General features: G+C 37.6%; 1 non-coding gene and 1 pseudogene across 1 annotated transcript; both read right to left on the reverse strand.

The window, feature by feature from the left end:
- Positions 1-30,193: 30,193 nt before the first annotated feature.
- LOC140522868 (glutamine synthetase-like) lies at positions 30,194-31,317 on the reverse strand (annotated as a pseudogene).
- A 40,171-nt stretch (positions 31,318-71,488) lies between these two features.
- LOC140530537 (U6 spliceosomal RNA) lies at positions 71,489-71,590 on the reverse strand. Its single transcript, XR_011975974.1, has one exon. It is a non-coding gene; the product is annotated as a U6 spliceosomal RNA (small nuclear RNA).
- Positions 71,591-72,089: the final 499 nt, after the last annotated feature.

Consider the following 72,089-nt stretch of genomic DNA (forward strand, 5'->3'; position numbering starts at 1 on the left):
CTCAGCTAGACACAGTTTGAGCTGGATTGAATCTGAGCAGTTCTAGCTCTTTTGCTTTCTGGAATATCATGTTCCATGACCTCCATTACTTTAATGTCTCAGCCTCTGAGTCCCATGTAATCCTGATTGTTGCCCTGAGGTCCACAGAAGACCCTCATGTTAAGTGCTGAGCTGAGGGGTTGGGGATGGCTGGTGCTGCTGGAGGCTGTCCTGGTGCTGGGCTGCGGTCCTGGTGTGGGGCTGGGGTCCTAGTGCTGGTGTCTGGCATGTGTTGAGACTGGTAGGGTGTTTCTGCATTTCCCAGGGCTACATTGTAGCAAGAGGTAGTTTGGCCACCAATAGATGCCTGTTTGCTCAGGTCAGTTCGAAGCACATTGTAGGGAGGCAGGGTTCTGGTGTTGATGTTTGCCTGCTCCATCATACTGAGACTCAGGATCTCCCACTGATTTTTTGGGGTGGGTCTAATTGCTGGTTTGCTGGTATGCTTACTGTCCTGGACTGTGCTCTCCTTTTACCTGAGTGAGATAGACGTTTCTTACCGATCTTCCAAGTTTCTTGGGCTAAAAGATGATTCCACCCTGACTTTTTACTGGTTCTGCTGTTCCAGGATTTATTTGGGGGTGCTACTTTATGCTTGTTTGGAGCTGAATGTTATGGAGATTTACTGCTTACTGTGCCATCTTTCAAAGATAAGACTTCTAAATAAGAACATCTTTGCCATAAAATAATAGCTACTCTGGCTTTGGGACTTTTCTAAGAAGTAAGATCCAAGTATCATAGAGGGTAATAGAGCTATGTATTTGTAAAAAAATTAAATTGAATGTGGCAGAGCAATATGCTAATATTTGTTCATCAGAAATATAATTGAAGTAATTGTTTGTAATGAACTCTTATTTTCTTGCTTGTTGGCATTTTATAATTATGTAGTAATGTGGTATTTAGTCTGCTCAAACACTATGGTTGGCAAAAAAATGAAGAGTCAGCCTAAGAAAGTTACACATTTAAAAATCGAAAAAAAAAAGACTACTTAAACAATTTGGATTTATGCCTAGCAATATACAGGGGAATTCTATATGCTGGAATGACTTTTATTGCATATCACTTTGAAAAGACCCAATAGGTAATTCTAACAATAATAACAGCTCGTATTTATATAGAGCTTTAAGGTGCACAAAGTGTTTTACATGTTGATCTCCACAACAACCCTCTAAAGAAGGTGTTATTATAATCAGCATTTTAAAAACAAGAAAAAGTTTATGTGATTTGCCCTAGGTCACACAATTAGGAAGTACAGCTAGGTGTCACTGTGGATACAGTACTGGGTCTGGAGTCAGAAGACTGATCTTTGTGAATTCAAATTTATTAGCTGTGTGATCCTGGGCAAGTCACTTAACCTTATTTGCCTCAGCTTCCTCATATGTGAAATGAACTGGAGAAGAATGACTAACTATCCCAATATCTTTGCCAAGAAAATCCCAAATTCGGTCACTAAGAGTCAGTCAGGACTGAAAATGACTGAACAAACAGCAGGATTAGGAAGCGTTTGATGTGATATATAAACCCCGGGTTTTTTTTAACTACAAATCAAACCAGTATGCCAAGATGCCTCTCTGTACTACACTAGGTGAACCTCTTGACTATGATATAAACACAGCACCATCACCTCACTCAAAGGCCTATCAAAATTCTTGAAGGAAAGGGGAGTAGGAAAAACTATGTGGGGAGGTCTTCTGATTGTTTTGTCAAATCATAAAGTCCTTTGACCTTCTCCCATGTTCATTTTCTCTTCAGGGGAGTCAATATTCATTTACATTTCCCTCAAGAGAATTATTGTTAATTCTTTCGAATCCTCAAGTTCATGAGTTAGGGCACTGGTTTTATTTGACTCTTTTGCCTTTCATCAAGTATAGATTAAAATTATTTTTTTTTGTATTTTAATGAAGTTCAATATTATAATGTACATGCTTTCTTGACTAACATCAGAGGTTCCCAAAGTGGGCCATACAACTCCGGGGCAGGGTGCTGGAATGATATGGGGGAGCAGTAGTAGCCTCAGGTGCAATTGAGGGGTTTAAATAAAAATAAGGGGGTGGTGGAAGCATAAGGAAAGAAAAGATAAGAAGAATTTGAAAAACCGTTCCTACATGTTTCATCTGTTCTATAACAGAGTTGAAGTCATAGTGATTACATTATTTTCCAAATAAACAACCAAAATGCAATTTATAACCAAGGTCGAGTTCTTCAAAGGCCTTAACAAGTGAGTGTTGGTGGTCGAGCATTGTTGGGAAGTCCAACATGCATCAGCAGGAATATGTGTGTATAATGACTTGTGTATAATACGATACTATATGGTTACATGATGCAATATTGTGTCATCAAAATTTCAATGCAGGAAAAAATTCACAAATTTGCAATAAATTATTAAATTTAAGATGTGATATTAAAAATATTTTATGTATTTTTGAAATGAAGCAAATTTCAAAATCCATTAAGGGGCTAAAAAAATTAGACTTCCAGGGAGCAACTGAGTAAATTTTTTTTTTTGAAAAGGGGGTGGTAGGCCAAATTTGTGAACCTCTGGACTACATGTATTGTTACACCATTTTGATTGTAGGATTGGCCATTATCTCTGAGTCTGTTTACCATTAACTTGGTAGCCAGGAGTGAGTTTTTTGGACTTTACTCATACCTCTGTTATCTGATTCCTCTTTTATCTGTTTTAAAAAATATTTTATTGAGGACTTTTGTCCTTGCACCACATTTATTTCTGAGAAAAATGAAACCAAACCTCTTATTCTACTTCCAATTGAACCCCCTGTTGTGACAAAGAAAAGCACATTTAGCAAAAACATCTGTAACAAAAAGACTGGCGAGCACATGCAGCAGATTTGGCTGTTGTAATCCCCTGTAGAATAGGCTGGAAGAGGCTCCAATTTGGAGCATACACAGATATTCTGTAATTGGTTCTGGTCTGTTAACTGTGTGGTAAGGAGATGGATCTTGGAAATGGGATGCATTCAAAACACACCAACCAGCCAAATTGAGTCTCTTGCTCTGGCATTCGAGCAAAGAGGATGAATTGTCTCCAGGTGTCAGAGGGGCTTTGGGTCTGCTCTTACCTGTGCCTCTCATGCAGATGAGAGGGCATGGCTCTGCTACAGCTTCTGTTTCTGTTGTCTACTCTCCCTTGCTTTTTAGGTAAAGAAGTATTGGAAATGGCTATAACCTTGTGAGCTTTAAAAGGTTAGAACTGCAAAGCCCCAGATGTCTGGGAGCCATGTTAGGTTTTAGCAAACAGTCCAGATGGTGCAGAATGAAGTCCCCATTCATCAGTTTGATTTAGCATAGATGAGAGGCAGCTAAGAAGGAGCTTCAGACATTCATCCTGTGGCTATGATGAATTCAGAAATGAATGTGGTGGAGGCAAATGCCCACTGTCTTAAGGTAGTCTGGGACAGAGTTTGACCCCCCAGAGTTGGGAAGGGGAAATGTTTTTCTATTTTTGCTATAGCTTTGTAGTAAATATCTCTTTTACAAAACTAATTGATATTAACTGGTTTAATGGAATTGGAGTGCTAATCATTAGCAGTTAATAGTGAGGGAGGAATATAGTGGGATGGAAAGTTGAACTGTAGTTTTGGAGAAAAACATCTACCCTCAACCCCTCAAACGTATTCCTGGAACATGAAGGGTGATATAACTAGAGCAGTTCTGAGAACCCAATCTGCTAGTGTGTTTGTGGGTTGGGAGAGTAAGTCTAGAGCCTTGATGTATATACAATAAATGACTGCCTCTGAGAATGTAAGTAACACGCTGCCCTAGTAGTTCCTCACTTCTACTATGGGGAGGGAAGTATGTTTCAATAACTTTTTCCCTAGACTTTCAATTATCTCTTAACTGAATCTTTTAGGGTCACTAACTTGAGCCTGAGAGAAGAAGCTTTTAAGTGAGAATAAAAGAATGAAGAAATGTAAATTATATTGTTATGGAATTATACAACAGTCTGCCTTGCTAGATGAAGGGTTTAACTTATGTTTTCCTAAAACAATTTTTTTTGGTTATGTGTGTGCAATCATGTTAAATATATTTTCACACGGTGTATGTGTGTGTTTTTCCTTTGTTGCTGAAGAAGACCATGCCGTCAGAGAAATAATGACATGACTTGCACTTGACTTTGTTTTGAGTGAGGGAGAGCTGTGTAGGTCACCAGCCTCACTTCTCCTCCAGAGTCATCTGAATCCAGTGACCAGATATTCATCAGGATGACTGGAGATGACCCAGGATGAGGCAGTTGGGGTTAAGTGACTTGCTCAGGGTCACACAGCTAGTGAGTGTAAAGTGTCTGAGGTGAGATTTGAACTCAGGTCCTCCTGACTCCTGCACTGGTGCTCTATATATTGTGAAAGAAGAAGCAGAATAAAAAGAAATAACTATAAAAAACCTCAAAGAAAGTGGAAATAGTATGTTTGATCTTCATTCAGACTGCATCAATCCTTACTCTGGATGTGGATAGCATTTTCCATCATGAGACTTTTTGAGTTGTATTGGATTATTATATTGCTGAGGAGCACTAAGTCTATCATACTTTATCATCACACAATATTGCTGTTATTATGTACAATATTCTCCTGGTTTTGCTCACTTCATTCAGCATCAGTTCATGTAAGTCTTTCCAGGTTTTTCTGAAATCTGCCTGCTCATCATTTCTTATGGAATAATAGTATTCCATTGTATTCATATGCTTCAAGTTGTGCAGCCATTCCCCAATTGATGAACATCCCCTCAGTTTCCAATTCTTGGACACCACAAAAAGAGCTGCTAAAAGTATTTTTGTATATGTAGGTCCTTTTCCCCCTTTTAATGATCTCTTTGGAATACAGACCTAGTAGTGGCATTGCTGGATCAAAGGCACAGTCTGATTATCCTTTGGACACAGCTCCAAATTGCTCTCCAGAATGGTTGCATCAGTTCACAACTCCACCAACAATACATTAATGTCTACATTTTCCACATCTTCTCCAATATTTATCATTTTCCTTTTCTGTCATATTAAACAATCTGATAGGTGTGAGGTGGTACCTCAGATTGTTTTAATTTACATTTTTCTAATTAATAGTGATCCTAAATCAAAATAAAAAAATTCCTAGACAATCAAGATATAATAAAGAGAGGGGATCCTAATGCCCTATGAAAGCTTAATTAAAAACAGAAAATCTGATACATACTTGACTTGCCTGCTCATAATTGTATCTCTCAGAATGTAGAAGTGATGAGGGGAACAGCTACTTGACTTAATTCTGACCAAAAAAAAGGAATTGATTGGTGAAATGCAAATAATAGAAACCTTAGGAGAAAGTCCTCAAATTATTTAAGAATAATTACTGTAGCATAGGGATGGTATTTCCTTAAGGAGTTATATTACTATAGGAGATGTAGAGTTAGCTATGTAAAATTCATTTGGGGTTGGAAGGTAGAGCCATCTCTGTGTGTCTAGGCATGAACTTAACTATAAAAACTGAGTTTTTTAAAAATCATGACTTTTTAAAATTATATAAAGTCTGTGCAGAATTCACATCTTCTTTCTTATTGCGGAGTGACCTCTTCTGCACGATTAGCTGTCCACACACTGTTGCATACCTCTGGATGTCCTTTGATTCTGATGTTGGCCCCTGTTTCTAAAGCAGACACTATCATCTGTCTCTGGTCCTTCAGTTCAGCACTCCCCAAACAGGTAACTTACTTTGGCACTGTCCAACCAATGTAATCTTTCTGGTCTTTCCCTGAATGGGAGTTTTTTGGCCTAATACTTTCTTTGATCCTTGGTTCAGTAGGCTACAACAATACCAATGAGAAGTCTCCAAACACAACAGATCTTAGCCAATATGCTACATGTTGATGGTTTTGGAAGAGCAATAAAAGCATAGATATACTATAAGATAAGACTTTAGGAAATAAATTCCAGGAGTTTAGAAAGTCACATAGGTAGAGACTTGAAAAAGGAAGACATCACAAAGGAAGAATGAAATTCTCAATGAAATGTCTCAAACAAGATATTCTGATAATATGATTGTGAATGCTTCTGTAAAGAGGAAGGAATGTGATTCCAGAGTGGGTATCAAAATTCCAGTGATGAAGAAGAGGAAGAGTCATAGAAAGAGACCAATGTAGTATTACAGAGAGGTCTCTGGTTAGTTTGCATTTAAAGAGGGACACGTACAGAAGATGGAAAGAATACCTGGCAAAGAATGAATATAAAAGTTCTGTAAGAACAATATCTCCAAGGTTAAGCTCCAAATAAGCCAAGGTCTACCCCAAATCCTAGAAGCAAGAAAAAAATTGTTTTTGAGGTATGTTTGGAAGGGGGAGAATGGAAGAGAAGGGAGCAAGCATTTATTAAGCATCTACTATGTGCAAGACACTGTGACAAATGCTTTATATATATTCTTTCTCATTTGATTCCCACAACTCTGTGAGATAGGTGTTACTATTATCCCCATTATATAGTTGAGGATAGAAGTTAAGTGATTTGCCCAGGGTCAGGCAGCTAGTAAGTTTTAAGGGTATATCTTATCTGGAGTCTTCCCCACTCCATGCCCAGCACCTTATGCATTGTGTCACCTCACTGGGACTGGCTATTTGGGACAATGACAACAATAACACAAAAACTAAGGATAGATTCATTGAATGAGATAGGTGTTATAATTTAATAGAGGACAGATGAAAAGTTCCACTGCTTGATTCTTACTTGATTTCCTATTTTCTATCAAGGAGAATTATCTTCAGGAAGGAAAAGGGTAGACAGACATTGTCAAGAGGGATTTGATACCAAAAGAAGTTAGGAACTACATAGCTGCTTTAAATGAGTTCAGATTTCTGGCTTCTGATACATTACACCCCTTGGGTACTGAGAGAATTTGCAGATGAGTTGCTGAATGACTGTCATTAATCTTTAAATAATCATAGAGAACAGGAGAGGTTCTGTAATACCGGAGATAGGTAAATATTTCAAATTTTAAAAGGGATACCAAAGTGGATTTTCCCAGACATTAGAACAATGAACTTGACATAAATACTTAGTAAAATTTTTTTGAGAGATAATTGAACAAGATAGTTTGTGAGTACTTAGTGAAGTGGTAGTTACTAGGAGCTAGGCATTAATTTAGAAGAAATTATGCTGAATTGGATTGGAAGTTGCTTCAATGACCAAAGAGTATTGATTTGTAGATCAATGCCAATCTGTTGGACTCTGCCCCTGGCCCTGACCTATTTGACATTTTTATTGGTGACTTGGATGAGGACATAAAAGGCATAAAAGGTATTATCACCAAATTTACAGGTGGCCCAATGCTAATTGATAGATAATGGATTACATAGCAGAATTAATGAAAAAAAGATCCCAAAAAGACAGGAATGATGAGTCAAATATATACAAAGAAACTTAAGAGGGATACATATAAACTAGTATACATTTGCCTTAAAAAATTAGTCACACAAATGTAAGATAATACACTTACAAAGACGAGGGCATATAGGTTTTAAACCTACTTCTGCTACTTAGTAGCTTTGTGACAGTGGACTAGTCACCTTGGTTTTCTCATTTGAGAAATGAGGGAGTTAGGTTAGATGACCTATAAGGTCTCTTCTAGCTTTAAACTTATGATCAAGAGAAGGAAAATGTGTTTTTTTAAGAGACTGATGTGGATACACGGGAAATTTGTTATTTGCCTGCTTAGATTTTATTTTATTTAATTTAAATTTTGATTTGTTTTTAGTTTAGAACATTCAATTCCACAAGCTTTTGAACTTTAAATTTTCTCCCCTCCCTTTCTTTCCCCCCCCAAAGATGGAGTGCAATCTAATAAAGGCTCTACATATACATTCTATTAAACATATTATCGTATTAGTCATATTGTAAAGAAGAATAATAAGCAATGGAATGAGTCATGAGAAAGAAGAAACAAATCAAAATAAAACGAAACAAAAAAGAGAGCAAATCTTTGATCTGAATTTAGACTTCACAGTTCTTTTTCTGGATATGGATAGCATTTTCCATCACGAACCTTTTGAAGTTGTGTTAGAACCTTGCATTGCTGAGAAGAATCAAGCCTATCAAAGTTAGTCATCACACAATGTGGCTGTAACTGTGCACAATGTTCTCCTGGTCCCCTTCACTCATCATCAGTTCATATAAGTACTGGTTTTTCTGAAGTCTTCCTGTTCATCATTTCTTATAGCACAATAGTATTCCATTACATTCATATACCACAACTTGTTCAATCATTCCCCAGTTGATGGGCATCCTCTCAATTTCTAGTTCTTGGGCACTACAAAAGGAGCTGCTATAAATATTTTTGTACATGTGGGTCCTTTCCCCATTTTTATGATCTCTTTGAGATATAGCCCTAGAAGTGGTATTGCTGGGTCAAAGGGTATGGAGTTTTATAGCCCTTTGGGCATAATTCCAAATTGGCTGTTCAAATTTTAAAAAGACTTGATCACAAGTTAGAAATAAGGGCATGTGATGAAGGATGGATACAAAACCATGATCCTGTAAGAACAGCAGGAACTATGTTAAAGACTAGAATGAGTTAAGGTTTGTGAAGAGAGTTAAGAACAACAATTTATTTTTGAAAAGCTATTTGTGGAAAAGAGTAAACTGAAGAAGAGATAAATGGCTGCTCCACAGGATGAGGAAAAGGAATCTAAGAACTCACAGTTGGCTTAGTTATATTTTGCTTTTATTTTCTCAGAAAAGAGGATATACTGCAAAGGCAGAACAAAAATAGAAAATAGAGAGCCTCTCCTGTGATAAACAGGGAAATAATAAGAGAGCTCTGAGCTGCCTTTGATAACTTCAGGACAATAGGCTGTTTTGAAAAAATGGGCAGATGTGATTGGTGAATCACTGTAAAAGATCTTTGAACTATTAAGATGAATGGGAGGAAAGTTACAACTGGAGAAGGGCAAATGTCTTGATTTAAAAAAAAAGAAAGAGTGTGGATTTTCCAAATTCCAGTGAATTTTACTTTAACTCCTTTCCTTTCCTTTCCTTTCCTTTCCTTTCCTTTCCTTTCCTTTCCTTTCCTTTCCTTTCCTTTCCTTTCCTTTCCTTTCCTTTCCTTTCCTTTCCTTTCCTTTCCTTTCCTTTCCTTTCCTTTCCTTTCCTTTCCTTTCCTTTCCTTTCCTTTCCTTTCCTTTCCTTTCCTTTCCTTTCCTTTCCTTTCCCAAAATCTTCAACCTTACTGCACTCTGAAGCCCATAGATTGGACTTCCCTGCCCAAGCCCCACTTAAGGGCTGTTTTCTGAACCTTCCTGGCTTAAAAGTGATTATTAATAGGAACTGTTGCTGTTTCCCTCCCAGCCTGATGTAGTTATTTTTCTTTGCTTCATTAAAGGGGCCATCCCCCGATTACTTAAACTGGCCTATTCATTGAATGGCCATTACCGCACCCTAAGTGAGTTACCTGAATAGACCTTGGCCTAAAGGGGCCAAGGTCTCCCATTACATCCTGGGTCATCTCCACTCATCCTGATGAACATCTGGTCACTTGACCCAATTGCCTTTGGAGGAGAAGTGAAGCTGGTGACCCGCACAGCCTTCCCTCACTCAAAACAAAGTCAACCGCAAGTCATGTCATCATTTCTCTGATGGCATGGTCTTCTTCAGCAATGAAGGATGAACACAACAACAACAACAACTTTAACTCCTGCCAAAATTCTAGACAACATTACAAAAAGGGTATTATTGGTGTATCTCAAGAAAAGGAATCAGTGATCACCAAGAGTCATCATGACATCATCAAGAACAGTCCATGCCAACAATACATTTCTTTTTAATACGATTACTAGATCAAGGTAATTCTTTAGTGCAGTTGATGGATTTCAGCAAACAATCTGACAGATTCTTTCATGCTCTTCTTGTGGATAGGATGGAGGGATGTGGACTAGATGGTAGTATAATTTTGTGGACTTGGAAGTGGTTGAATGGCCAGATAAGTTATATGGATGGATGTCAGCTTGGTAGGAGCTCTCTAGTGTAATATCCAAAGTATTTACGCTTGGCCCTGGTTAACATTTTTATCAATGACATAAAAAGGCATAGATGGATTCTCATCAAAATCAAAGGCAATTGATTATATCAATAACAAGAGTAATAAAAATCATATGATTACATCAATAGATGCAGAAAAAGCTTTGGATAAAACACAACACATTCCTATTAAAAAGACCCTAAAAGAGAAGTATAAATGGACTTTTCTTTAAAATGATAAGAAGTATCTACCTAAAGCCATTAGCAAGCCTTATTTATAATGATGATAAGTTAGAAGCCTTCCCAATACGATCAAGAGTGAAACAAGAATACCCATTATCAGTAATATTATTCAATATTGCATTAGAAATCACAGCAATAGAAGTAAGAGAAGAAAAAGAAATAGAAGAAATCAGAATGGGCGAAGAAGTAATAAAACTTTCTGTCTTTGCAGACAATATGATGATACACTAGGAAAATTCTAGCAGTTCAACTAAAAAGTTAGTTGAAACAATGAATAATTTTAGCAAAGTTGCAGGAAATAAAGTAAACCCATGTAAATCATCAGCATTTCTTTTTTGTGAGACAGCTTTGAGATCTTTTGATCTCATACCTATTGGACTGGCTAAAATGATAGAAGGGGAAATTGACAAATGTTGGAGGGGATGTGAAAAAATTGGGACATGAATATACTGTTGGTGGAATTGTGAAGTGATTCAACCCATTTTGTAGAACAATCTAGAATTATGACCAAAAGAGCTATAAAACTACATCCCCTTTGATACAGCAATACCACTATTAGGTCTGTTTTCCAATGTGATCAGGGAAAAAGGAAAAGAACTTCTGTATTCTGAAGTATTTGTGGCAGCTCTTTTTGTGGTGGCAAAGAACTGGAAATTGAGGAGACAGTTGGGAAATTGGCTAAACAAGTTGTGTTATATGATTGTGATGAATACTACTACGCTATAAGAAATGGTGAACTGGTTGATTTTAGAAAAATGTGGAAAGACTGGCGCGAAGTAATGAAAAATGAAGTGAGCAGGATGAAGAGAATGCTGTATGTGGTAACAGCAAAATTGTTGAAGAATAATTGTGAACAAACAAGTAATTCTGAGTACTATGAATACTCAAATTAACTGTAAAAGACCTATGAAGGAAGATGCTATCCAATTCCAGAGAAAACTGCTAAATAGAAATATGCATAGCATGGTTTTGCATATATTTATAAATCTGCATCAGATGGTGACCTTCTCTTAGTGTGGGGTGGTGAGGAAGACAGGGAGATAGTTTGGAACTTAAAATGTAAGAAAAAAATAAAATTAAATAAAAAAAAATCAAAGATGATACAAAGCTGAGAGTGATAGCTAGTAACAGTAATAATAGCTAACACTTATATACCTCTTACTATGTGCCAAACACTTTACAGTGATTATGTTATTTGATCCTCACAACTCTGAGAAGTTATCCCCACCTGACAGATGAAGAAACTGAGATAAATGAGAGTTAAGTGACTTGCCCAGGGTACACAGTTAGTAAGTGTCTAAGACTGGATTTGAACTGAGGTCTTCCTGGACTGCAGGCCTAGCATTTCTATCCACTGAGCTACCTGGCTGTCCCTAAAGAACCAGTATCTAAAAAGATCTTTATAGGCTAAAATTTGGGGCAAATTCTAATAAGAAAGAAAGTGAGATTAAAAAAATAGGAAACAAAAATGATAATATCCCTCTACTTTAGGAGATTTACCTTTTAAAAGCTGGGGCTGATTTCAGTCATTAGTAGAAGTGATATCCTCCTTTGAACTGTGTGATATATTAAGAACACTGTGGTTATTTAAAACATATTTTGTTGGATGTAAATTTAAAAGAGGGCAGGTAGGTGGTACAGTGGATAGAATACAAGACCTGAAGTCAGGAAGATTCATTTTCATGAGTTTAAATCTGGCCTCACATACTTACTAGCTGTGAGATACTGGGCAAGTCACTTAACCTTGTTTACCTCAGTTCCTCATCCATAAAAATGAGCTGGAGAAGGAAATAGCAGACCACTCCAGTATCTTTGCCAAGAAAACCCCAAATGGGGTTGCAAAGGTTGAAAAGCAATTAAACACAAATTTAAAAAATGGAGTCAGTAAGTTCAAATCAGATCATTGCTAATATGTTACAAGTACATTCAACCATCACAAAATAAATGCAGAGTAAAGACCTAATGGATTTGAGCTGTTAAAGCTTAAAACTGAACTAAGACTTTTGGGACACTTTATGTATAGTGCATGCATGTGTATGTGTGTGTGTGTGTGTGTGTGTGTGTGTGTGTGTGCACTCACTCTCTGAAATAGTCGTAGAGTATCTTTTCATCACATTAAGTTATTTACATACTATAGATTATTTTCATAAAGATTTTACCCAGAGGAGAAATCAGACATATGAGTTGATAGTTACCGATGTCTTCTTGGTTCCCTTATATTGGTTAGAAATATCATCCTTTCAGAATCTTCCCTTTTTGTGAGATATCTTGAAAAATGCAAGCTGATCCCTGAGCACTTATAATACTTTGATTGCACTGGGAGAAACCTGCAAAATCAGTCATTTTTGCTTTCAGGTGCTGGAGAGGTAGCTGTAATGTAGTAGATAGAGAGTCGGCCTCAGAGCCAAGAATATGTGGGTCCCACCTCTGTTCTGTGCTAGACGTGTGATCTGGGCAAGCCATTGAAAATGCCAGTGTGCTAAGTCACTTTATAATTCTCGAAGGTTAAGGCAGCATTGGCAGGAGGAGTTCCTTTCCAGGAGTTACCTACATGAAATCACAGATCCTGACCTTATTGGAGTACAATGTATAGGTTCTGTTTTGAGTCTACATTCACTTAGAGGCAAATCTGATCCTCAAAGAAGAAAAGAAGGAAGGCAAATGAAACTTTTAAGATGTAAACAGACCAGGTCAGAAGGATTGTTCTGGGAGTAATTGGTTGAATATATATATATGTATGTGTATGTATACACATACATATATATATATTTCAAAGTTGTATGGAAAATATTGTTTCATACATAAGCTTCTTTTTATGTTCTCTTTTGTATATGGAAATATTCACATTTTGGGGACGTTTGCTAAGTTCAGGACAATGTATGTATACATTTACATATTTCAAGCAAGCTGTATTCACTGTTTCATATACAATCCTCTTTTTATGTTCTACTTTGCATATGAAAATGTTCATATGTTAGGTTCAGAATTTAAAAGTTAATTTTAAAAAGGAGAAATACATCAAATCTGACCTTCAGAAATCTTATTGATTCACTGAAAAATATTCATCTTATTCAACTTAAAATTAAACTCTGCCAGAGCACCCAGTGATAGCTATAGTGAGCTCATCCATATATCATATTCTCAAATCATTTGAAAACCAGGATGTAGGGCTTTGTTACTACATGGGTTATAAATAAATTCTTCCAAAATAATTACCAACATTTCTCACTAAGGAGTTTCTCTTGTATGTGTATGTTTTACCTTCCCAACAAGACTGTAGTCATTTAGAAGAAACTCCTAGATTATGAAGGACAGGATATAGGATATCATATGTGTTCAGTAAATATTTATTAATTTAGGATTAAACCTAGAATTAAGCCTAATTTAAGATTAAAACCTAGGCTTTATCAACAGAGTAGGTAGGGGAAAATGGTCTTTTTTGGCAAGGAAAGAATTCAATTTCTCACTCTTCTCAGCCTCTCCACTCTCTGTTATTGTAGTCCTGAAAAAATAGGATTCAGAAGTTCATGAGATCCTGGAGAAGACCTAGCCCAATATTTTATTTTATAGATGGGACTCAGAGAAATGAAATCACTTGCTCATGGTTATGAAGATATACCAAGTGGTTAGGTAGAGTTCTGGATTTGGAGTCAGGAATACCTGAGGTCAAATCTTACCTCAAACATTTACTAGCTATGTGACCTTGGGCAAGTCACTTAACCTCTATTTTCCTCAGTTTTCTTAACTGAAAAATGGGGATAATAGTAGTACCCACCACCCAGGGTTGCTGTGAAGATCAAATTAGATAGTATTTGTAAAGGGCTTAGTACATGGTGGGCACTAAATAAATGCTAGTGATTATTATTGGGTTTTAAGCCAGCTGTCTGACACTTGTCCCTTTCCACCATGATGCCATCTTGACCATTTAGTCTCCAGAGACTAGTGAGGTTGATGAGTCAGTGCAGACTTAGTAGTAGGTTTTGTGCAACTTCTGAAGCTGAGATTCAGCAAAGTATGGATCAATTCTCTGGTGCTTGTGCTAATTTTGGCCTAATAATTAACACCAAGAAAACACAGGTACTCCATCAGCCACCACCACCATGCATCCATGGAACCATCAGTTATAACAAGTGGAGAAGTTTTGAATGCTGTGGATAAGTTCACTTACCTTGGCAAAGTATTTTCCAGGGATGTACACATTGACAATGAGGTTGATGTATGCATTGCTAGAGCTAGTCAGTGTTTGGGAGGCTCTGAAGAAAGATTTGGGAGAGAAGAGGGAGTAGACTGACTACCACACTAAAGGTCTACAGAACCATTGTGATGCCTGTGAAACATGGACAGTCTACCAGAGCCATGCCAGGAAACTGAATTGCTTCTGTTTGAACTGTCTTAGGAAGATCTGAGGATGACCTGGCAGGATAAGGTACCAGACAATGAAGTCCTTGGTTGACCTGAACTGCCAAGCATTCAAACTATGCTTCAGAGAGTACAGCTCTGATGGGCTGACCATGTTGTTCAAATGCAAAATGTTGTTGTTCACTTGCAAAAAGACTAATTTTTTTTGATATATAAATTATTTATTTTTCAGTTGTTAGCATTCACAAGAATTTGAATTCAAAATTTTCTCCCCATCTCTCCCCACTCCCCACACCAGGATAGCATGCACCCCATCTACCCCTTCCTCCAGTCTGTCCTCCTTTCTATTACCCACCCTTCTTTCATCCACCTTCCCCTCTATTTTCCTGTAGGACAAAATAGATTTCTATACTCTATTGCCTGTATAGCTTAATTTTCAGTTGCATGCTAAAACAATTTTTAACTTTCATTCTTAAACCTTTGAGTTCCATATTCTCTCCCTCCCTCCCCACCCACCCTCATTGAGAAAACAAGCAATTCAATATAGATCATACGTGTGTAACAATGCAAAGCACTTCCATGATATTTATGTTGTAAAAGACTAACTACATTTTCTTCTGTCCTGTTGTGCCGTTCATTTATTCCTTTCTCTTCCTTGACCTGTCCTCCTACAATAATGTTGGCTTCTGACTTTCCCTTTCCCCAATTTGCTGTCCCTTACATTAACTTCCCTCTCCTATTCCCTTCTCCCTCACCTTCCTCAAGGGTAAAATAGATTTCCATATCCAATTTAGCCTGTGTTATTCCCTCCTTAAGCCAAAAACCATGAGAGTAGGGCTCAATTATTTCCTTTATCTCCCCCTTTATGCCTCCATTGCAAACATTCTTTCTTCCCTGTTTTATGTGAGATGATTTGCTACATTGTACTTCTCCCTTTCTCTTACTCCAGTACATTCCATTCAACAGTAAATTTCATATTTTTTTAGGTAGTCTCCCTTTATATTCAGCTCACCCTGTGCATTCTGTCTCTGTATATACACATACACACACATATGTATAAATATATATGTATGCACACACATACACCATGTACATATACATACCTACACATATATAATATGCACATGCATACATACCCATACACACACACACACACACACATATATATAACATATATATATATATATATTCCCTCTAACTATCCTAATACTGAAAAAGGTCTCATGAGTTACAAATAATATCTTGCAACATTTTCTCCTTGCCCTAGCAACTCTGGAATTTGGCTACAATGTTCCTAGCAATTTCTCTTTTTGGATCTCTTTCAGGAGGCGATCGGTGGATTCTTTCAATATTTATTTTGCTCTCTGGTTCTAGAATATCAGGGCAGTTTTCCTTGTTAATTTCATGAAAGATGAAAAGGTTCTTTTTTTGATCATGGCTTTTAGGTAGTCCCATAATTTAAAAACTGTCTCTCCTGGACCTATTTTCCAGGTCAGTTGTTTTTCCAATGAGATATTTCACATTATCTTCCATTTTTTCATTCTTTTGGTTTTGTTCTGTAATTTCTTGGTTTCTCATAAAGTCATTAGCTTCCATCTGCTTCATTCTCATTTTTAAAGAACTATTTTCTTTTTTTTTTAAATTTATTTATTTATTTAACTTTTAACATTCATTTTCACAAAATTTTGGGTTCCAAATTTTCTCCCCTTTTGTCCCTTCCCCCCACCCCAAAACACCAAGCGTTCTAATTGCCCCTGTCTGCCAATCTGCCCTCCCTCCCTCCCCACCTCTTCCCTTTGGAAGGCAAGCAATTCAATGTAGGCCAAATCTGTGTAGTTTTGCAAATGACTTCCATAATAGTAGCGTTGTGTAAGAACTAATTATATTTCCCTCCATCCTATCCTGTCCCCCATTACTTCTGTTCTCTCTTTTGATCCTGTCACTCCCCATGAGTGTTGACCTCAAATTGCTCCCTCCTCCCCATGCTCTCCCTTCCATCATCCCCCCCACCCTGCTTATCCCCTTATCCCCCACTTTCCTGTATTGTAAGATAGGTTTTCATACCAAAATGAATGTGTGTTTTATTCCTTCCTTTAGTGGAAGGTGATGAGAGTAAACTTCATGTTTTTCTCTCATCTCCCCTCTTTATCCCTCCACTAATAAGTCTTTTGCTTGCCTCTTTTATGAGAGATAATTTGCTGCATTCCATTTCTCCCTTTCTCCTCCCAATATATTTCTCTCTCACTGCTTGATTTCATTTTTTAAAGATATGATCCCATCCTCTTCAATTCACTCTGTGCACTCTGTCTCTATGTGTGTGTGCATGTGCGTGTGCATGTGTGTGTGTGTGTAATCCCACCCAGTACCCAGATACTGAATAGTTTCAAGAGTTACAAATATTGTCTTTCCATGTAGGAATGTAAACAGTTCAACTTTAGTAAAGTCCCTTATGACTTCTCTTTGCTATTTACTTTTTCATGCTTCTCTTCATTCTTGTGTTTGAAAGTCAAATTTTCTTTTCAGCTCTGGTCTTTTCATCAAGAATGCTTGAAAGTCCTCTATTTCATTGAAAGACCAATTTTTCCCCTGAAGTATTATACTCAGTTTTTCTGGGTAGGTGATTCTTGGTTTTAGTCCTAGTTCCTTTGACTTCTGGAATATCCTATTCCACGCCCTTAATGTGGAAGCTGCTAGATCTTGTGTTATCCTGATTGTATTTCCACAATACTTGAATTGTTTCTTTCTAGCTGCTTGCAATATTTTCTCCTTGACCTGGGAACTCTGGAATTTGGCCACAATGTTCCTAGGAGTTTCTCTTTTTGGATGTCTTTCAGGTGGTGATATGTGGATTCCTTGAATACTTATTTTGCCCTCTGGTTCTAGAATCTCAGGGCAGTTTTCCTTGATAATTTCATGAAAGATGATGTCTAGGCTCTTTTTTTGATCACGGCTTTCAGGTAGTCCCAAAATTTCTAAATTGTCTCTCCTGGATCTATTTTCCAGGTCAGTTGTTTTTCCAATGAGATATTTCACATTATCTTCCATTTTTTCATTCTTTTGGTTTTGTTTTGTGATTTCTTGGTTTCTCATCAAGTCATTAGCCTCCATCTGTGCCATTCTAATTTTGAAAGAACTATTTTCTTCAGTGAGCTTTTGAATCTCCTTTTCCATTTGACTAATTCTGCTTTTTAAAGCATTCTTCTCCTCATTGGCTTTTTGAACCTCTTTTGCCAGTTGAGTTAGCCTATTTTTTAAGGTGTTATTTTCTTCAGCATTTTTTTGGGTCTCCTTTAGCAGGGTGTTTACTTGTTTTTCATGCTTTGCTTGCATGTCACTCAATTCTCTTCCCAGTTTTTCCTTCACCTCTCTAACCTGATTTTCAAAATCCTTTTTGAGCTCTTCCATGGCCTGAGCCCATTGGGTGGGCTGGGATACAGAAGCCTTGACTTCTGCATTTTTTCCTGATTGTAAGCATTGTTCTTCCTCATCAGAAAGGAAGGGAGGAAATGTCTGTTCACCAAGAAAGTAACCTTCTATAGTCTTATTTTTTTCCCTTTTCTGGGCATTTTCCCAACCAGTGACTTGACTTCTGAGTGTCCTCTCCACCCCCACCTCACCTCCAGATCCTCCCAGCCAGCACTTGGGGTCTGGGATTCAAATGCTGCTTCCCAGCCTCAGGGCTTTGGGAGGGGGCAGGGCTGCTGTTCAGTGTGAGATTAAGTTCAGTTGCTCAGGTCAGGGCAGGGCCACCTCATGGGCTCAGTTCCCTCATGGGGTTTATGCAGAGACCTTCAACAATGGATCCGGGGTCCTGCCTGCTTGGGGAGCCCTGGTCTGCTCCCGCCTCTGCTGCTGCCTCCCGAGGGGGCCTGAGTTATGGGGGCACCCCACTCCCCTCTCGACCCACCAAAGAGACCCTCTCACCGACCCTTGTCACCTGTGGGTGGAAGGACCCGCGCGGCTGCTGGAGATTCCATCCCTGAAGCCTGCTCGGATCTGCTCCTTTCAGCTCTGCGCCACCGAGGCAGGGTTGGGCTCTGCTCTGGGTCCAGGGCATGAGGGACTTCTTGCAAGAGGTTTTCAGGCTCTCTGGAGCAGAAATCTCGTCCACTCCGTTCTGTGACTTCTGCTGCTCCAGAATTCCCTGGTGGTTCTTTTTTTTTTTTACAGGTATTTTATGGGCAGTGGGTTCAGAGGTAGCGTATGTGCATCTTTCTACTTTGCCATCTTGGCTCCGCTCCCCAGAACTATTTTCTTTAGTGAGCTTTTGAACCTCCTTTTCCATTTGGCTAATTCCGCTTTTTAAGGCATCCTTCTCCTCATTGGCTTTTTGGACCTCTTTTGACATTTGAGTTAGTCTAGTTTTAAAGGTGTTATTTTCTTCAACATTTCTTTAGGTTTCCTTTAGCAAGGTGTTGACCTGCTTTTCATGATTCTCTTGCATCTCTCTCATTTCTCTTCCCAGTTTTTCTTCTACCTCTCTCACTTGATTTTCAAAATCCTTTTTGAGCTCTTCCATGGCCTGAGCCCATTGCATATTCATTTTGGAGGTTTTGCATTCAGAAGCCTTGACTTTGATGTCTTCCTCAGAGGGTATGCTTTGTTCTTCCTCATCTGAAAGGATGGAAGAAATACCTGTTCACCAAGAAAGTAACCTTCTATAGTCTTATTTTTTCCCTTTTTTGGTCTTTTCCCCAGCCAGTTACTTGACTTTTGAGTCCTTTGTCAATTGGAGCGTATACTCTAGGGACCTGTAAGTTCTCAGTTCCTCCAAGGTGGCACAATCAAGGGAGAGGAGTTTACTCCTTTCTTGGCCTGCGCTCTGGTCTGTGAGCAGCCACATGCATTCTTTTCTTCCCAGGATATGTGAGTAGGGTTCCATCTCCACTGCCACCACCAGTTCCATCATGTCAGCGCTCCTCCTCACCCCAGGACTGTCACTCAGAACTGAGACCCAGATCAGCCCCAGATTCCCCCATGGTCTTTAGGCAGAGGGCTCCAAAAGTGGATGCTGCTGCCACCTGGGGCTGAGGATGGGGCCGGCCCATGCTCCCATCTCACTCAGGTAAAAGAGCTTTCTTACTGACCTTTGAAGCTGTCTTGGGTGTTTGTGGGTTGAGAAATCTGGCAACGACAGCTGATACCTGTGATTCCACTCCCTAAAGCCTTCTTCAGTACTGTCCATGTTGTGCATAGCCTAGGCTGGGCTGTGCTCTGCTCTGAGCCTGGTGTGATAGACCTTTCCTGTCAGCCTTCCAGGCTATCTTGGTCTGGAAATCTCTTTTACTCTGTCATTTTGTGGTTTCTGCTGCTCTAGAATTTGTTTAGAGTCATTTTTTACAGGTATTTTATAGGCTATGGAGGAGAACTAGAGCAGTTCTGTCTTTTTACTCTGCCATCTTCCAAAAAGATGATTTTATGGAGAACTCACATGGGGTAGGTGGTCACATGGTGGTCAAAAGAAGCAAGGACACTCTCAAGGTCTCTCTCAAGAGCTTTGGATTTGACTGTGTGACATGGGAGACACTGAAACAGGGCTGCTCATCATAGCTTGCCTGCCTCAGAAAAGGTGATGTGCTCTATGAGCAAAGCAGAATTGAGACAGCACAAAGGAAACATAGGATGCACAAATTTGGAGTAACCCTCCCAGATATTCACATGGACTATCTATGCCCAATCTGTGGAAGAGCTAGTATTGTTCTGATCAGCCACTGTCTGACACACTGAAGCTTCACTTTATCATGGTGATGTCATTTTGGTCCTTTTTGAGAAGGAAGGACAACAACCAGTAGCAGGTTTTATGCCATTGAAACTATTTTGCACTGAATTCTCTTGATTTGTGTAACTTTAGACTCTGTTTTTTTCCAGTACTCAATCCATAGACATGAGCCCTACTCTCATAAAAAAAAATATTGAGAATGTTAACTTCTCTTAGGATTTCTTCTATAAGAGTAGGAAACTCTTTAGGAGAACATTTGTCTCCCTGTTTTATGCCTTGCTTAATTTCAATAATCAGAGGATCAATGGTCAAAATTACCTTTTTGTTTGGCTCCAGGGGTGTTATATGGACCTAAAAGAAACAATAGATGTAAAGCATTTTACAAACCTTAAAGAATTATATTATTATTCTATTTTATTATATAATATAATTTTATATTATATATTATTCTTATAATTATATAATAGATGTAATTATATATAAATGTTTGTTGTTCAGTTGTTTCAGTCATGTCTGATTCTGTGATTCCATTTGGGGTTTTCTTGGCAAAGATATTGGAGTGGTTTGTTTTTGCCTTCTCTAGCTCATTTTACAAGTTTGAAACTGAGGAAGACAGAGTCAAGTGATTTGCCCAGGGTCACACAGCTAGTAAGGGTCTGAGGCCAGAATTGAAGTCATGAGTCTTTCTGATTCCAAGCCCAGTGCTCTATCATCCACCGTGTCAACTAACTGCCTATATTCAATGTAATTATTGTTATTATTGTTAGTGTCCAGTCACCAGGTTTCTAGTCTGGTGATAACTTCCTTCCTAATCCTTCTTCTGCATTTCTGTTAAGCCCAAGTGATGTTTATAGACCAATACTAGGGTGTGTTGGTAAATGTTTAACAACTGGGCTCTTTGGGGGAAAATACATGCATACTTTAAGTTTAATACACATTAGTAATACTTCCTTAAGTCTAGACAATTAAAAAACAGTAAATGAAACCATGATTTGTAACTATTACTGATTTATGAAGTATAAATACACTGAAAATTTAACAAGCTCTCAAAAACTGGTTAGATCTGGCTCCAGCACACTTCTGGTTATGCTTATCAAGGAAGCTTGTTTGATCTTAAAATATGGATGGGAAATGTCCCACATGGAAAATAACCTAAAAATGATTCTCTCTATATATATACATGCACATTTTCTGATAGTTTCAGAGAATCCTGGAAAGACTTATGTGAACTGATACAGTGAGTTGAACATGGAACAGCTTATACAAAAACAACATTATAGAGAAAAACAATTTTGAAAGAGGAAAGAACTCTGATCAATATAAGGAGTATCCATTATTCCAGAGGATGAAGGATGAAACATGTTAATTGAATCCTAAAAGGGAGGTGATAGACTCAAGGTACAGAATAAAATATACATTTTGGACCTAGTCAATGCAGTGATTTGATTTATTAACAAGGTTTTTGTCTTTTTCTTTTTTCAGTGTGGGGACTAACAGAAGGGAGGATAAAATAGCTGGCATAGGGGTTTACCCCTCCCCCTCAAAAGTAAAGGAAAAGAAAAAAGAAAGAAAAGTGTCATTAAAGCATTTTAAATTTTTATTGTTATTATTTATTTATTAAATATAATTTATTTATTTTCATTTTTCAACAATCACTTCTGTAAGATTTTGAATTCCAAATTTTCTCCCCATCTCTCCCCTTCCTCCGCCCCAGAATAGTGTGCACTCCAACCACCCCTTCCCCAATCTTCATTCCCTTCTATTATCCTCCTCTTCTCACATTCCCCTCTCCTCTATTTTACTGTAAGGCAAGATATATTTCTATACTCCATTGTCTGTACAACTTATTTCCCAGTTGCTTGCAAAAACAATTTTTAACATTCATTTTTAAAGCTTTGAGTTCTACATTCTCTCTCTTCTTCCCTCCATACTCACCCTCATTGAGACAGTAAATAATTTGATATAGGTCATATATGGGTAACCATGCAAAACACTTCTATAACAGTCATGTTGTGAAAGACTAATCACATTTCCCTCTATCCTGCCCTACCCTTCATTTATTCCCTTCTTTCCCTTGACCTGTCACCCCACAATAGTCTATGCTTCTGATTACCCCTTCCTCCAACTTGCTGTCACTTCTATTATCCTCTCTCTCCTATTCCCTTACCCCTTGCCTCCCTATGGGGTAAAATAGATTTCCATACACAATTGAATGTGTGTTATTCTCTCCTTAAGCCAAATCCAATGAGAGTAAGGCTCATTTATTCCTTCTCACCTCCCCCCTCTTCCCCTCTATTGCAAAAGCTCTTTTTTGCCTCTTTTATGTGATAGGATTTACTACATTCTACTTCTCCCCTTTTCTTTCTCCCAGTACATTACTCTCAACACCTAACTTTATTTTTCAGGATTCCTCCCTTCATATTCAGCTCACCCTGTGCCCTCTGTCTATATGTGCATGCACACATACATACATATATACACACATATACACACATACATACACATATACCTACATATATAATATACACATACATCTATACATATATACACATACACACATACACACACATACATATATATTTCCTCTAACTACCCTAATACTGAGAAAGGTCTCATGAGTTACAATTATCATCTTTCCATGTAGGGATGTAAACAGTTCTGAGTCCCTTATGGCTTCTTTCTCCTGTTTACCTTTTCATGTTTCTCTTGATTCTTGTATTTGAACATCAAATTTTCTATTCAGCTCTGGTCTTTTCAACAAGAATACCTGGAAGTTCTCTATTTCATTAAAATTCCATTTCCCCCCTGAAGTATGATATTCAGTTTTTTCTGGATAGGTGATTTTTGTTTTAATCCTAGATCCTTTGACCTCTGAAATATATTCCAAGCCCACTGATCCCTTAGTGTAGAAGCTGCTAAGTCCTGTGTTATCATGATTGTGTCTCCACAATACTACTTTTAATATTTTCTACTTGAAGTGGGAACTCTGGAATTTGGCTACAATATTCCTAGGAGTTTTCCTTTTGGGGTCACTTTTAGGAGGTGATTAGTGGATTCTTTATATTTCTATTTTATCCTCTGGATCTAGATAATCAGGACAGTTTTCCTTGATAATTTCTTGAAAGATGACATCTAGGCTTTTTTTTTTGATCATGGTTTTCAGGTAGACTAATAATTTTAAAATTATCTCTCTTGAATCTATTTTTCAGGTCAATTGTTTTTTCACTTAGTTATTTCACATTGTCTTCTATTTTTTCATTCTTTTGGTTTTGTTTTATAATTTCTTGATTTCTTATAAAGTCATTAAGCTTCCATTTGTTTCATTCTATTTTTTAAAGGATTATTTTCTTCGTTTGGCTAATTCTGCTTTTTATGGCATTCTTTTCCTCATTGACTTTTTGCACCTCTTTTGCTATTTGGGTGAGTCTATTTTTAAAGGCATTATTTTCTTCAGTTTTTTTTGGGGGGTTTCTTTAGCTAGCTGTTGACTTGTTTTTTGTAATTTTCTTGCATCACTCTCATCTCTCTTCCCAATTTTTCCTCTACTTCTCTTACCTGATTTTCAAAATCCTTTTTGAGTTCTTCCATGGCCTGAGACCATTTCATATTTTATTTGGAGACTTTGGATATAGGATCCTTGACCTTGCTATCTTTCTCTGGTTGTATGCTTTGATCTTCCTCATCTTAAGAAAATGTTTTCACCAAGAAAGTAAGCTTCTTTAGTTTTATTTCTCCCCCCTTTTGGCCATTTTCCCAGCCAATTACTTGACTTTTGAGCTCTTTTTTTTTGTTCTTTTAATTTTGTAGCCTGCAACTTTGCTGAAGCTGTTTATTGTTTAAAGGTGAGGAGGAGGGGAAGAAAAGGGAAGGGGAAAAGAAATGACTACATTGGTTATTTTGGAGTGACTTGGTCTTCATGAACTATAGGGCTGGAAAAAACAATAAAGATCGAAAAGTAGGTCGATAATACATTTAGATAACAAATTATCCTGAAAAACAGGGGGAAGCATAAAAATACATTGATGTGACTACAAAGGGAACACCCTAAAGAACTTAGATTTTCAAGATACGTATATTGATATAGGAAGAATGAGTTAGCTAGTTCCTAGCGACTATTGATTTCTTTTTTTTTTTTAAGCTCCTTTTTTAAGTGGAGGGTGTACTGCCCCACATTTCAGGAGTTTTGTGCAGTTATTTTCAGAGAGATCTCTAGGGACCTGTAAATTCTCAGTTTCTCCAAAGTGGTATGCTCAGGAGTGATGTTTACTCCTCTCCTGGCCTGCACTCTGGTCTGTAAGCAACCACAAGCACTCTTTTCTGCCCTGGAACTGTTAGTAGGATCCCCTGTCCACAGCAGCCACCAGCTCTGCCACACCAGTGCTCCTCCTCACCCCAGGACCACCCTGCAGGGCTGCAACCCAGATCAGCAGCTAGATGCTCTCACTGCCTATAGGCCAAGAGGTCCAGAAGCAACTGCTACTGTGGCAGTGGCTACTGCTGTCCTGGGGTTGGGGCTGGACCATGTTCCTCTCTCACCCAGGTGAGAGAGCTTTCCCACTAATCTTTGAAGTTGTCTTTGGTGTTTGTGTCTTGAGAACTTTGGAAACAGCTACAGCTGTTAGTGATTCAGTGCCCTGAGGCCCTCTCCAGTCCTGTCTGTGCTGATGGGATCCACATTGGGCTGCACTCTGCTCTGAGTCTGGTGCAATAGACCCTTCTGTCTGCCTTACAGATTGTCTAGGGCTGGAAATCTGTTTCACTCTGTCATTTTGTGGCTTCTACTGCTCTAGAATTTGTTTAGAGTCATTTTTTTTCGATATTTTGAGGGGTTTGGTGGGAGAGCTCAGGCAGATCCCTGCTTCTACTCCATCATCTTGACTCCACCCATTAAAGCATTTTTAAATGGTACATAAAAGATAACAAAAGAAAGGTAATGAAGAATCATAGACAAGTAGAACAGCTTTAGAAATTACATTGTTGAATTGATTATATACTAAAAAGGAAAAGTAAGTTGTATATAATGTAAATTTTTAGTTAAATGTACAATCTTCTTTTTCTGTTCTATTTTGTGTGTAGAAATTGCTCATTTTATTTGGTCTTTTGCTATCTTCAGAATAAAAAATTGTTAAATTTTTTTAAAAATTAAGGTAATTTTGTTAAAAAAGAAGGGTACCTTATTTTGAAAGATGTAATTAGATAAAAGGAATGGAGGAATCAAAAGATCTCAAAGTTGGAAGGGCCCTCAGATGTCATCTGTTTCCACCTATCTCTGGACATGAATCCTCTCTCCAATGTACTTTAGAAATTGTCATCCAACTTTTTCTTGAAGACTTGTATTGATTTGAAACCCACAATCTGTTGAACAGCCCAATCCCCTTTATAAAAAATTTAGCATTTTATGTATTTAAAAAAAAAAATCATTTATTTATTTATTTTCTATTTTAAATAATCACTTCCACAAGTTTTAAATTTTCTCCCCCTCCCTCTTCCCTCCCTCCCCCCTCTTTCCCCAAGACATATGGGTTCTACACATACATTCTTATTAAACAAATTTTCACATTAGTCATGTTGCATAGAATTAAAAATGAATATGAAAAAGCATGAGTAAAACTAAGCAAAACCAAATATAACAAAAGAGAAAATAGTATATTTCATTCTGCATTCTGACTCCATAGTTCTTTCTCTGGATGTGGATGGCATTTTGCATCATGAGTTCTCTGGAAATATTTTAGGTCCTTGCCTTGCTGTGGAGGACTAAGTTTATCAAAAATAGTTTTTGTACACTGTGACTGTTGCTGTGTATAATGTTCTCCTGGTTCTTCTCAGTTCACTCAGCATCAATTCATATAAGTCTATCCAGGTATTTCTGAAGTTCCATTACATTCATATGCCACAACTTGCTCAGCCATCCCCCAATTGATGGACATCCCCTTCATTTCCAGTTCTTGGTCACCACAAAAAGAACTGTAATAAAAATTTTTGTACATGTGGGTCCTTTTTCCATTATTTTGATCTCTATGCAGCCCAATCCACTTTTGAATAGGTCAAAATGTTATGAAGTTTTTCCTTGTGCTAAGCCTACATTTACTGTTTGTTAAATTATATCCATAGTTCATAGCTCTGCCATCTGAGACCAATCATTTTCCCATGTGATAGCTCTTATAAAGCCCCTCATGAATCTTCTTTTCTTTAGATTAAATATCCCTCTTTCCTTCAAGTCAACTTTGTAGTGCTTCATATAGATTAGTATTGTCTATAGGAATATAGCATTTAGTGCTAAAAAGTACTTTTTCAACACAGTAAAAAATTGAGGTCCAGTGAGATTGAATTCTTTGAGTAAGGCAGCAAAGATGAGATTTGAGCCCAGGTTCTCTGTTTTTAAGTCCAGAGCTCTTTTTTTTTTCTATACCACACTCTTTCTTAGGACATCTAATAGGAAATTCATGAACCAGAGGAGGGAAATCTAGTACAGGGCACTTGGGTGACAACTATTTTAGGGAAAAATAGAAGTAAAATTGTGAAAGAGGGCCACTTAGTTAGAAAGAGGTATTGGATAATATATTCCAGAAACAGATTGCTAGATTGGCATGGATAGTAGTGATAGGCTATTTCTTTTCTTTTTTGGCATCTTAAATTTTTTAAAAAAAGTATTCTTTTTTAATATAAAATTTTGAGTTCCAAATTTTCTTCCCTCTCTCCTTTCCTTCCCTCCTCCCTAAGATGGTAAGCCATTTGATATGTTATATATGCACAATCATGTAAAACATTTCCATAAAAGTCATGTTGTGAAAGAAGAAACATAGCAAAAGGAAAAAAAAACATGAAAACAAATAAACTAAAAATAGTATGTTCTGATCTACATTCAGACTCCATCAGTTCTTTCTCTGGATATGGATATCACTGTTCACAGTAAGTTTTTTGGACTTGTGTTTGATCATTATATTGCTGAGAAGAGCTAAATCAATCATAAGTGATTATCACATAATGTTGCTGATACTGTGTACAATGTTCTCTTGACTCTGCTCACTTCACTTTGCATCAGTGTATCTAAACCTTTCCAGCTTTTTCTGAAATCTGTCTGCTCATTATTTCTTATCACACAATTGTAGTATTCCATTACATCCATATCCTATAACTTATTTAGCCATTCTCTAATTGATGGGCATCTCCTCAGTTTCCAATTCTTTGCCATCCCAAAAAGAGCTCTTATAAATATTTTTTGTACATGGAGGTCCTTTTTCCCATTTTAATAATCTTTTTGGGATACAGACCTAGTAGTGGTATTGCTGGGTCAAGGGGGTTTACACAGTTTGATTACCAATAGGATGTTTTAATATCTAGACAAATGCCTTGTTAGAAAATACAAAATATGAACTTTGAAACATACTAAATTTCTCCTCTATAGAATTATATTTTTGTCAGTTTAAAGATATTGAAACATTGTCATATACCAGGAGTTCTTAACCTGGTGACCATGTGAGCCTAGGGATAGATTTAAGGGAGGGTTCATGAACTTGGGTTGATCAATTGGATGGGAGGGAAAAATTACATCTTTGATTTCACTAACTTTGAACTGAAATTTAGCATTTTTTTCAATTCTAAACTTATTAGTAGTACCTGTAGAAATTACTTATATTTTTCTATCATATTACAGTTGTTATTGATCTCCAAAATATCACTTATGTTCCTCACTACTCTGAAATTATTATAGTTATTTGACTTGCCACTAGACATATTACCACCTCACAAATTTATTTTTTTTAAATGATTTGATGTTTCAATGTAATGGGTTTCCTTTGTAATCCTGTGTATTTTCTTTTATGCATGTAAAAACATTCTGCTGAGAAAGGGTCCACAGACTTCCCCAGGCTGACAAAGGGGGTCCAAGACACAAAAAGGTGAAGAATTCTTGTTTTATATATGTATATAACTTCATTGACCGTGGCAGTGACCTAAACTGGTTGGAAGGTTTGTTATATTATGTTAAATTCACAAAAGTTCTCTCCTTTTTTTTTGGATAAAGACCGTCAGGTATCCCAGTTACTATTAAAACCCTTTACTCATGTAATATGTAATAGATTACAGTTTTTGCCAATAGAAACCAATGTTTCTATAGCCATTTTGGGTTCTTATTTTAGAGCAATGTGAATTACTTTGATATACTTACATTTGGTGACAGCTACATCTGTTGAGCTGAGTAACTAAATTCATTTAGTACTTATGAATTCCAAAATGATATATTTCCTAGCTGCCTGGAAATTCTTTACCTTGGATTCAAACCACAACACTTGTTCCAATAAAATTTTTAAATAACATCTCTTAAGGCCCAACCAAATTAAATTTACCTTACAGACAAGCTTCCCACTCCTGAAACAACAGATGTCATGAAAATGTATAGAGGAGAGATTTCTTAAGTGGGAACATTCCTTAAAATAGAAATAATAAGAAAATGAAAATAAACTAGAAGGTGATAGGCTGAGGGAAAAGAAACATGTCTTCAATCTGTAGGTTATACAGAAAATTTAACTTTTTTCCCCTCATCATAAAACACATTTAAAATTAGACAATTCAACAGGGTAAGTGTTTTACTTATGCATTAATGGCCACATACATGATTTCTGACATTTCGTGTAAAAGAAACATCACAAAAATGCTCAATTAGCATACTTCTCTGCAAATGCAGAGTGATCATTTTTGTAATTCCATTGTCAGATTGAAAAAATGTCAAACACTACAATTTTGGAGGGAGAAAATTTGCATGGAAAAGCAAATTCACCTCTCGGCCAAGAAAATTCTGGTGGCAAATGTTAAAGCTGCTATACTCTGGTTTACTAAGCCAAGTACTTTGTTGAATATACAGGATAAACTTAAAGGAGGAGGATTATTTAGGATTTCAGTGCATGAACCCATTCATTGTTGACTTTTTTTGCTTTTCTTTTCCTAGTCACCACCTTATATAAAGAAACCAGGAAATAAGGACAAAGAAGCTAAGTGTGGATGGGATGGAAGATGCAAAAATAACTCTATTTGTGGAGAAATGGCATAGGAAAGGAAAGGGTCTTCAAAATTTAACTCTATAGAAATGAGTATGCCTCAAGGTCCACTATCTGTAATTAAGTGTCTAAGTGGTTCTGGAACATTTAATTTCAAATTGGAACCTTCTCTAAATGAATATACTGGTTAAATTTCTGTTGCTCAGCCAGTAGAGTTTTTTTGCATATGTGTGCGTGCGTGTGTGTGGGTATCTCAAACTCACCATATCTGTTCCTCCCTCCCCCAAAAGAATGAACTTTTCCCCCAAACCCATGCTTCTTTTGAACTTTTCTATTATTTTTCCTCCTAGTTACTCAGGTTTGCAATCTTGCTGTCATCTTCTACTCCTCTTAATCTTACCCCATATATATAAGCAGTTACCAAATCTTGTAGTTTCCACCTTTGTAACATTACTTTCATCTATCTTGTCCTCTGCATTTATAAGGTTGACATCCTTTTTTCAGTCTTAATCATCTCTTTTCCTTGACTATTACAAGAAACTTTTTTTCTGTTGTGGATACAAACAATGGTACTCTGTGTCCTGAGTTGCATCTAGTAGGGAAACTTGAAAGAGGGGAGAGATGAGATGGAAGAAAGTTTTGTGAGGTGGGGGAACCAGAAGATTTCTGTAGATTAAGTGCACTTAGTATTTTAAACAATATTTTATTTTTTCCCCCAACTGCATGTAAAAACATTTTTTAACATTCATTTAAAAAAAAGTTTTGAGTTCCAAATTCTACCCCTCCCTCTATCCCCTCCTCTCTCCCTCAGAAGGTAAGCAATCTGATAGAGGTTATACATAAATATATTCAGTTTTTATACTGAAAGAGTTCCTCTCTTGTCTCATTTAGAAGATAGGTATGGATGAGTGTCTCTTTCACTGCATAAGGGTCATAGTTGACAGAGGGGCAGTGATCTTCAAAGTAGCCTTTTTTTCTGGCCACAATCCTGGGAATGTGGGCACTGGTGGCACAGTTGGCCATGCCAGCAAAGAACTCATTGATGTGAATATCTTGTGGAAATCTGTTCGGAAACTGGCATTGTCCAGATTCCGTTTGAGGTCACAGGCTTGGATAAGGTACTGGGTCACTTACTTGGTGTCTCTATGGCTTTTTCAATGTACTTTAGACCATTCTCAACTCTCTTGGCCTTGGACTGAAGTTAGTGTGGCAACCAACTCCATTCATTTTTGGGGATTGACTTGGGCTCTAATATTATGATTATTCCAAACTCATCACACATTCAATGGAGGATAAAGTAGGAAATCTAGAGGTGATATCCCATTTCAGTTCCTTCACAAGGTCCTATCTGGAACTCCCATGAGCTGGCATTACTTCACTATTTGGTTCCCTCCCTTGCCCCAATTTTGCCTTTATCATATAGGCAAGCACCTAATGAACATCCATTATAGCTCTTCTATAGGCTTTATTGGTTTCCACGCCACAATAATACAGATGATGGGGCCCAGAGAAGACATTGAAGGGCAATCAAAGGAGTGTCTGTCTGTTCCCATTAGAGTATATTTTTGCTCCATGTCAAACTAAGGCTTCTGGTTGGACATACTATCCATTATCCTTTTATATTTAACCTTTATATCTCAAATTGGTCTTTGCAGAAAACTTCACAGAAAAGCAGTTTGTTACAGTCCTTTTGAGCAGCAGGAATAAAGTACATGTTGCTTCAGACCTTCAGACTGAAAAGTGCTGAAGTCACCAAAATTCCATTCTGGTAGTTCTTCAGTGCTCTTCAGTTCTTAATGTAGAGTCCAGGTTTTATAGAGTAGTCCCTCAGTAGTGCCATTGATCCAGATATACATAATCGGGACTTTGTTACCTTGGGGCAGGCTCGTGTTCATCTGTGTGATATTTTTGTTCAAGGGAGAACTAGCTGAGGTGGTGATGTTGGACGGTGTCCTGGGACTGGAAGAATGCATGATGATTTGGGTGGCGGTGGTAAGAGAGTGAGGATTCAAGAATGACAGTTACAGGCCTGGATGACTGAGAGGATGGTAGTGCCCTCCCTAGTAACAGGAAAGTTAGGAAAGAGGAGGGTTTAGGGTAATGAAAGTAATGAGTTCACTTTTAGTCTTGTTGAATTTAAGATGTCTATGAGACGATCAGCTGGAAATGTCCAGTAGGCAACTGGAGATGGAAACCTGAAGTTAGGGCTGGATAAATTGATCTGGGAAGCATGACGGTGATGATAACTAAATCCAAGGTAGTTGATGAGATCAGTAAGGGAAGTAGTATAGAAGCAGAAGAGAAGAGGGCATAGGGCAGAACCTTGAGGGGTTACTCATGGTTAGTGAGCAGGACTTGGATGAAGATCCAGAAAAGAAGAGTGAGGAGTGGTTAGACAGGAAGAAGGAGAACCCAAAGAGGTTCAGTATCACAAAAATCTAGAAAGAAGAAAGTATCAAGGAGAAGAGGTGATTAGCAGTACTGAAGGCTGCAGAGACTGCAAGAAGGATGAGGACTGAAAAAAAGCTATTACACAGGATGATGAAAAGATTATTGGGAACTTTGGAGAGAGTGGTTTGAGTTCAATGATGAGTTCAGACGCTAGACTGTAAGGAATTAAGAAAAGTGAAAGAAAATATTTCTCTACAAGTGAACTGGGAATAATCTAAAGCTGGGTCTTAGCAGGAAAAGATCTTCAATAGGATAAGGGAGCAGAGAACTTAAAAAAAGACTGTGTATAGCTGATCTGGTTCACCAAAGATTCAAAATGATGAAGTGAGAATGTAGCCAGTACAAAGGTGTTGATCTGGGGAAAAACCAAGGAAGGACTGGAGGGCACAGTGAGGACCAAGAAAAGGGTTTGGGTTTGTGATTATAAGACAGAAGGAGAGATGAAATGATAACAGACTGTGATGAGATAAAGGAATTTCAGAGTTCATGAAGTTGGAAACAGAACATTTGTGGGTGATGGCAAGATCAAGAGCATGACCATTTCTGTATTTCACCCAGGTGGGGTCTAGGAGGTCATAGGAAATGAGTAAGTTGAGAAACTGGGAGGTTAGAGGTGTTTGAGAGATTATTGATATGCATATATATATGTATTTATATATATATATGTATGTATGTATGTATGTATGTATGTAACCTTCCATCCCTTGTTTTTTTCCTAGGTCATCACCCATTGTGTACATGTTTATGCATGTGTATGTATATATATATAATGTACATGTGCATATATGTGTATATATACACACTTAACATATGGGTATATATACTCATACATATACATATACACACACACACACACACACACATATATATATATAGGCAGATAGATACATATATGTTGAAATCCCTAGTATGAGGGTAGGAGTTGAGAAAGAAAGACTATGAGCTAGGTACTGAACTCACTGAAGAAAGAAGGGGAGTGTCTTAGAGTTAGGTAATTCTGGAAACTCCACAACTCTGATTTACTGGACAAGATACTACATTCCAATGAATATAAACTCCTTGAGAGCCAGGACTGTTTCATTTTTGTCTTTATATCTTCACAGTACCAGGCAACTAGGTGGTACAATGGATAGAGTACTGAGCCTGACCTTCAAATCTGGCCTTAGACACTCTTTAGTTGTATGGTCCTGGGCAAGCCAGTTGTTAAGGAATGCTAAGGGGTCCTCTGAACTTGTCTTTTGGAGTTGCCATATTTTTCAGAAACACTGGACCCAGAGTATGCAGGAGGCATTGAATAAGCTGACATAATTTGTTATTTGCACTCTATACTGGACTTCCTCTGTTTCTTCTGAGTCAAGACAGACCTCAGTCAATCTGCACTAGACTGGGAAACTGCTTATGCAGCTTGAACCTTTGTAGATATGGAGACCATTATATCTTCATAACCTAACATTTTCTAAGGGAAAAGAATGCTGCTTTTGCCATCTTAATTTTTGATGATTTCTCCTCCCTTGCCACTCTCATTTGGGTGGAGATTTCTATTTCTTCTCTTTTCTTTGTTTCACTTTCATAAACATACAAGCTTCCGTTTGAATTGTGAACTCTTTCTCCTGCCTTAGGGTTCACATGTACACTCGTTTCTCTTATAATAAATCTAGCTGCAATGCAATGTCTTGTGGACTTGTGATATTATTCCTGGTTAACCCACTTAACTGTGCTTGTCTGTGTTTCCTCATCTGTTAAATAAGCTGGAGTAAGAAACGGAAAAGTACTATTGTATCTGTGCTAAGAAATCTGTGCTAAAAAAATTCTGTGCTAGGATCAGAAAGAGTCAGACATGACTGAAACAACAAAGCAACAAAAAGCACAGTGCCTGACATATAGTATGTGTATTGAATTGAAGGGAAAAAAGTTCATTATTTTTCAGTGAACTCTAGATTGATAAGGTGTTTTCACTCTCCTGTGTACCTCAGTTCCTTTTTTAACAAGACAATTTCCTTTATTTTTTGAAATAAGTTAGTACCTAAGTGTAATGGGAGGATTGATCAATAAGCCTGGTGCTTATGAATCTGTGCAAAATATTATCAGCATGCCCAAATGATACAATTCCTCCTGTGGAAGATGCTGGAGAACCTGCTTTTGAGAGTTGTGATAATATATAATAGAAGTGCCTTGGAGAGAGCATGTGTGGACATTTTGTAACTAGTTCTGGTCTACTAATCACATGGTTAATGGAAGCCTCTTTGATTGGTGACAGGTAGAGAATCAGAAATGGAAGTGCCTTCAGAAGACCTTACTCAATCTTGCCCTCTCTCTTGGTTGGACCTCTTTTCTTGGTTAAATTCTTTACTAATTGTGTAAAGAGAGAAAATGCGAAAATAAAAATAAAGTTAAAAAAGATAAACAGGGGGATTTATATTTTGCCATAGAATCAGTAAGAAGCCACTGGAGTTGATTGAGTAGAGGAGTCATGTGGTCAAACCTGCACTTGAAGAAAATCACTTTGGCATAAGAGTCAAGAGGAAGGACTGAAGTGGTAAGTGATTTGAGGCAGGAAGACCAATTAGGAGGCTGTTGTAATCATCTAGGTGAGAGGTGATGAGGACCTGATAAAAGCTGGGGGTTGTATGAGTGGAAAGAGGGGGGTCACAAATGAAAGTTGTTGTTGAAGTGGAAATAACAAGATTGGCAACTAATTGGACACGTGGGATGAAGGAAAATGAGAAGCTCAGAATAGTGCCAAAATTACAGACCTGTGGCAGGTAGGCTAGACAGAGCAGCAACACTCCTGTTACTACTGCTGCATAAGAACTTAGAAAGAATAGACTTCTTATGTCAGTGCTCTTGGTTTCTCTCCCTCTGTCACTTTTTATCTATGTTTTTTTCTTTTTTAAACACAACCATAAACAAAACCTGGTTTTTCCTAACTCACCTAGCCTAGAAGTGTACATGGGCTACACACAGGCTGATTGAACTCTGACTGGCACTAGAACTTTAACCTCCCCTGTTTCTCACTCAGCAACCTAATGTAGCCCTTGACATCGGGGGCCTCAAGGTATTAAAGTTGAATGTAGTGTAGACACTTGATAGGCTTAGCCCACCTTCGCTCAGAACTCTTGAGCTTCAGAGATCTCTCATCTTCAACGTCTGCGGTAGTCAGTTAACCGGCATTTTTACCTTTTTTCTTTGAAATAGTATTTTATTTTTTCCAATTACATGTGTACACATTTTTAACATTCTTTTTTAAGTAGAATTTTGAGTTCTAAATTTTCTCCCTGCCTCCTAAGATGGTAAGCAATGATATAGAATATGTGCAGTGATGTAAAACATTTGCATATTGGTCATGTTGGGTAAGAGAAGCAGAGCAAAAAGAAAAAAACAACAAAAAAGGGAAAATAGTCTGCTTCGATCTGCATTGAGACTACATCAGCTCTTCTGGATACGGATAGCATTTTCCATCATGAGTCTCTTGGAATTGTCTTGGATCATTATATTGCTGAGAAGAGGTAAATCATTCATAGTTGATTATCACACAATTTTGCTGTTAACTGTGTACAATTTCTCCTGGTCCTGCTCACTTCACTTTGTATTATCAACTGGCATTTATTAAGTGCCTACTATATGCTAGGCTCTTATAGTATATGCTATATTATTAGCTGTGGGAATACAAAGAAAGGCAGAAGACAGTCCCTGCTCTCAAGAAGCTTATGATCTAGGTGGTGCAATGGATAGAGTTACCAGGCCTGATGTGAGGAAGATTCATCTTCATGATGTCAAATCCAGCCTCAGAAACTTATTAGCTGTGCCACTCTGGGCAAATCACTCTTTATCTCAGTCCCTCATCTGTAAAATGAGCTGGAGAAGGAAACGACAAACCACTCTGGTATCTTTGCTAGGAAAATCCCAAATGGGGTCACAAAAGGTTGGACATAACTGAAAAATGACTCAATAATCACAATAAAATTTCCCCAAGTTCCTTATTTTACCTCTGTTTCTCCACTATTCACAATATTAGAAATATCTTAGAAGGGCTGTTTGTTCACTGATAGGACATGAAGGTAGGGGAGAAACTCCAAGACTGAGTTCTTTCCCACATAGGAACTGGGAAGGAAAAATATCCTGGTACAGAAGAGAAGTAGTTAAAGAAATACATCATTCCCTGGGGTCCATGGAGAGAGCATCTAGGGAATTAGTTTTCTGTGGAAATTCATATTATGGACTCTTCCATGTTTTACTTGTGGAAATGAATGACCCTGTAATTATTTCTCATTGCCTGCCAAGTAAAGTCCAATTCCCTTGGCTTGGCATTCAAAGAGCTCCCCAATCTAGTCACTTCCTACTTTTTCAGTCTTCCTATTAATTTTTCTCAAATAAGTGCCCCATGTTTCAGGCCAGTTGTGCTACATACTCACCATTTCCCCTCACCTTAACTGAGGACAAAATTGGGGGCAAAAATGTGCCACCCAAGGGGAGAATTGTCAATATTCTGTTTAGGCCACAATCTTTGTAAATAAGAGATAATAAATAATGAAAATAAGTGGATCATCAACCACAAGACTTTTAAAATTGTCTAGGCTTTCCTAAAGAAAACTACATGATCAGCATTCAAAATTTTGTTTCATTTTACACTTGAGCTTCTTTTATGTTGTTTTCATAATTATTTTATTTCAATTGTTGCGAAGGCAGTTGCTATTGTGATGACTTGAAAATTTTTTTTATAATAAGAGCTCTTATTTTAATGTTTGGCCTTTGACAATCAGTTCTGCCACAACTCTTCAAAGCAATTATCAGGTGTGTGCTAATGGATCTCTACATGCAAGATACAATTGAGAACCTAAAATTGCACCCATGTGGTGTATTTATAAGGCCACTAAACCTTGTAAACGCTTTTTAAAAATTCATGGGGCCAAACTCCATCTTTAATTGAACACATGAAGATCTTGAATTGTGAGTGTTTGTGAACTGACAGAATTTAGATTCCTTCTAAACAGAGCAAAAATCTTTTTCTTCAGGCAGAGCTTTCCCATAAGAAACAAATCATGTCATAGCAATGTTTAAATTAGGTACCATATCCCAGGATCATAGCTCTGGGGCCATTCATTCTTGATGGGCACATACTCCTTTAATTGATATAATACAAAATGTAATTACTTTATAAATCTGGTATTGAGGAATAGGATCAGCATTCATTAAAAAAATTATTTATTAAAATATTATTAGCTGAAATTTGTATAGCACTTATTATGGGCACTGTACTAATTGCTTTACAACTATTATCTCATTTGATCCTCACCACAATCTTGGGATACAGGTGCTATTACTACTCTCATTTAAAAAATCAGTTTTTAAATTATTTTAAATGTTTTATTTCTCCCCCAGTTGCATGTTAAAACAATTTTTAACATTAAAAAAATTTTGAGTTCCCAATTCTTTTCCTCCCTTCCATAGATTGTACATGCAGCACTCATACTTTAATTGGATGATGTCATGTCATTGTTGGATTTTAGAAGGACGAAGAATGGTTGAAGCAGCAAGCAGTGTGGTGTAGTGAACAGAGTGCTGGAAGCTACTTCAGGGAGACCTTGCCTTCAAATCCTGCCTAAGACTTACTGTGTGAGTGGTCTGTGCCTTGGGACAAATCACTTTTCCTCCGGGAATTTTCATTTATTCATCTTTAAAATGGAGAGTCGTTGTGAGGTTCATGTGAGATAATGAATGTGAAATACTTTGCAAACTCAAAAGTGCCGTATAAGTGTCAGTGATTGTTATTAACTAAAACCCAGAGTTACTCTCTAAACACAATTGTGTTCTACTAAACAGAAGATCTTCTCACCTCCTTCTCTATGATAAATGCACCCTAAGTTGTTAATATATTTAAATGAGAAATGTGTACAAAAATCTCAAGAACATTAAATATATGTGGGCTTCCCCATTTGAAATATTTATACCCTAAATTCAATACACATGTTGTCTGACAATATTGTTACTTACATTGGTAAAACAACATTATAGTTCTGAATTGCAATTTTGCTGGCTTTCACACAGAAGTCTCCTTGGATGCTAAAATCAAAGTTAACAGTATAGTTATGTCTTAATTAACAGTACAATAGAAATGCTATACAGAAGATACAGTTAGCAGCTAGCTGATATTAGTATTGCCAAAAAAGTTCAGATATTATATACAGTCACATCCATAGTCTCCTACTTCAACAAAAAGGAAGGTAGTTGCCTTCTCATATCTAATTTTTTTGGGGAGGTTCAAGCTTGGTCATTATAATTTCTTAGTATTCAGTCTCAATTCTTTTGGGTGTTTTTTCCATTTAAATTCTGGTAATCATTGTGTGTCTTGTTCTTCTGGTTCTGCTTACTTTCCTTTATATAAGTTCATATGTCTCTATGACATAAGTCTCTATATGCATCATTCATCGCAGCATTACATTCATGTACCATAACTTGTTTAACCATTCACCAGTAAAAGGGCATCTATTTTGTTTCTAGTTTTCTGCTACTATAAAACTTGTAGCTAAAAATATTTTGCTATATATGAGTCCTTTCTTTTTGTCATTGACCTCGGAGAGGAGAGGATTGGTAGTAGAATCTATAAGTCAAAAGCTATGGACAATTTTGTTACTTTTTTCACTAATTGCTTTCAAGAATTGCTGGACCAATTCCACCAATGATACATTATTTGTCCATCTTTACACAATCCCTCCAATGTGTGCTATTCTCTTTTTTGTCATTTTTTGCCAATTTGTTGAGTGTGAATTAAAGCCTTAGAACTGTTCTATTTGTATTTTTATTATTATTAGTGATGTGGAGTATTCTTTCATTTGGTGGTTAGTAGTTTGCGGTATTTTTGAGAGTTGTTTGGCTTTTAGTGTTATGCATTTCTATTACTTGCTCATATATCTCAACCATCAGAGTATTATCAGAGACATTTAAGACACTTCCCCCCGTCAATGCTTCCCTTCTTGTTCTAATTACATTAATTGCGTTTATGTAGAAGTTTTTCACGGTCATGTCATCAACACTATCTATTTTACTTTTATAATTGCTTCTATTTTTTGTTTGGTTAAGAATTTACTTCCTAAATATAGCCATAAGTAACTCATCTGTGTCTCCTGCTGGCACAACTGGGCTTTCAACCAAGCCTGGGGCCCTTGTGTGTTGCTGTGCAACTTTTAATGGGGATGGGAATGCTGACATGAAGCTGTGGAACTGAATGAGGATTGGAATTGGTGCCAGAGCTTCTTCTGGGGGAGATATTTATTCAAACCAAGAGAAAAGTCCGAGGAGAAGTTCTCCAAAGCCTCTAGGGGGGCAAGCCTGAAATCAGGGAATCTCTCTCTCTCTCTTCACACACATATATGTATACGTATATGTACATGTATATGTGTATGTGTGTGTATGTATATATATGTATACTCACTCATACACACACACACACACATATATATAAAATAGGGTACTTTCTTGGTGTCCTTTAAATTGTCCTAATAAGATCACTACCTACTAATAAAGTAGGGTCTAGATATAATACGGGGACAGCTAGGTAGCACAGTGGACAGAGCTCTGGGCCTGAAGTCAGGTAGAATCATCTTCCTGAATTCAAATCTGGTTTCAGATATTTATTAGTTATGTAACCCTGGGCAAGTCACTTAACCCTGTTTGCCTCAGCATCCTCATCTTTATAATGAGTTGGAGAAAGGAATGGCAGTATCTTTGCCAAGGAAACCCCAGATGGGGTCACGAAGTTTCAGACATGACTGAAATGATTGAACAATAACTGATGTAATCCTACCCTAATACTTCTTCCACCAAACCAGAAATCTTACTTCTCAGCTAGAGATAAAATGTAAAGAATAAATCTTTATTGTTCTTTTATGTGCTTGGAGAGGATCAAATTTCTAAGCTGAAATAAATGCTTCTAGTACAGAGTTTTGTCAGTAAAATATTAATAGCCATTTTCCATCTGGGCTCATCAGTTGAATTCTGCAGAACATATTTGATGAGCCATGTGATAGCAGCTGAAGGGCACAGAGTATGTAGTTAGGTAACTGATTTGATGGATTCATTAAGCTGTCTGCAACATCAAAGGAAGGGCTTCTATGTTGAAACACAACAGGGGACAAAACCTTATTTATCTGTAGGGTTTTTCTGTGTTGAAAATGTTATTCAGACAGTTAAGTTCAGAATTCCCCTTCAGAACACAAATGTGATTTTACTGCTAAAAAAATGAAATTTAACCACCTAGATTATATGTAAAGTATTTCCATGTCCTTTTAATTTATAGCAATCATTGTCAGGAGTAGGTGGTTGTCTGGTCAATCACGCTAGCTCTTTATGTATTTTCCTTTCTAAGTTCATTAGCTGTGAATCCTCTACCACAGGTAGACCTGCTTTTGTGTCCAAGACTGCAGTGGTTTGTAAAGGAGGACTCTATACTGCTTATTTGGAGGGGAATATGACTGATTGGCCAGGATAGTGGGGCAGGGGCAGGAGAGGCACGCCACTGAATAGGTACTTGCCCGTAGGGACTTATAGCAGTTGTTTCAAGATACTCTTTAAGAGAAACACACTAAAAGATATTCCAAGAAGGTGGTGTAGAGAGAAAAGACCAACAGGTTTGCAAGTCCTTCTACAGGTGATGGCATATATCAGAGCTGTTCCAGGGTCTGAAATCAGAGAGAGTGCTGAGAAGTGCTGTTGCTGGGTCATCGGGTATACACATTTTAGTGAGTTTGGAAGGGCAGAGTTTCAAACTATTTTCCCAAATAGTTGGACCAATTCAGAACTCCACTCAAAGTGTGCCAGTGTTTGTCTTTCCCAACAATTACCAATTTCTGGCCCTCCAACAGTTGTCATTTTCTTTTTATATCATATTCGCCAGTCTGATAGATATGAGGTGGATCTTCAGAACTGTTGTAATTTGCATTTCACTAATCATTAATAATTTGAAGCATTTTCCCCCCCTCCCATGTAATTGTTGATCTCTTGTATTTCTTCATTTGAGAACTGCCTGTTCACAAACTTTGACTTCTTGTATCTCTTAATTAAAATCTGAACACTGATCAGTTATTCTATGAGTCTATCTCATTTTATTACAAGCAATTAAGCATCAATCTGATACAAAATCATTTATCATTTCACAAAGGAAAATATGGTTTGATTGAGACCATCAATAATTACTAATGAGCTAAATCTCTTTTCTCTGCAGGAGGCTTGTTCTTGGTTGTCAAACATTGCACATGGCTATTTCAAAGAGACTAAGTTTTCTTTTCTTTTCTTTTTTTCTTAGGAAATCTTACCCAGAATTTTCCGAGTACTTGAGGATCCTTTCCACAAGTCCAATACATTACCATAAAGCTTTTTTTTTTTTTTGAGCGGGAAAGGCAAGGCAATTGAGGTTAAGTGACTTGCCCAAGATCACGCAGCTAGTAAGTGTTAAGTGTCTGAGGCTGGATTTGAACTCAGATTCTCCTAACTCCAGGGCCAGTCTATTCACTGCACCACCTAGTTAACCCCTATCACAAAGCTTTGGGACTAGACATAAGTTTTGCCCCCAGGTTTGGCCTGTCAATAAGTGTGGCTGTTCTTTTCCAGATGCTGGGCAAACCCTTATCCAATCTCCAACTAGTAGCTGATTTCTGATTTCTCATAGATGTTCAGTGAATAGTAATGGTAAACCAGACATAAAGATGTAACATTTTGCATAGTCATCCAAGGGACAAGTTGTTATCCTAACCTTTCCAGCTTTCTTAGATTGACCATGGTTCAAGGCCTGGTCTTGGTTGAAATAAAGCCAAGCAATTGTATCTTGATGATTGGGGGATGTGGTGAGTAGGATTTTTTTTTGTTTGATATACATTGATGGTTACTAACTGTTATAGTATTTTCTTGTGACCACAATGCTTTATATTTTAAAGCAAATTGTGCTATTTCTCATTATATATGAAGCTGTATAATAAATTCTGGCTGATCTAAAGGAGAAGATTTAGTGGGTGTGGACTCACAAGTATTTATTATATGTAATATAATATGTTATACGTACAATATATCATTATATTATATTTTGTGCCTATATATTTTGTATGTACCTGTATATCTAAGTATTTGTCTACTCCAGTATAGTGTCTTTTTCCTTGATAGTGGGCACATAGTAGGGGCTTAATAGATATTTGTTGGGTGATTGATTTGTGGTGGAGAAAAGGGGGAAAACGATAAATTTGCCTTTTTTACTTAATTGTTACTTAATCTCAGGAGTTTGAAAAATGTTTAGTCTTTTGGAGGTAAAATGAATGGAAAATTGTATTTTTTCAAATTATTAGTAGACAAAGTAGTGATTATTTTAATTTTTTCCCTAATTATTAGTCATCAGTATTTCAGATTAGTTTTGATATTTCAGTTTTCTTGGTTGCCTCCAGGGGGCAATTTAACCTAAATTATGCACTTATTGAATGATAAATAGATTATTCTACTAAAATTATTTTATCAAATAACATTATACAGTAAAGATGATTGGTTTTTGAGTCAAATATTATGGAACCTACCTCTGCTCACAGGGATTAATCAAATGGAAGTTGCTAGTTTCTAGCCTTGAGACTCGTTGGCTTCATTAAGTCTTTTATACATATCCAGAGGCAGGGAACTGAAAAAGAGGAAAATCAATCATTTAGAATAGATGCAAAGTTATGAAGGTTTTTTTTTTTTTTTCAAACATCTGGCTACTACTTGGTACTGAGGTACATGGGAAGTCAGAACTGGAAATCTTATTTTCCTCCTTGCTCTATATACCCAATGATTTTGCCTCATGATTCATGACCCTGTACATACTAAATGTCCAAGAAAGAAACCTTGGTGTCACTTTATTATCATCATCATCAACAGAAACAACAATTTGCCTTTATATTATGCTTGAAGGTTTACAGAACTGTTTCCTCATAAAAACCTTGGGAGATTGGTAGGGTATTGTTATGCCCATTTTACAGGTGAGGTAGGGAATAGCTCCTGGTCACACAGTGTCAGAGTGAAGACACAGACCTATGCCTTTGTATTCCAAATTCAATGCTCCCTGTCTGGACACATGCATAGCTTGTGGCTAATTCCTGTTCTTTGGATTTTCATAGCTGTTGTTCAGAAGGGCATGATCATTTCATGCTTGGACTATTGATGCCTTATGTCTGACCTTCTAACCTGATCCTCCTTTCCCCAATGTTACCTCCTCTACCCCATTGCATTCACCATGGAGCAACCTATCTGGAGAGTTTCATAGACATTAATAAGAATAAGAACAATAATCATATTTATAAGGCGCTTACTATACGTCAGCTACTGTGCTGAACCCTTTATAGATATCTCATTTTATCCTCCCAACAATGTTGGGACATAGGTGCTATTATTTTCTTTCTTTCTTATGGAGACAATTGGGGTGTCGTGTCTGGAGTCACACAGCTAGAAAGTATCTGAGACTGGATTTGAACTTGGATCCTCCTGACTCCAATGTTGGTGTTTATCCACTGTGCCATGTAGTTGCCTCATTGTCTTCCCCATTTTACAGTAGAGGAAACTGAGGTAAACAGAGGTTAAGTGACTGGCTCAGGGACATGTAACTGGTAAATGTCTGAGACTGGATTTGAATTCAAGTCTCCCTGACTCCTACCCAGCATTCTATCCATCCAGCTGCCTCCAGCTAGCTTCCTCTCAATTTATAGATCAGTATTAACACCTACTTTCTTCTTTGCCACCAATCAGTCGTATTTCCCTCTGTCTTCCTATTCCATTCCTATATCTGTCTAGTCTACAAATTTTCTCTGTGCCCACTCTGTATGAGAAGCTTTTTCTTACATCAGGAAAAAAAATCCTCTGTTACTTCAACTCACTATGATCTCTCTTTTCATTATTTATAGAGTTCTGAAATTTATCCATGTCTATGGAGCTTTTCTCAACCAATCAAGGGGAGAGCATGAGAACAACATGAATCATGCACAGAGTATGGGATTTCAAGTTAGGAGGACCTGGTTCAGATCCTGTCTTTGATACTAATTGTGTGGCTATAGGCACAACCCTTAGCTTCTCTCAAACTTCTCTCACTTTCCCCATCAGTAAAATAAAGGGTTTTACCAGGTGAGATCTAAGATTCCTTTTAGTTCTAACTCTATAATCCTATGGAAACTTTATCTTCATGTTGAAGATAATAATAATATATTATTATAGAAAAAGAAATAATAAATTTCAGGCTGATTTCTTGACTTACCCTTTTCTACATTCGCTTATCTGCTGCTTGCCCAAAATGCTACTAATGTGCATTTAATTTATGCATTTTACTCAATATTTTTTTATTTGGCTTTAGCAACATCATTGCTGACATTTGTGATTATAAATTCCCTCAGGATTGAAATCAGAATTCTTTATTAAGCACTGTTCATGATTTGTAGTCAACACAAATGTTTTGAATACATGAAGTGGTATGAGACACCTTTTGGAGGGTCTCATGTGGACCACAACACTTCTGATAGCTCCAGAACCAGATTAAAATATAGTGAGAAAATGTCTAACAAATTAAATAAAAAATACAATTGTTGTTCAGTCCCGTCTGACTCTGTGACCCTGTTGACCATAGCACTCCACTGCTGTCCATGGGGTTTTCTTGGCAAAGATAGTAGAGTAGTTTGCTGTTTCCTTCTTTAGTGGAATAATGCAAGCAGAGGTTAAATGACTTGCCCAGGGTCACACAGCTAGTGTCTGAGACCAGATTTGAACTCAGACATTCCTAACTCCGGACCTAGTGCTTTAACCACTAAGCTATCATTTTGCCTCCAAAAAATATAATGTAGATAACATTAATGTGTGATTCTCTAACTCAATATGCTGCATATAGGGACCCAGGTACTTCGAAATAGGTATGAAGACAAATAAAAATCACAGAAACTAGATCTTAGAGATTTTCTGGGTCAACTACCTTATTGTGAAGTGAGGATTAGGAAACTGAGGTATAATACTTACTCACTGTCATCAAGAAATTTATAATCTACTAGGACAGGACTCAAGGAGACAAGATTTCAAATTCTAACTAAGAAACTAGATGTGTGGTCCTGGGCAAGTTACTTAGGCTCTCTACCTCCCTCAGTTTCCTTATCTAGAAAATGTGGATGGACTAGATTGGGGAGAGATTTGAGGCAAGGAGACCAACCAGATATGAGGTGATAGGGGATGTAATACAAGGATATATGTCAAGTGCAAAGAAAATGTACAAAAAAAATGGGCTAGGAGAATTCAGAAGAAGAAGTGGTCATTTCCAGTTGGAGAAACAGGGAAAATTTTGTGGAATAGGTGGTCCTTGATCTGGGCCTTGACCAATGGGAAATATTCTGATAGGCAGAAACTGAGGTATGGTAGCACTCCCAGATCCAGAATTACCAAGTCTTCATTTAAAGACTGGACAGAATGAATGTATGAGTCAAACTTCAGTTGTAAATTGATGAGGAATTTGCATCCCTAGATCGTGAAGTTGAAAAACTGACCTGTGCATTTCCTGGATTCAATGCTTCTTATATGCTATCTATGTCTAAATCTGGGAGAGGTTGTGGGAACAGAGACAAGCACTAGATGTTTTATTATGTATTTTGTATTGTTCCAGTAAAGCACTGTATATAAGTAAGCATGTTTTGACTGCTCCTTTGGGAAGGCAACTCCCTTATGCTAAGCTCACAAGACTCAATGAAGCATAGCAACTGCAGGAAGGAGGTGAGGTTTCTACTAGAATGGAGGCTTGGAGCTGATTCTGGTTTGGTAAAGTGCCATCTGCTTCATAGAGGTTGATATGGCCATCCAGAGAGAAATGGAGCTGGGAGATGGAAAGATGTTTGTGTGTGTGTGTTCCTCCTTCGTTGCCGAAGAAGATCATACCATCAGAGAAATAATGACATGACTTGCACTTGACTTTGTTTTGAGGGCTGGGCAGGTCACCAGCCTCACTTCTCCTCCAGAGCCACCTGAATCCAGTGACCAGATACTCATCAGGATGACTGGAGATGACCCAAGATGAGGCAATTGGGGTTAAGTGACTTGTCCAAGGTCACACAGCTAGTGAGTGTCAAGTGTCTGAGGTGAGATTTGAGCTCAGGTCCCCCTGACTTCTGCACTGGTGCCCTATCCATTGCACCACCTAGCTGCCCCGGGAGATGGAAAAACAGACAGGTGGAAAGAGAGGATAGAGTATTTATCAAACAATATACGCCTGGCGCTGTGCTAGATGGCTAGACATACAAATACAAGCGAACAAGCAGTTTGTGCCCTTGATGATAATGATGGTAGCTAGTATTTGTGTAGTGCTTTCATGCTTGCAAGACACTTTACGGAAGTTATCTTAAGGAGCTTACATTTGAATGGGGCAAGATAACAGCTAAAGGGTAGTTGGAAAGGGGCAGATGGGGAGAGAAAGAGTGACCACACAGGGGCAAGACATCTGGTGGGGAGGTGAAGTTCAAAGTGTGTTGGGCTAGGAGTGAAGGGAGTGTGGCTCTGGTCCTATCAGAAACAGCAGCCCTGGTGAGGGAATCACCAGTCAGGAGATTGGGATTTCAAGATAGCACTTTCTTCAATGTGCAAAAACAACTGACAAAAAAAGTAGAGAAGTCCAAAGAATGAGAAATCTGGAGGTTTCTTCAGGGTGAGAAGAAGGCCATCCTTTCTCTAAGAACCTTAGGGAGCTTGGTACTTCTTCTTGACTTCACTCAGGTGAAGTGCCATAACTATTACTGTGAGCCTAGATTTGGAACTTTCTGGACCCAGATCCCTTTCTGCTAAACAGAATTAGATTAATAGTTAACAGTGCTACCTGGTGGTTAAACAAATGAAAAATGGCATTCTCATTTGGCAGCCTCTTCTTTCTCATCTTTGTCATCTCAATAGACACAGATGAAAAACTTCCTAGTCCCTGCCCTCAAGGTGCTTACTGTTGACTCCTCCCTCCTCTTGATGTTGTTTTATGACGGTGACCTTTTATCAGCCTGCTTCTCCTCCTTCTCTAATGTCCTATTCCCTAGGTTTCAGTGTTTCCTAAGACTACGCCCTTGGCCCTTTCAGATGGCTCACTTGATTCCTGCGCTTCAAATATCACTTCTACACAGATTAGTCTCAAATCTGTCTTTCCACTTATGTCCTGTGTCCTGAATTCAAGTTTCACAATGACAACTGTCTGCTGGATATTTTAATTCCTCTGTGAAGTCTTTCTTGACTACTCAGTCCAAAATAATATGTCCTCTAACTCCTTGACTCTTATGATACTTATTATTCATGTTAGATACTTGACACTTTTTATGTGCTGTTTTTTTGTATGTGTGTATTTCTTTGTATTCATTCTGTATTTTGTCTTATTGTTGTTCAGTCTTTTCAGTTGTGCCTGACTTTTCGTGACCCCATTTGAGGATTTCTTGGTAAAAATACAAGAGTGACTTGCCATTTCCTTTTCCAGCTCATTGTACAGATGAGAAAACAGAGGCAAACAAAGTTAAGGAACTTGTCTAGGGTCACAGAGCTAATAAGTATCTAAGGCCAGATTTGGACTCAGGTCTTCCTTTACTCTAGGCCCACCACTGAGACATCTAGTTCTGGCTAAATCAATTTGCAATTGATAGTCTTAACCTTATTGTGTGTTTACTGTATGTGTGTGTGTGTGTGTGTGTGTGTGTGTGTGTGTAGGATTTGTATTCCTCTAAAGGGTGATCAATTGGTAATTGGTAGCTATTGTCTTCATTCCACAGTCATTTGAGGATATATCTCTTATGCCCTTCTTGTCCCCAACAGCAACTCTCTTCCCTCCTCTACCCCCTTAAATACCCAAACTAAGCACTCAGTGAGACATTTCCCATAACAAAGGAAAAAATAGTTAAGTAAAACCAACCAGTACAGCAATAGTGTCTGATGGTTTATGTAGCATTCTGCACTCAGTCACCCACTTCTTGATATATGTTTTTTAATTTTTTTATTTTTTAATTAAATTATTTTGTTTTCAGTGTTTGACAATCACTTCCACATATCTTAGATTTTTTTCTCCTCCTTCCCCCTCCCTCCCTACTCCCTTCCTGAGATGGTGTACTATCTTACATAGGTTCTACATGTACATGCCTGTTAAATACACGTTGCACAGAAGGATTAAAATGAATGGGAGAAACCATAAAACAAAACAAACATAATACAGAAGAAAATGGTCTATTTCTATCCGCAATCCAATTCCATAGTTCTTTCTCTGGATGTGGAAGGCCTTTTGCCTCAAGAGTTGATTGGGAATTTTTTGCGTTGCATTGCAATGAAGTACTAAGTCTATCAGAAGTACTAAGTCTATCAGAAAAATTCCTCGTACACTGTGGTTGTTGCTGTGTACAAAGTTCTCCTGGTTCTGCTCCTTTCACTCAGCATCAGTTCATATAAGTCCTTCCAAGTCTCTCTGAAGTCTTCCTGATCATCATTCCTCATAGCACAATAGTATTCCATTACATTCATATACCACAATTTATTCAGCCATTCTCCAATTGATGGACATTCCCTTGATTTCCAGTTCTTGGCCACCACAAAGAGAGGTGCTATAAATATTTTTGTACACGTGGGACCCTTTCCCATTTCTATGGTCTCTTTGGGATACAGTCCCAGAAGCGATATTGCTGGGTCAAAGGGTACACACTTTTTTGTAGTCCTTTAGACAGAATTCCAAATTGCTCTCAGTCACCCACTTCTTGAGAGAAAGGAGGGAGTTACATGATCTCACCTCTTCATACAATCATGGGGATCATTTGAGCAGGGTGTCTTCTTGGGGTTCTTTGCCTGCTCTAGCTGATGTTGTTCTTTCCTTCTTCTGCACCTCCCCTAGGTAATCTGCCCAAGAATAAAAGGAAAGGGATTGTCATTGCTTCGTAGTGTCACCACACCATTCACCTGCACTGCCTCACCTCTGTGAGTTCCTCTATCCATCCTTCTTCAAGAATCAGTCCAAACAGTTACATCTAGGAGAAAGAGAAGGGGGTGGCACAACTCATATTTGAAACCAGACATGGAGAATTCACAAATACAGAAGATCTTCCAAATTAAGATTAATTGAGAGAACATCTGGGTAACAGGAAAGGGACAGTTTTGGTGTTTATCTTATGCCTGCATAACTGATCTTTGGAGTAACATATTTTTGGTTACAATTCCTTTAAAATTGGAAAACCTTCCTAATGAATAGAACTCAGTATTGGGACCCATGAAACCAGCTGTAAAGCATACACACAGTACATTTGTGCTCCAGTTTCCATGGGCTGCTTCTCTGTTTCAAACTATTTTTTAGAATACTATTTAAACAAAATAACATTCCATCTTGTCTTGTAGTGGGAGATGGAAGGAAAGAGTCACACAAGAATGAAGATTACCCCCAAGTTCTCAAGCTGGGGCTATTTTGCTTTTGGCTTTGTACCTTTAGGACCTAGCACAGTGCCTCATGTATAGGTGCTTAACAGACATTTGATGAATCAAATGAAGCGACAGATTCCTCTCCTGTTCTATTGCCTAACCTCCAAAGAAGGGGAAATAAGAAGGGACTGAGAAAGCAGTTGCATCCCAAATATCTCTCTCTTTATACATCCCCAAATCTTTTGAAACTATGAACTAAGGAGGTAATAGTCTGAATTCGAAATTGATTTATGTTAAATGAGCAGATCCATTACCTTTCTGGGCATAGTACTTTTTTTTTGGTCTTTTTTAAAAATTGATTTATTTTGATTTGTTTTCAGTGTTCTACAATCAATTCCATATATCTTAGATTTTTTTCCCCTCCTTCCATCTCCTTCCCCTCTACCTCCCCACTCCCTCCCTGAGATGGCATACAATTTTAGATAGGTTCTATACATACATTCCTATTAAATACATTTTCATCTTAGTTATGTTGCATAGAAGAATTAAAGTGAATGGGAGAAACCATAAAACGAACCAAAACATAATACAAAAGAAAATGGCCTGCTTTATTTTGCGATTGAATTTCATTGTTCTTTCTCTGGATGTGGAAGACATTTTGCCTTAAGAGACCATTGGGAATTTTTTGAGTCCTTACATTGCGATGAAGTACTAAGTCTACCAGAAAATTTCCTTGTACACTGCGCTTGTTGCTGTGTATAAAGTTCTCCTGGCTTGGCTCCTTTCACTCAGCATCAGTTCATATAAGTGTTTCCAGGCCTCTCTGAAGTCTTCTGTTCTTCATTTCTTATAACACAATAGTATTCCATTACATTCATATACCACAATTTATTCAGCCATTCACCCATTGATGGACATCCCCTTGATTTCCAGTTCTTGGCCACCACAGAGGCATAGTATTTTCTAAGGAGATAAAGAATAAAATAGAGAAGAAATAAAATGTGTGTGTGTGTGCACGTGTGTGTGATTCCAGCATAGATTTTACCTTCCAAATGTAGGAGAATGAAATTCAAATCTTTCAAAAAAAAGTGAATTGCTTGGTCTCCTCATCTCACATCTGATTACCCTTCCTCCCTCCCTCCCTCCCTCCCTCCCTTCCTTCCTTCCTTCCTTCCTTCCTTCCTTCCTTCCTTCCTTCCTTCCTTCCTTCCTTCCCTTTCCTTTCTTTCTTCTCTCCTTCCTTCCTCCCTTCCTGCCTTATATCTCCTTCCTTTTTATACTTGTAGAATGTATGGACCCAGGTATTGTCCTGGGTCTTTATTGCAATCTTCTCAATAAGCATAATATCCCCCTATACAAATTGTGAAAATTCTCAATGCTGTTCACAGAAAAGATTTTTCTGGCTTTGAAGATGTTTCCCCATTCAAGGTGTAAATGTTTTTAAGAATGTTATATTGAAGCAGAGTTGTGTCCAGTTGCACTCCTGAACTCCATTACTTGAGTTTTATGTTTAAAAAGAAAAAGATGGAGTGGGAGACAGAGAAAACCAGAGCTGCGGCATACAGAGAGGAGAGGTTGCTCCCAGAGACTCATATTTAGATGGAAGCCTGAGAGGCTGCAAGGCTTCTCCAGGGACCCGCATGGTTCTAAGAGAGGAATGAATCCCAGATAATACTATGAATTAGGAGGATTGCATAGCTGCCTAAGGAAAGTAAAGACTTACTAAATAGAGAAGAGATGCTTTGACTTTTTATGGTTTCAGGTGCTAGTCCTTTCCCTTTTTTGTTGGATGAAATACAACTCCAACTTCTTTTTGATATACTGTTAGCCTGAGTGCTTGCAAGGGAACTAAGTCTTCTTTTCCCTTTTTTGTATAGAACTATAGATGAGCTAGACCTAGATATTCCCAAGGGAAACCATGAATAGGGACATGCGCCAAATGAAGTGATTTATGATAATTGCTCCAGATTGAATCTGATCTCTGTAAATTCAGAGCTTCAGGTCTGGGTCATAGAACACAACCACCTCTATTATTTTTTAATTATTAGAGTAACTCAGAACCTTTCTTGGCAGAGGGGACATCATTTAAAAGCAAAACTCTGCAGAAGTCAGAAACTGGCATTCAATAAGTGATCATCACTGGATCAACCCACTTTAGCAAGAATAGCAAACTATGCATGTAGAAGAGTGGAAATACATTAATTAACCCCCTACCTTTCATAACTCAATTCTCTGCATGGCATCCATAATGTTTGTTACATAGAGTTGAAATGAACTAAGACTCAGATAACTCTTCACATTTTCAGTTTTGGCTTGCCATCCTGAGTAAATATATTTGTTACTGCGTACATTTTGAAGTCTGTATTTTGACTGTTTCCAGTGTTGCACAAAATGGTGATGAAATTACATTTGCCACTATGTGTGAAGGGAAAGATTTGCTCATAATTAAAGTTTAGGATACAAATATTTCTTTCCTTTATTTTTGGAGGGGACAGATAATGAGAGCAAAATGAAAGGGCAAGTAAAAATGCATTCATTTATTCAATGAGTATTTTTTAGGGCCTACTATATATCAGGCATTGTATTAAGTTTTGATACATGTCATAGAAATAATCAATCTTCTTAAAAATTGACCAGATCTTTTGAATAAATCCTGTCATATTCACTTGGAGGTGGTAACTCTATCAGCCTGATTGTTGACAGTTTTTGAAGTAATTTAAAAGATTTTTTGTGACCAGGCAAGTCACTTACCTCTCTTTGCATCAGTTCCTCATCTGTAAAATGAGTTGGAGAAGGAAATGGCAGACCACTCTGGTATCTTTGCCAACCTGAATGGGGTTGGGAAGAGTCTGACATGACTGAAATGACTGAACAACACAACAACAAAGTGCATTTGGTTTGCTAATCATTCTAATCAAAACACTTAATTTTCTTAGAAAGTGGGGGGAAAAGTCTAAACTTGAGTAATTTGTCAGCTTCAATCGCTAGGTGGCAAAATTTAGAGTGTACTGGGTAACCTTGATTGATGACCAACACCAAAACTTGTCTGGAATCTGATTGGAAGTTCAAACAGCTGATGAATACGTAATATAATGATGGAACAGTACTCTGTGTGTGTGTGTGTGTGTGTGTGTGTGTATGTGTGTGTGTATGTATGCATGTGTGTATGTGTGAACAATTTATGTTTTTCAAATAAATGAGACAGCGAGGCATTAGTTGTCAGACTTGATAAATGATCTGCCCTCACTCCCCATGCTGTTCTCTGTTAACCATTGTTGCCATGGAGAGGGGAATTGTGTTAAAATAATTTTTAGTCAGAAGAAAGCAGGCTTACATTGAAAAATATTTAAATTATGTCCTTAAAAATGTAAAGTTATTCATGAGAGAGTTCATTTGGTAACCTCTTTTTATTAATAAGCACTGAATTTCTTGCTTTTCTTTGGCCAAAAGATTTCTGAGTTCATAGCCCTGATTGAGAACATTAATTGACTTTTCTTTTCCTTTGAATAAAAAGCCTGATATGTTTATGTTGGAAATGACAATCTCCAAAGCTAGGATTTTGAACTTTTCTTTTCATCTTCTTTTTCTCTACCAGCGTATTATACTTTAATCTTAGTAAGACTTCTGCCCAATCAGGAAAGAACATCCTCATGTTATCAAATGTGTGACACTACCCCACAGTGTGGCCTGTGAATAGTCCATAGCCTACAACCATTTTCTAGTTATTTTTCTTGACTGTGCATAATTTTTATAAGGGCTTACATTTCCTTTCTTTTTCAAGGATGCGTTAGGGAGAAATTGGAAAGGAAAAAATATTTCTTCAATTTCATTAATGGAAAAAAATAAAATTATATTATTTAAAAGTCTTTTGAGTTTTCTCTTGCACTGAGTCTATTGCTTTTTACTAAAGAATGGACTTATTCCCATTGTACATTATACTGTACATTGTAAATCCCAGTTAGTCAGTAAACCAGTGCATAGCATATTCTGGACCCTCTGTTAAGCGTTGGAGATTGAAAAAATAAGAAACAAGATTAAATAAGATTAAAATTGTGTTCTTATATACTCAGTCGGTCAACAAGCATTTAGTAAGCACTTAGTAGTCATCAATTGCCTATTCATTAATCAAACATTAACTAGCCACCTACTGTATACAGAGCATTGTGCTACGTTAAGAAACAGTTCTTCATCTTGTGGGGTCTAGGAGATACTTGCAACCAATCACAGAGTACAAGTTGGGTTAGATGGTTTCTGAGGTCCCTTACAGCTCCAAGTGATTTTGTGATTCTGTTTTACCTGTCCAAATAAATCTCTCCAAAGGTAGGAAAATGCCCAATACCTATTTGAATCCAATACTGTCTCATGTCTCTGATATTCCATAGTATCTATGGAACATGCTCTAGATCTTACTACATTTTGCAATTGCCAGTGCATGATAAGGGTCATGCCTCATTTTGAATACATAAATGACCTTTTACTGTTTCATTCACATATTTCCAGAACTATTTCCCTTACACTCTTAAGATTTATCATTTAAGTTATAAAGAGGTTGCAATGTGTGTCAGTGGAGAGAGTTCCCACACTGATGGAATCATAAATCTTTGATGTATTGCTGTCAGTCAACTCATAAAGCATTCATAGAGTGCCTAGGATGTGCCAGGCACTGTGCTAAGCAATGGGGAGTACAGAGAAAGCATGCGAGGGAAATACATCCTTACACTGCCTACACTAGATGTTCTTAATTTTTTTTTATGTCCTGGACCCCTTTGGAAGTTTCAGGATTCCTACTCAGAATAGTTTTTTTTTAATTCATAAAACAAAATGCACAGGATGATGAAGGAAACTAATAGCACTGAAATGCAACTTTTTCTCATCCAAGTTTGTGGACCCCAGGATAAGAACTTCTAACTTACAGAAGTCTTCACTGGAACTATTCTTCCTGCTTATGTCCACTATTCATCTTTCCATTGATCCTTTGGTCAACTACAACTTCAATCATTCACAGATTGTGGTATTCCAAGATTCATATGGTATCTATAGGAAAACATTCATGTTTTTAACTGCTTTTTGTAACAGAGAGCAGTTTGGGGGTCTTCAACAACACTATTCATCAAAGACAATCTGGCTAGTTCTTTCTCCTATTTAATTTTGAGCTCAATACATTTGAGCTCAATACATTGTCCATCTGAAGTAACAACCCTAAATATATGTAATGATGTATTAACTCAAAGAACTCATATTCTAAGTAATATTTACTCAACGAATATTTTTCAACCATTTAGTTTCTCCTGCATAGATTGGTAAGCCAATCTCTTTTGAATAATCATAAATCTCACTGAAGATAAATTGTAATGTTTTTGGTCTCTGTAAAGTTAGAGTCCAGATATTGTGAATTCCTCTGTCCCTTAATGATGAAAATAGATGATCAAAGTCACGATGACCAATCTATTCCAGTTTCCATCTATTTTTTTTTCTCCTGCCTATTTCCTCTATGAATGCTCTAGGAATGGCAGGACTTTAATGGGTCCCACACTAAGTTTCCTGTAGATTGGTTTCCTCTGCTCCTTGATGTTTTAGGGGGTGTTACTTCTCATAATCTTCTGTGAATTCAGTTCATGGAGAATTCCTTCAAATATTTAGTGAGCAGAACCAAGAGAACACTGTATTCAATAACAGCAATACTGCTTTAAGAATGACCTTGAGTGCATGTCATTTTGACCATTATAAATATCCAAATTAACTATAAAGGACATATTAAAAAAACGCTATTGCATCCAGAGAAAAAACAGATAAATAGTTTGTGTAGAATAATATAACTATTTATATCTAATGCTAGCCATCTCTAGGGAGGGAGGGAAGAAAAAAAGAAAAAGATATTTACACAATGACTTTATTATATATTTAAAAGGAATAACAAGTCATACATAATACATTTTCAGTTTCATGTGCAATTATTTTTATTATACTATGCTATGAAAATGTTTGTTTTATTCCATAAACTAAAAATAAAGTAAATAAATGTGGAAAAAAAGTTAAAAAAAGAGATAACCCAGAACACTTCTCTATTTCTATTGGTGGTATGATATCATAAGGCAGTGCCTCATGAATGTACATTTTTTTCCTTTTTTTCTTTTCTTTTTTAAAATTAATTTATTTAACTTTTAACATTCATTTTCACAAAATTTTGGGTTCCAAATTTTCTCCCCACTTGTCCCCTCCCCCCACTCTAAAACACCAAGCATTCTAATCGCCCCTATCGCCAATCTGCCCTCTCTTCTATCATCCCTCCCTTCCCTTGTCCCCATCTTCTCTTTTGTCCTGTAGGGCCAAGTAACTTTCTATACCCCTTTACCTGTATTTCTTATTTCCTAGTAGCAAGAAGAGTACTCGACAATTATTCCTAAAACTTTGAGTTCCAACTTCTTTACCTCCCTCCCTCCCCACCCCTTCCCTTTGGAAGGCAAGCAATTCAATATAGGCCAAATCTGTGTAGTTTAGCAAATGACTTCCATAACAGTTGTGTTGTATAAGACTAACTATATTTCCCTCCATCCTATCCTGTCCCCCATTGCTTCTATTCTCTTTTGATCCTATCCCTCCCCGTGAGTGTTGACCTCATATTGCTCCCTCCTCCCCATGCCCTCCCTTCCATCATCCCCCCCGCCCTTCTTATCCCCTTATCCCCCACTTTCCTGTATTGTAAGATAGGTTTTCATACCAAAATGAGTGTGCATTTTATTCCTTCCTTTAGTGGAATGTGATGAGAGTAAACTTCATGTTTTTCTCTCACCTCCCTTCTTTTTCCCTCCACTAAAAAGTCTTTTGCTTGCCTCTTTTATGAGAGATAATTTGCCCCATTCCATTTCTCCCTTTCTCCTCCCGATATATTTCTCTCTCACCGCTTAATTTCATTTTTTAAAGACATGATCCCATCCTCTTCAATTCACTCTGTGCTCTCTCTCTCTCTGTGTGTGTGTGTGTGTGTGTGTGTGTGTGTGTGTGTAGTCCCACCCACTACCCAGATACTGAAAAGTTTCAAGAGTTACAAATATTGTCTTTCCATGTAAGAATGTAAACAGTTCAACTTTAGTAAGTCCCTTATGACTTCTCTTTACTGTTTACCTTTTCATGCTTCTCTTCATTCTTGTGTTTGAAAGTCAAATTTTCTTTTCATCTCTGGTCTTTTCATCAAGAATGTTTGAAAGTCCTCTATGTCATTGAAAGACCATTTTCTTCCCCTGAAGTATTATACTCAGTTTTGCTGGGTAGGTGATTCTTGGTTTTAATCCTAGTTCCTTTGACTTCTGGAACATCCTATTCCACGCCCTTTGATCCCTTAATGTAGAAGCTGCTAGATCTTGTGTTATCCTGATTGTATTTCCACAATACTTGAATTGTTTCTTTCTAGCTGTCTGCAATATTTTCTCCTTGACCAGGGAACTCTGGAATTTGGCCACAATGTTCCTAGGAGTTTCTCTTTTTGGATCTCTTTCAGGTGGTGATATGTGGATTCCTTGAATACTTATTTTGCCCTCTGGTTCTAGAATCTCAGGGCAGTTTTCCTTGATAATTTCATGAAAGATATGTCTAGGCTCTTTTTTTGATCACAGCTTTCAGGTAGTCCCAAAATTTCTAAATTGTCTCTCCTGGATCTATTTTCCAGGTCAGTTGTTTTTCCAATGAGATATTTCACATTATCTTCCATTTTTTCATTCTTTTGGTTTTGTTTTGTGATTTCTTGGTTTCTCATAAAGTCATTAGCCTCCATCTGTTCCATTCTAATTTTGAAAGAACTATTTTCTTCAGTGAGCTTTTGAACCTCCTTTTCCATTTGGTTAATTCTGCTTTTGAAAGCATTCTTCTCCTCATTGGCTTTTTGAACCTCTTTTGCCAATTGAGTTAACCTATTTTTCAAGGTGTTACTTACTTCAGCATTTTTTTGGGTCTCCTTTAGCAAGGTGTTGACCTGCTTTTCATGCTTTTCTTTCATCTCTCTTATTTCTCTTCTCAGTTTTTTTCTCCACCTCTCTTACTTGATTTTCAAAATGCTTTTTTTTTTGTAAAAATGTTTTAATTTTATTTTCATTACCTTTTGTGTAATGATTATCACTTTTTCTCCCTCTAGAAAATCTTCCAATTCTTTTTTTTTATTTTTTAATGTTTAACAATCACTGCCATACAATTGAGATTTTATCCCCCCCACCTAACCCCCACTACCCCCCTCCCTCCCCACCACTGCATACAATTCTGTATAGATTCTACATATACTTTCCTATTGAGTATATTTTCACTATAGTCATACTATGTAGTCAGACTAAAATAAATGAAAGAAATCGTATAACAAATCAGAACATGATACACAAACACATACACATACATAAACATGAGCTGCTACATTTTGTGAGTGACTTCCATATTTCTTTCTCTCAGTGTGGAAGGCATTTTGCCTTGAGAACCACCTTTGGGATTTTTTTTTTTTATAAGAAGTTTTTGCGTTATTACAAAATTCCAAGTCTACCAGAAAAAACTCTCACACACTGTGGTTGTTGCTGTGCACAAAGTTCTCCTGGTTCTGCTCCTTTCACTCAGCATCAGGTCATATAAGTCCTTCCAGGCCTCTCTGAAGTCTTCTTGTTCATCATTTCTTATGGCACAATAGTACTCCATTACGTTCATATACCATAATTTATTCAGCCATTCCCCAATTGATGGACATCCCCTTGACTTAGAGTTTTTGGCAACTACATAGAGTGCTGCTATAAATATTTTTGTACATGTGGGACCCTTTCCCATTTTTATGATCTCTTGGGGATACAGTCCTAGTAGCGATATTGCTGGGTCAAAGGGTATGCACATTTTTGTAGCCCTTTGGGCATAGTTCCAAATTGCTCTCCAGAATGGTTGGATGCGCTTGCAGCTCCACCAAGAATGAATTAGTGTTCCAACTCTCCCACATCCTCTCCAGCATTTATCATTTTCTTGTTCTGTCATGTTTGCCAATCTTATAGGTGTGATGTGGTACCTCAGAGTTGTTTTGATTTGCATCTCTCTAACCAATAGTGATTTAGAGCATTTTTTCATATGATTATAGATAGCTTTAATTTCTTCCTCTGAAAATTGCCTGTTCATATCCTTTGACCATTTATCAATTGGGGAATGACTTGTATGATTATACATTTGAGTCAGTTCTCTATATATTCTAGAAATGAGGCCTTTATCCCCGAGCTTAGCTGTAAAAATTCTTTCCCAATTTACTACATCCCTCTGGATTTTGGTTGCATTGGGTTTGGTTGTGCAAAAACTTCTCAGTTTAATGTAATCAAAGTTATCCATTTTGCATTTCATAATGCTTTCTATCTCTCCTTTAGTAAAGAATTCTTCCCTTCTCCATAGATCTGATAAATACACTATTCCTTGCTTCTCCAGTTTATTCATGGTATCAATCTTTATACCTAAATCATGTACCCATTTGGACTTTATTCTTGTGTACGGTGTCAGGTATGGGTCTATGCCTAATTTCTGCCACACTGTTATCCAGTTTTCCCAGCAATTTTTGTCAAACAATGAGTTCTTATCCCAGAAGCTGGGGTCCTTGGGTTTATCAAACAGAAGGTTGCTATATTCCTTGCCTACTGCATCTTGAGTGCCAAGTCTATTCCACTTGTCTACCTCTCTGTTTCTTAGCCAATACCAAGTGGTTTTGATAATTGCTGCTTTATAGTACAGTTTGAGGTCTGGTAGCACTAAGCCACCTTCCCAAGCATTTCTTTTCATTAGTCCCTTTGATATTCTGGACCTTTTGTTTTTCCAAATGAATTTTGATATTATTTTATCCAGCTCTAGAAAGTAATTGTCTGATAGTTTAATTGGTATGGCACTAAATAAGTATATTAATTTAGGTAGAATTGTCATTCAAAATGCTTTTTGAGCTCTTCTATGGCCTGAGCCCATGGTATATTTCTTTTGGATGTGTGGGATACAGAAGCCTTGACTTCTGTGTCTTTCCCTGATGGTAAGCATTGTTCTTCCTCATCAGAAAGGAAGGGAGGAATCATCTGTTCACCAAGAAAGTAACCTTCTATAGTCTTATTGTTTTCCCCTTTTCTGGGCATTGTCCCAACCAGTGGCTTGACTTCTGAGTTTTCTTTCCATACCTACCACGCCTCCAGATCCACCCAGCCAGCACTTGGGGTCTAAGATTCAAATGCTGCTTCCCAGCCTCAGGGCTTTTGGTGAGGGCGGGGCTGCTATTCAGTGTGAGATTAAGTTCAGGTGCTCAGGTGGGGGCAGGGCTGCTGCAGGGAGCTCAGTTCCCTCGGGGGGTTTATGCAGAGACCTTCAACAATGGATCCGGGCTCCTGCCTGCTTGGGGAGCCCCTGTCCACAGCTGCCCCCGCTGCTGCCTCCCGAGGGGGCCTGAGTTATGGGGACACCCCACTCCCCTCTCAACCAGCCATAGAGACCCTCTTACTGACCCTTGTCACTTGTGGGTGGAGGGACCTGCGTGGCCGCTGGGGATTCTGTCCCTGAAGCCTGCTTGGATCTGCTCCTCTCAGTGCTGCTTGGCCAAGGCAGGGCTCGGCTCTGCTCTGGGTCTGGTGCACGAGGGACCTTTCATGTCAGGTTTTCAGGTCTCTCTGGAACAGAAATCTCCTCCTCTGCATTGTTCTGTGGCTTCTGCTGCTCCAGAATTTGTTGGGAGTTCTTCTTTACAGATATTTTATGGGCTGTGGGTTCAGAGCTAGCATATATGTGTCTTTCTACTCCACCATCTTGGCTCCTCCCCCATGAATGTACATTGTTAAAAAAAAAATCCCAGAAATGGAAAGATTTTCAGAGGTCAACTAGTCCAATCGAATTTAGCTTAACTCAATACAAGACATATGATATTTACCACAAGCAAGATAGTCCATAGCAGTCACTGAGAAAACAGAAAAAATGAAAATCTGACTTTAAGGCTCTTATATTCCACTGGGAGAATATTATATGTGCATAGATAAGTATATATAAGCATAGAAGTGTAACTCTGACTACACTGGCCTCCACTATCTGAAGACCAGGTATACCGCTTCTCACTTCTCTCCAAGGATTCTCCAGTACCCTTAAGGTAGTCTGCAAATGTCTAGGCTTTCTGCCTAGATTCATGTACTCCATGTACTCCAGTTCCATTTAACTATTTAACAGTTGCATTAGCTTTTCAAAGGAATATTTACTTCAAAGGCATAATAACAAATATATAAACCTACTCACCCTCCCTACTACTTTAGTCTTTGGAGAGGGGAAAGGGATTAGGTTCATAGATTATGTCAGTTCCCATGTAGCACAGTCCCACTTGCAAGTCTAAAACCACCCCTGGGCTTGAGTCCCAGGTACCCTGGATTTTGAGAGCTTACTTTTTGGGCTAACTGGCTGCAACATCCCACCTGGAATCCTGACTCTAAGGTTGCCATTCCTTGACTTCCCATGGTTCAAATTTCTGGGTCCAATGGGGATCACTGCCTGAACTTGAAACTGAGGACAAATAGAACAGAACAGAAACAGAAACATTAAGGCCTAAAAGGAGAGGGAGGGGAAAGTACACCCTTTCCACTTCCCCTCCACCCTCCCTACCCTGGACAGTTAGTTCATGGCACCCCCACTGTGGGTGAACCTTATGTAATCTTCACCTTCTAGCTTTAGCAAGGAAGAAGAGGACTGTGTGAGTCTTACAGTTTTAAAGAAGGCTCTTCCTACAATGCAAACAATCAAGGAAGTCTACTTCTACTTATGTGGTAAGGGAATGAAGGATGTTTTCTCCCAGAAGCAGATCCCTGTTGTTTCCCAAGTGGCTGCCTCCATTTTAGGTGATCTGGGTGTGTGCAAAGCTTTCATTTTATAAAGAGGGACCCACGTTGGCCAGCTTTCATTCCCCTTCCAGTTGTGCTTCTTGACCCTGGACTTCAACACCCTTCTTCTGCTGAAGTCACTCCTGAATCTCTCTCATTGCCTACAGCCTTCTCACCTGCAGGTGAGATGGAACATCCATCTATCATGTCAGTTCCCTTCTCCATTGACGAGTTCCTCCTAGGGCCTTTATTTTGGAGAGGGGTCCAGGCCTTCCAATCTTCATTTCCTTCCTGGCCATGCTTCTGATCTTCCAAACTCCATTGCCATACCACTGCATGGGCATCTTCATTTCCTCTGCTTTTCCCCTCCTTAATTTTCAGCTCCCTTTAGAAAATGACATCTTCCTCCACCAGAATCTAAGTTCCTTGAGGACAGGGATTGTTTTTCTTTCCATTCAGATTTGTAGCCCCAGCACATAGCACAGTGCTTGGTACATAGAAAGTGTTTATTAAATGCTTGTTGCCTTACCATAGAAAGTGTGTGTTGCCCATGTAAATTGTATATATACATATGGGATTCCTCAATGTATAGACAGACATAGAAAGGAGGAGTGCAGATCTAGATAGATATCTCCGGACTATGGGCCCATTGCTTTTCTTTTTTTTTTTTATTAATTGTATTGGCATATAGTTTTCTTTCTGTGTTTTGATCTTTCTCTGGTTTAGGTATTAGGATTTACATTTGTCTTGTAAGAGAATTCTCATAAGGTACTTTTTTAAAAAAAAATTATTTATTTTCAGTTTTTAATATTCACTTCCACAAAATTTTGAATTTCAAATTTTTTCCCCATTATTCTCTCTCCCCAGAACAGCATGTATTCTGATTACCATTTCCTGCAATGTGCACTCCCTTCTATCACCCCGCCCCACCTCTCTTATCCCCTTCCCTTCTATTTTCCTGTAAGACAAGATAGATTTCTATGCCCCATTGCCTGTATATCTGCCCACTGTTTTTCAAAAGAAGATTGCTGTCCCTGCCTTGAGGGGAGCAAGAGCAGGGATCATGAGGTTGACTAATTTGTTCTCCTCTGAGAGAGAGCAATACTGGACTAGACTATCTGCCCCTCTAAGTATTGCTGGTCTAGGAGCAGGATTTTTAGGTTCCAGTCGCTTTCCTGGCTGTTAGTTCTTACCACATTAGAGTGCATAGATTCATTTGGTTTTGATCCTACTTGAAAGTAACCCCTTTCATAGGGTCATAGGATCATAGTTATAGATTTGGAACAGACATTAGAGGATATCTAGTATAACCTCTTCATTTTAACAGATGTGGATACTGAGGCACAGGGAGATGTAGGGTCTCATCCAAGGTCACACAGGTAGTAACTGGAAGAGCCAGTTTTTGAACAGAAGTGATCTGACCCTAAAGTCCAGCATTCTTTCCATTCTATCATGCTGTCTCTCATTTATAATTTTACAAAGTCATACTCTTCACCTCTATATAGATCTATATAAGTGGAAAACACCTTAGATAGAAACTAATTTATTTTACAGAGGAGGAAACTGATTCCCAGAAAGGTGACATCTCTTGTCCAAGGTCACCAGGATCATAAGTATCAGAGTCAGGATTTGAATCTAGATTCTTTGCCCCAAATCTAGTGCTCTTTCCAATTTGCCGAGCTTTGGTACTTCAAAGCATCTGTAATTTCAGTGGTGCCTGCTGCAAGTACTGTATCTAGTGTCGCAGATAACAACCCCAACAGATATGCTCATATTGTGCAAATTTTCTGCATGTTTTAGCAATAATAATGATAGCTAGCATTCGTGTAGAGCTTTATGATTTGCAAAGCACTTAAAAATTTTATCTTCACAGAAACCCTGAGAGGTAGATACTATTATTATTCCCATTCCAATTTTACAGATGAGGAAACTGAGGCAGTCAGAGATTAAGTGACTTGTCCAAAGTCACACAGCTAATAAATATCTGAGACTGAATTTGGATTTAGGTCTTTCAGACTAGAGGTTCAGCACTCTAATCACTAAACCGTAGTAGAGGCTCTACCTAATGTTCTGAGGACCTTATTATTATTCTTTTAGTGTTTTTTGGAGGGGAACAATGTGCCTCTTGATTTATCTATCTGGTGTTTTACTTTGGACTGACCCACCTCTTAACACAAGTCATGACTGGTAATCTGAAGTCCTCTTAAACTTGTAAATGTATATAAAGGAATCTTGCCTATAATTGCCAAATTATTGTTTTGACTTCTAATTATCTCTTGGTATTTTTGTCACCTAGTTTCAAGCTCTCTTTTTACTTTTGTATTTATCTATCTATATACAGTACATATCTATATGTCTTCTATGTACTTATATTTAATTCCTATTATAATTGTAGAGTTTTGATCATGGGAACTTGATGAGCTTAGAAGGTGGTGAAATTTTGTGGGGGACATTGTATCTTCCAATGAAGGATGTGAATATATTCATTTGATCCACTTATGATTCAGTGCGTATTAATTGAAGAATAATTTATTGGGTTTATAATAATATAATGGGTTAAAGTCAACCATTTCTAGTGGGATTGTAAAGAGGACTATTATCTTAGACTCATTTCTTTCATCCTTTTTCTTTTCTTGGAGAAGTTCTGAAAGCTGCAGAGGTAAGGGAGAATCTGGTTTCTTATGGAAGTGGGGGAGAACACATGAATTTATACAACCTCCCCTCTCCCCACTCCAGGAGCTAATAATGCCAGCCATAGGTCAAACTAATTAGAATTTATATATTAATAGGTTACCTCTATAGACTTCAAGTTCATAAGTAGTGTCTTGAACCAAGAAGGTTTTGCTGACTTGAATTGTATGGATTCAATGAGACCTTATGACATGTATTTTGCCACATCTCCATACACTATGTTCTTGAGATAGCTTGAATCTGTACTTTATTAATACCATTTTCAAAACTTCATTTTAAAGAAAAAACACAGATCATAGACTTATCAGTTAAGAGAGGAAACCTTAGAGGTTGTTTAGTAACACTATCAATTTTACAGGGGAGAAAACTTCATACTCTGGGAGATCAGAAAGTAGTATGGAACCTTAAAGACTTTATAGTCCAACCTCCTATTCATTGCAAGAAGTCTTTCTATGGCACACCTGATAGATTATCATCTAACCCTCCCTTGATCATTCTCAGCAGAATTGGGTAAAAGATTAATGCCTTTAGAAAGAGATAAAAAATAACTAATCCACAAGTCAGGAAGAAAGAAAAAAAGCTGAATTCATTCCTAGAAAAGGATCCAAGTTCTAAAAAACAAGAATGGCATGTGAATAACATCTAGACAATTTATACTTATCCCAAGATGTTTATTACTAAGCATCTTAAAAGGAAGTGTTATAAACATAATAGATGGTACTCAAACATATAGTACAATAACAATCACTGAACATTTGAAGGAATTCTCTATGAATTGAATTCATAGAAGATTATGAGAAATAACACCCCCTAAAACATCAAGAAGCAGTGGAAGCCAATCTGCAGGAAACTTGGTGTGGGACCCATTAAAGTTCTGCCATTCTAGGAGCATTCATAGATGAAATAGGCAGACAAAAAACAGACAGAAACTGGAATAGATTTGTCAATGTGACTTTGATCATCTATTTTCATCATCAGTGACAGAAGAATTCACATCTGGACTCTACTTTACAGGAACCAGAAACATTGCAATTTGTCTTCAGAGAGATTTATGATTATTTAAAAGAGATTGTGTTACTAATCTATGTAGGAAAAACTAAATGGTTGAAAAATATTCATTAATCAAACATTAATTAGAATGTGAATTCTTTGAGTTAATACACCATCACATATCTGTATGTATATATATATATATATATATATATATATATATATATATATATATATATATATATATATATATATACATACATACATATACACACAAATATATTTAGGGTAATTACTTCAGGTAAACAATGTGTTGAGCTCAGAATTAAATAGGAGAAAGAACTGACCAGATTGTCTTTGGAGATTAGTATTTTTGAAGGCCCCCTCCCCCAATCTTCTCTCTGTTACAAAAACCAGTTAAAAAAACATGAATGTTTTCCTGTTGATGACATATGATTCTTGGAACGCCACAATCTGTGAACAATTGAAGTAGTAGTTGACTGAAGGATCAATTCAAAAATGTGTGGTGGGTATAAGTAGGAAGAATAGTTCCAGTGAAGACTTCTGTAAGTTAGAGGTTCTTGTCCTGGGGTCCACAAACATGGATAGGAAAAAGTTACATCTTTATTTCAATATTATTAGTTTCCTTCATCATCCTGTGCATTTTATTTTATGAATTAAAAAAAAAAACTATTTTGAGAAGGGATCCTCAGACTTCACCAGATTTCCAAAGGGGTCCAGGACATTAAAAAAAAGGTTAAGAACATCTAGCGTAGGTGGTGGAAGCAGGCATTTGCCCCCCTCATGGCTTTCTCTGTATTCTATATTACTTAACACAGTGCCTGGCACATCCTAGGCACTCTATGAATGCTTTGTGAGTTGACAGAGAACAATACATCAAAGATTTATGATTTCATCAGTGTGGAAACTCTCTCCACTGACACACATTGCAACCTCTTTATAACTTAGATGATAAATCTTAGAGTGTAAGGGAAATAGTTCTGGAAATATGTGAATGAAACAGTAAAAGGTCTCATATATTCAGAGTGAGGCATGACCCTTATTACGCACTGGTAATCACAAAATGTAATAAGATCTAGAGGAAGGCCTTCAGCATGGTCCATAGATATTATGGGATATCAGAAGCACTAGGCACAGTATTGGATTCAAATAATTATTGGGCATTTTCCTACCTTCCAAGAGCTTATGATTTATTTGGGCAGGTAAGACAGAATCACTTGGAGTTGGAAGGGACCTCAGAAGCCATCCAACCCAACTTGTAAGGAACCAAGTGGCTGGTCAGCCTATGCTTAAAAATCTCCAGTGAAGGGTTTCCATCTTAGTACTTGTTAGACAGACAAATAAGAAAAGCTAAATAAACCATGGAAGAATTTAATTAACAATGCTGCTGATGTCATGAGACACTCTGTGATTGGTTGCCAAGTATCTCCTAGTCCCCACAAGATCAAGAACTGTTTCTTAGCCCAGCACAATGCTCTGTACACAATAAGTGGCTAATTAATGTTTAACAAATGAGTAGTATAGGCAACTGATGACTACTAAGTGCTTAATAAATGCTTGTTGACTGACTGAATATATAAGAACACAATTTAAATCTTATTTCTTGAATCTCCAACACTTAACAGAGGTCCTGGAACATACTATGCACTGGTTTACTGAATAATTGGGATGTACAATGGGAATAAGTCCATTCTTTAGTGAAAATAATAGACTTAATGCAAGAGAAAACCCAGAAGACTTCTAAATCATATTTTCTCCATTAATGAAAATCTTTTTCCACTTCAGATTTCTCCCCAACATATCACTGAAAAAGAAAGAAAATGTAAACCCTTGTAAAAATAATAGGCATAGTCAAGAAAACTAATTTCCTGTGTTAGTCATGTCCAAAAAAAATGCTCAGACTGACTTTTGCTTGGCTAATATTCCTCTTGCCTCTTTCTTATTACTGTGTGGCATAGTGGAAAGTGCAGTAGGATGAGGGAAGCTAGGGTTGGGTCCTGGCTCTGTTGTTTCTTAGGCTGGAGAACTTTGGCAAGAAATTCCACCACTCTGAATCTTAGTTTCATCATTCATAAGATAAGGATAATTTTATTTGCCAAGCTACATTAAAGGATTGTTTTGGGGGTCAAATGAGATTATGCATGCATAACTTGAAGGGTTACATAAACGTCAGCCATCTTTACAGTCCCTCTTTAGCCAATTGTCCAATTCAATCTATGTAAATAGTAATTGATTCTTTCTTCTTCAGAAACCCTGAGGGTCTTCCCCTTCCAATTTGATTTTTTCTTTTTTTGAATTAAAGAGGTCATCCCTTTTCTCACTTAAACAGCGCTAATCACTGAATGGGTATTGCCTCAGTCAAAGTGAGAACTCAGGAAGACCTTAGCTTAAAAAAGGCCAAGGTCTTCCACTGCATCTTGGACATCTCCACTCAGATGGCTCTGGAGGAGAAAGTGAGGCCAGAAAGCCCTCTTTCACTTAAATTCAGTTCACTTGCACATCACGGCATCATCCTGATGTCATGGACCTCTTTGAGAATGCAGGACAAAACATACAATTTAATTTATGGAACCTCGATAATAGTCTCAAATGGGTTTTTGAGAAAACTCCTGGTTTTCACTAGGAGTCAATCAATTTCCAGATAGGAAGTATGACTGCCTCCTTGAGGAGTTGGAGGAAAAAAGGAAGGAAGGAAACAAGGACGGAAGAGAAACAAGAAGTGAGGGATACTAGAGAAGCCTGAGGAATGAATCAGCAGGTCAAAGACAGAAACACAATTATCATCAATAATAGTAATTTATATAGCTAGTAGGGATAAAACTAAGGAGAAACTTACTGGCATCTGGTTGGTTTTTATTTTAACTGATTTTTTTTTTTTTTGCTAATTAGGTGCAAAGCTCATTTGTTTCTACATGAATTTTGGGTTCTAAGATAGGTTACTCTGTTCCAATGAGCACTTCTGCTCTTTCAGAAGGTTTTGAGATCAGAATGGGACAAGAGACAGGTAACATTTCTCTAATGACTTGCTGGTATTTAGAAGGAATGTGGTATCTCTATTTTCAAGAATGAGAACAAAATCTAAAAATACTAGCTGCCTCTTGCTATGAATTATGTTTAAACACTCTTCAAATAAACACATCAGCTTTTCAGAAAAATCTCTTGAGAATTCTTAAAAATTATGTTTGTTTCTAATAGCCACCATGGTGAAATAATAGGGTGGGGGAGGCTGGATGTAAATTTATTTTACAACTAATGAAGGCTAGTAAGCTTGCTCTGAAACTTCTACTTTGGGTTCCGGATTTAATTTAATATCCTTGGATTAATGTTTTATTTTTCAATTTTGGGGCTACTTAAGTTTAGTGCAGTCAAAAATACCATCTCTCAAAATTTCTTCCAAAATAATTCTGAAAAAGACAAGTTTCTAGCTTTTAGCTTCTAGGGACTTGGTGAGAGGGGAGTGGGAATAGATTATTCTTGATTACAAGGGCCGTCTTGAGTGAAGTCTGAATAGATTGCTCTAGAGAAGCTATTAATACCCAAGAGCTCCTATCTGGGGACACCCAACCATGCCTCTTACCCACCTCAAACTTTGGGCCAGCAAATACAGTCACACAGAAACTATTTGTCACAAACCATAAAGGTATGGAGACAGCAGACAGTGAAGTAGGTAGCACTAAGCCTGAAGTCAGGCAGTGGATAGAGCACCAAGGTCAAGACCTGAGTTCAAATCTAGTTTCAGATATTTACCAGCTATGTGCCCCTGGACAAGTCACTTGACTCTGCTTGCCTCAGTTTCCTCATCTGTCAAATGAACTGGAGAAGGAAATGGCAAACCACTCCAGTATCTTTGCCAAGAGAATCTCAAATGGGGTCAAGAAGAGTCAAACATGACTCAAACAACTGAACAAGAGCAGCAGTGGCAGCCGCAAGAGTAACAAAACGGAGATAATAATAGCATGTACCTCACCAGGTTGTTGTGAGGATCCAATGAGTTAACATTTCTAATAGCAGCACATAGTAGGTGCTTTGTAAATGCTTATTCCCTTCTTCTCATAAAGCCAAGCCATATTTCCCCCTTCATCTAGTCTTTTTCACCTACGACCATAGGATCATAGATTTAGGGGAAAGGACTCCAAAATCATCTAGTCTAATCTCCTCATTTCTAGTGCCCAGCGTAGTACATAACACATAAGTGTTCAACAAATGCTTGCTGAATTAAAATTTACAGATGGAAAAATGAAACTCAGAAAAGTAAAATGACTTTCTTAAAGTTTAGGATTGGCAGAGCCAGATCCTCTTACTCCAGATCACCACTGCTTTCTTTCATTTTTGGCTTTTCTTATGAGCCCCTTTCTTCATGCTATTGTGTTGACTCATTGAAGCAATCACTTTGGCTCAGTTTACTCTGACTTTTATAGGATTGGCTGGAAAAAGTCTTTGAAAGGTTTCAGAATAACTAAAAAGTATCCTCTGCACACATTTCATCAATTGCTCTCTGTCTGTCTGTCTCTGTCACTCTTTCACTTTCTGTCTCTGTCTCTCTCTCTCTATCTCTTTCTCTCTCTCTCCATCTTTCTTTCTCTCTCCTCCTCTCCCTATCTTTTGCTCTTTTACTCTGATAGTCTGCAACATATGACAATGTGGTTTTCTTACAATGGTATGTATAGGTCTAAGACTTGTTCCAGAGTTGACTATTCACAGATCAAACTGTTGGCCAACTTTAAGTGCCTGTTGAGTTCACAGGTTTGCCCTGAAGGGTGTCACTGGGTTTTATTGACCCCATCTTTTCTCTTTCTTAAAGCATCAAGGGAAGGCTTCATCTAGATTTCCATGGCAATTCACATTTCACTGTCCTTGGTCTCTGCCCTAAGTGATTTCCAAGGGGATAGAACTGGCCCCATCTGGATGGATCTCAGTCCCCTTTGCTTCAGGCCCAGTGGAGATGCACAGATGCTGACAACGTGCTTTGGTTCCTTCTGTTCCTCAGTTTTCTGGCTGAGTACTGTTGTAACATAGAACAGTGACATTCTGAAGTCACAGCAGAGTATGCTTCTGCCTTTTGGTTTTCTAAGGCAGAAGGAGGGGTTGTTGAATAACTCAGTTCCTTGCTAGCTGGTGGGTTGACTTTTGTAGCCTTGTCAGAGCAAGTCAGCTGGTGGAGGAGCAGGTGATTGGAGAACCTACTAGAGGTTAAGGATTAGCCTTTTCCGTTCACTGGATTTTTACCTTGTTAGAATTTTTGATGTCTTAGATTCCGGAGATAGCTAAAATTGATTTATCTATTGTGCATAATTCCCATTTTGGAGAGGTTTGAAAGGATGTGAGGATGGGAGAAAGGGTTTAATCCTCCATGTTTTTGGTCATGTAGAAGTTAAACTGCCCAATGATTTTTTACATTAATTTTTATTTTATTTATCCTCGATTACATAAAATACAAATTTTTAACATTCAGTCTTAAGAAATTTTGAATTCCAAATTCTCTCCTTCTCTCTCTGTCCTCCCTCATTCTTGAGAAGGTAAGCAATTTGATTTAGATTATACATATACACTAGTGATTTCTTAAGGAAGGCTCTGAGCAGGGGGAAGCAGCCAGGAAGATATCTGAACTTTTTGGAGAATGGCAGGGGACACAAGCATCTGATTCTTTCTTTCCCCTCGGCTAAGGGTTATAACCTAGACGAGAAAAGATGAACTTTAAAAAAATTAATGAAACCATATAGGACTTTTGAATTTTCAGGACTTATAGTTCATAAAGATCAACAAATAGGAACATTTGTTTGGTAAGCAAATCTGGCTAGAAACTTTGAGAGTTTCAGAGGAATCAATTATAACTAACTTACAAATATCTTGGGGCTAGTTATGCAGTCCAAGCATATCCCAGCTTTCTTCTTGTCTCAGGTTCAATGCTGGGTTTTTACAGTCTGGCAGGTTCATCAAAGGCCATTCCTCATTTTCACAAAAGATCAGCATTTGCGTCTTTCCTACCCTCAATTTAAAAAAATGGGACTTTAGAATCTGAGTTCACATTGGAATAACACAGACACATCCTTAGAGCCCAGAATGAATACTGAAACCTTTATTAAAAAAATTTCCTGACAAAAAGTTCACTTGAAAAATGAAGATTAAGCAGATATACTTAGAAATGTCAGGAGGCACCTGACATTTCATTTGCTCTCTGGCAGATATTCAAAACCATCCCCAAATTAAAGAAATGAGTATAAATAACTCCAAATATACCCTAGGCTTTGCAATCAAGGGAGTTTTACTATCCATTGGAAAAATGAGTGACTAAGTACTAATTAGAATTGCCTTTTTAAAAAATGAATTTCTATTTATTTGTATTGTTAAAGCAAATTAATCTAAAATAGAAACTTTAGGTTATTTGCAATAATAGAGATGAAAATTATTTCAGTAAGGAAAAAGAACAGGAATGAGGTACTTAAATATAATTAAACATTTGAAATGAAACACTATGTATACTGGGGAGTTCTTGAAAATGTCTACTTTATATCTGATCTCAGAGAAAAAGTGGAAAACAATATCAGAGTAGTTGCTCCATATCATCAGTTCCATTTTTAAAGCAGAGACATCCTTTGGACAAATTTGCTCTACTCTACCTCTGTCGCAGCTTTCTGTTGGTTCTGGTGTAGAGACTCCATTTTTGTTTGCAATCTTATAGTCTCTTTTGCCTTGTTTTTCAGCAGAGCTTCCTTGTAGACCTTTTTTAGGCCACAGACGACTAACAAAAGGTGAGATTAAATATAGCTCCACGAATCTTTTGTAAAAAAATATGGAATGCTTCACAAATTTGCATGTCACTCTTGCCCCGGGGCCATGCTAATCTTTCTGTATCATTCCAATTTTAGAATATGTGCTGCTGAAGCATTTTAACTTGTAAAAAGTTAACTTTTAAGTTAGAATTAACTTTTTAAAAATAGTATTTTATTTTTTCCCCAATTACATGTCAAGACAATTTTTAGCATTCATTTTTACAAGATTTTGAATTCCAAATTTTTCTCCCTCCCCTCCCCTCTTCTCAAAATGGTAGGCAATTTGAGATAGGTTATACATGTTCTATCGTGTAAAGCATATTTCTATATTAGTCACAGTTGTGAAAGAGGAAACATATCAAAAGGAAAAGAACCACAAAAAAATAAAGTAAGTGAAAAAATATGCTTCAATCTGCATCCAGAGTCCATCAGCTCTTTATCTGGATGTGGACAGCATTTTTCTTCAAGAGTCCTTCGTACTTGTCTTGGATCATTGTGTGGCTGAGAAGAGCTAAGTCATTCATGGCTGATCATCTCACAGTGTTGCTGAAACTGTGTATGCTTTCCTAGTTCCGCTCATTTGCATTAGTTTGTACATTTCAGGTTTTTCTGAAA

This window comes from Notamacropus eugenii, chromosome 2 (genome assembly GCF_028372415.1).
Source record: "Notamacropus eugenii isolate mMacEug1 chromosome 2, mMacEug1.pri_v2, whole genome shotgun sequence".
In the NCBI taxonomy this organism is placed as follows: Eukaryota; Metazoa; Chordata; class Mammalia; order Diprotodontia; family Macropodidae; genus Notamacropus; species Notamacropus eugenii.